This window comes from Lonchura striata, chromosome 21, assembly GCF_046129695.1.
Source record: "Lonchura striata isolate bLonStr1 chromosome 21, bLonStr1.mat, whole genome shotgun sequence".
Taxonomy (NCBI): Eukaryota; Metazoa; Chordata; class Aves; order Passeriformes; family Estrildidae; genus Lonchura; species Lonchura striata.
Genome location: NC_134623.1, coordinates 6,204,634 through 6,276,722, shown reverse-complemented (window position 1 = coordinate 6,276,722; position 72,089 = coordinate 6,204,634). Strand labels below are relative to the sequence as shown.

The following is a 72,089-nucleotide window of genomic DNA, read 5'->3' as shown; positions in this document are numbered from 1 at the left end:
CAGGGGCCCCAGGCCCTGAGCGGGGCCCTGATTGCAAATAATCCTTATATCGAAGGATGGATTGCAGGCCAATGTTGTCCCATCCTCAAATTTCTGCTGCCCAGATAGACCCAAGGGAGCCCTACAAACTGATATCAGGAACCTGGACTGGAGAGTTTTCTTTCCCAGGGAAAATGGCCAAAGGATATGCCATGGGCCCCTGGCACAGGGCTGGGACCTGACAGCAAAGAATCCCTATATCGAAGGATGGATCGCAGACCAAAGTTGTCCCCTCCTCAAATTTGTGCTACCCGGATAGACCCAAGGGAGCCCTAGAAACTGACATCAGGAACCTGGACTGGTGAGTTTTCTTTCCAAGGGAAAATTGCCAAAGGATCTGCCCAGGGGCCCCTGGCACACGGCTGGCACCTGACTGCAAAGAATCCTTATAGCGAAGTTTGGACTCCAAACCGAAGTTGTCCCCACCTCAAATTTGTGCTGCCCAGATAGACCCAAGGGAGCCCTACAAACTGACATCAGGAACCTGGACTGGTGAGTTTTCTTTCCCAGGGAAAATGGCCAAAGGATGTGCCCAGAAGCCCCTGGCACTGGGCTGAGACCTGAGTGCAGAAAATCCTTATATCGAAGTATGGATAGCAGACTGAAGTTGTCCCCTCCTCAAGGTTTTTCTGCCCAGATAGACCCAAGGGAGCCCTACAAAGTGACATCAGGTACCTGGACGGGTGAGTTTTCTTTCCCAGGGAAAATGGCCAAAGGATGTGCACAGGGGCTCCTGGACCTGGGCTAGAACCTGACTTCAAAACATCCATATATCGAAGGATGTACCCCAGACGGAAATTGTCCCCGACTGAAAATTCTGCTGCCCTGATAGACCCAAGGGAGCCCTACAAACTGACATCAGCGACCTGGACTGGTGAGTTTTCTTTCCCAGGGAAAATGGCCAAAGGATGTGCCCAGGGGCCCCTGGCCCTGGGCTGGAACCTGAATGCAAAAAATCCCTATATCGAAGGATGGACCCCAGACCAAAGTTGTCCCCTTTTCAAATTTCTGCTGCCCAGATAGACCCAAGGGAGCCCTACAAACTGACATCAGCAACCTGGACTGGTGAGTTTTCTTTCCCAGGGAAAATGGCGAAAGGATGTGCCCAGGGGCCCCAAGCACAGGGCTGGGACCTGACTGCAAAAAATCCTTGTATCGAAGGATGGACCCCAGACTGAAGTTGTCCCCAGCCAAAACTTGTGCTGCCCTGATAGACCCAAGGGAGCCCTAGAAACTGACATCAGAAACCTGGACTGGTGAGTTTTCTTTCCCAGGGAAAAAGGCCAAAGGATGTGCCCAGGGGCCCCTGGCCCTGAGCGGGGCCCTGATTGCAAATAATCCTTATATCGAAGGATGGATTGCAGGCCAATATTGTCCCATCCTCAAATTTCTGCTGCCCAGATAGACCCCAGGGAGCCCTACAAACTGATATCAGGAACCTGGACTGGAGAGTTTTCTTTCCCAGGGAAAATGGCCAAAGGATATGCCTTGGTCCCCTGGCACAGGGCTGGGACCTGACAGCAAAGAATCCCTATATCGAAGGATAGATCGCAGACCAAAGTTGTCCCCTCCTCAAATTTGTGCTACCCTGATAGACCCAAGGGAGCCCTAGAAACTGACATCAGGAACCTGGACTGGTGAGTTTTCTTTCCAAGGGAAAATTGCCAAAGGATCTGCCCAGGGGCCCCCGGCACACGGCTGGGACCTGACTGCAAAGAATCCTTATAGCGAAGTTTGGACTCCAAACCGAAGTTGTCCCCACCTCAAATTTGTGCTGCCCTGATAGACCCAAGGGAGCCCTACAAACTGACATCAGGAACCTGGAATGGTGAGTTTTCTTTCCCAGGGAAAATGGCCAAAGGATGTGCCCAGGAGCCCCTGGCACTGGGCTGAGACCTGAGTGCAGAAAATCCTTATATCGAAGTATGGATAGCAGACTGAAGTTGTCCCCTCCTCAAGGTTTTTCTGCCCAGATAGACCCAAGGGAGCCCTACAAAGTGACATCAGGTACCTGGACGGGTGAGTTTTCTTTCCCAGGGAAAATGGCCAAAGGATGTGCCCAGGGGCTCCTGGACCTGGGCTAGAACCTGACTTCAAAAAATCCATATATCGAAGGATGTATCCCAGACGGAAATTGTCCCCTCCTCAAAGTTGTGCTGCCCTGATAGACCCAAGGGAGCCCTACAAACTGACATCAGGAACCTGGAATGGTGAGTTTTCTTTCCCAGGGAAAATGGCCAAAGGATGTGCCCAGGGGCCCCTGGCCCTGGGCTGGAACCTGAATGCAAAAAATCCCTATATCGAAGGATGGACCCCAGACCAAAGTTGTCCCCTTTTCAAATTTCTGCTGCCCAGATAGACCCAAGGGAGCCCTACAAACTGACATCAGGAACCTGGACTGGTGAGTTTTCTTTCCCAGGGAAAATGGCCAAAGGATGTGCACAGGGGCCCCAAGCACAGGGCTGGGACCTGACTGCAAAGAATCCTTATATCGAAGGATGGAACCCAGACCGAAGTTGTCCCCTCCTCAAAGTTGTGCTGCCCTGATAGACCCAAGGGAGCCCTACAAACTGACATCAGGAACTTGGACGGGTAAGTTTTCTTTCCCAGGGAAAATGGCCAAAGGATCTGCCCAGGGGCCCCTGGCACACGGCTGGGACCTGACTGCAAAAAATCCTTATATCGAAGGATGGACCCCAGACTGAAGTTGTCCCCTCCTCAAAGTTGTGCTGCCCTGATAGACCCAAGGGAGCTCTGCCAACTGACATCAGCAACCTGGACTGGTGAGTTTTCTTTCCCAGGGAAAATGGCCAAAGAATGTGCCCAGGAGCCCCTGGCACTGGGCTGTGACCTGAGTGTAGAAAATCCTTATATCGAAGTATGGATAGCAGACTGAAGTTGTCCCCTCCTCAAGGTTTTTCTGCCCAGATAGACCCAAGGGAGCCCTACAAAGTGACATCAGGTACCTGGACGGGTGAGTTTTCTTTCCCAGGGAAAATGGCCAAAGGATGTGCCCAGGGGCTCCTGGACCTGGGCTAGAACCTGACTTCAAAAAATCCATATATCGAAGGATGTACGCCAGATGGAAATTGTCCCCGACTGAAAATTCTGCTGCCCTGATAGACCCAAGGGAGCCCTAGAAACTGACATCAGGAACCTGGACTGGTGAGTTTTCTTTCCCAGGGAAAATGGCCAAAGGATGTGCTCAGGGGCCCCTGGCACAGGTCTGAGACCTGAGTGCAGAAAATCCTTATATCGAAGGATGGATCCCAGACCGATGTTGTACCCAGCCAAAACTTGTGCTGCCCTCATAGACCCAAGGGAGCCCTAGAAACTGACATCAGGAACCTGGACTGGTGAGTTTTCTTTCCCAGGGAAAATGGCCAAAGGATGTGCTCAGGGGCCCCTGGCCCTGGGCTGGGACCTGAGTGCAGAAAATCCTTATATCGAAGAATGGATCGCAGACCAAAATTCTCCCCACCTAGAACTTGTGCTGCCCTGGTAGACCCAAGGGAGCCCTAGAAACTGACATCAGGAACCTGGACTGGTGAGTTTTCTTTCCCAGGGAAAATGGCCAAAGGATGTGCCCAGGGGACCGTGCCTCTGGGCTGCGACATGACTGCAAAAATTCCTTATATCGAAGGATGGATCGAAGACCGATGTTGTCCTCAGCCAAAACTTGTGCTGCCCTGATAGACCCAAGGGAGCCCTACAAACTGACATCAGCAACCTGGACTGGTGAGTTTTCTTTCCCAGGGAAAATGGCCAAAGGATGTGCCCAGGTGCCCCTGGCCTTTGGGCTGGGTCCTGACTCCAAAAAATCCTTGTATCTAAGGATGGATCGCAGACCGAAGTTGTCCCTACCTCAAACTTGTCCTGCCCTGATAGACCCAAGGGAGCTCTACAAACTGACATCAGGAACCTGGACTGGTGAGTTTTCTTTTCCAGGGAAAATGGCCAAAGGATGTGCCCAGGGGCCCCTGGCCCTGGGCTGGGACCTCACTGCAAAAAATTCCTTATATCAAAGAATGGATCGCAGACCGAAGTTGTCCCTACCTCAAATTTGTGCTGCCCCGATAGACCCAAGGGAGCCCTACAAACTGACATCAGCAACCTGGACTGGTGAGTTTATTTTCCCAGGGAAGGTGGCGAAAGGATGTGCTCAGGGGCCCCTGGCCCTGGGCTGGGGCCTGAGTGCAGAAAATCCTTATATCGAAGAATGGATCGCAGACCAAAATTCTCCCCACCTAGAACTTGTGCTGCCCTGGTAGACCCAAGGGAGCCCTAGAAACTGACATCAGGAACCTGGACTGGTGAGTTTTCTTTTCCAGGGAAAATGGCCAAAGGATGTGCCCAGGGGACCGTGCCTCTGGGCTGCGACGTGACTGCAAAAATTCCTTATATCGAAGGATGGATCGAAGACCGATGTTGTCCTCAGCCAAAACTTGTGCTGCCCTGATAGACCCAAGGGAGCCCTACAAACTGACATCAGCAACCTGGACTGGTGAGTTTTCTTTCCCAGGGAAAATGGCCAAAGGATGTGCCCAGGTGCCCCTGGCCTTAGGGCTAGGTCCTGACTCCAAAAAATCCTTGTATCTAAGGATGGATCGCAGACCGATGTTGTCCCTACCTCAAACTTGTCCTGCCCTGATAGACCCAAGGGAGCTCTACAAACTGACATCAGGAACCTGGACTGGTGAGTTTTCTTTTCCAGGGAAAATGGCCAAAGGATGTGCCCAGGGGCCCCTGGCCCTGGGCTGGAACATGACTTCAAATATCCTTATATCAATGGATGGACCCCAGACCAATATTGTCTGCACCTCAAATTTGTGCTACCCTGATAGGCCCAATGGAGCCCTACAAACTGACATCAAGAACCTGGACTGGTGAGTTTTCTTTCCCAGGGAAAATGGCCAAAGGATGTGCCCAGGGGCCGCTGGCCCTAGGATGGGGCCTGAGTGCAGAAAATCCTTATATCGAAAGATGGATAGCAGACTGAAGTTGTCCCCTCCTAAAGGTTCTTCTGCCCTGATAGACCCAAGGGAGCCCTACAAACTGACATCAGGAAGCAGGACTGCTGAGTTTTCTCTCCCAGGGAAAATGGCCAAAGGATGTGCCCAGGGGCTCCTGGCCCTGAGCTGGGACCTGACTGCAAAGAATCCTTATATCGAAGGATGTACGCCAGATGGAAATTGTCCCCGACTGAAAATTCTGCTGCCCTGATAGACCCAAGGGAGCCCTAGAAACTGACATCAGGAACCTGGACTGGTGAGTTTTCTTTCCCAGGGAAAATGGCCAAAGGATGTGCTCAGGGGCCCCTGGCACAGGTCTGAGACCTGAGTGCAGAAAATCCTTATATCGAAGGATGGATCCCAGACCGATGTTGTACCCAGCCAAAACTTGTGCTGCCCTGATAGACCCAAGGGAGCCCTACAAACTGGCATCAGGAACCTGGACTAGTGAGTTTTCTTTCCCAGGGAAAATGGCCAAAGGGTGTGCCCAGGGGCCCCTGGCCCTCGGCTGGGGCCTGACTCCAAAAAATCCTTATATCGATGTATGGATCGCAGACCGAAGTTGTCCGTATCTCAGACTTGGCCTGCCCTTATAGACCCAAGGGAGCCCTACAAACTGACATCAGCAACCCGGACTGGTGAGTTTTCTTTCCCAGGAAAATGGTCAAAGGATGTGCCCAGGGGCCTCTGGCACTGGGCTTAGGCCTGAGTGCAGTAAATCCTTATATCGAAGGACGGATAGCATACTGAAATTCTCCCCTCCTCAAGGTTTTTCTGCCCTGATAGAGCCAAGGGAGCCCTACAAACTGACATCAGGAACCTGGACTGGTGAGCTTTCTTTCCCAGGGAAAATGGCCAAAGGATGTGAACAGGGGCCCCTTGCTCTGGGCTGGGAGTGGAGTTCAAAAAGTCGGAACATCGAAAGATGGACCCCAGACCGATATTGACCCCATCCCATATTTTTGCTGCCCTGATAGACCCAAGGGAGCCCTACAAACTGACATCAGCAACCTGGACTGGTGTGTTTTCTTTCCCAGGGAAAATGACCAAAGGATGTGCCCACGGGCCCCTGGCACTAGGCAGGGACCTCACTGCAAAAAATCCTCATATCGAGGGATGGACCCCAGACCGAAATTGTCCCTCCCTCAAACTTATGCTGCCCTGATAGAGCCAAGGGAGCCCTAGAAACTGACATCAGGATCCTGGACTGCTGAGTTTTCTTTCCCAGGGAAAATGGCAAAAGGATGTGCCCAGGGGCCCCTGGCCCTGGGTTTCGACTTGAGTGCAGAAAATCCTTATATCGAAGGATGGATAGGAGACTGAAGTTGTCCCCTCCTAAAGGTTCTTCTGCCCTGATAGAGCCAAGGGAGCCCTACAAACTGACATCAGCAACCTGGACTGGTGAGTTTTCTTTCCCAGGGAAAATGGCCAAAGGATGTGCCCAGGGGCCCCTGGCTCTGGACTGAAACTGGATTTCCAAAAGGCAATACATCGAAGGATGCATCCCAGACCGAAGTTGTCCCCTCCTCAAACTTGTGCTGCCCTGATAGGCCCAAGGGAACTCTACAAACTGACATCAGGAGCCTGGACTGGTAAGTTTTCTTTCCCAGGGAAAATGGCCAAAGGATGTGCCCAGGGGCCCCTGGCCCTGGGCTGGGACCTCACTGCAAAAAATTCCTTATATCAAAGAATGGATCGCAGACCGAAGTTGTCCCTACCTCAAATTTGTGCTGCCCCGATAGACCCAAGGGAGCCCTACAAACTGACATCAGCAACCTGGACTGGTGAGTTTATTTTCCCAGGGAAGGTGGCGAAAGGATGTGCTCAGGGGCCCCTGGCCCTGGGCTGGGACCTGAGTGCAGAAAATCCTTATATCGAAGAATGGATCGCAGACCAAAATTCTCCCCACCTAGAACTTGTGCTGCCCTGGTAGACCCAAGGGAGCCCTAGAAACTGACATCAGGAACCTGGACTGGTGAGTTTTCTTTCCCAGGGAAAATGGCCAAAGGATGTGCCCAGGGGACCGTGCCTCTGGGCTGCGACATGACTGCAAAAATTCCTTATATCGAAGGATGGATCGAAGACCGATGTTGTCCTCAGCCAAAACTTGTGCTGCCCTGATAGACCCAAGGGAGCCCTACAAACTGACATCAGCAACCTGGACTGGTGAGTTTTCTTTCCCAGGGAAAATGGCCAAAGGATGTGCCCAGGTGCCCCTGGCCTTTGGGCTGGGTCCTGACTCCAAAAAATCCTTGTATCTAAGGATGGATCGCAGACCGAAGTTGTCCCTACCTCAAACTTGTCCTGCCCTGATAGACCCAAGGGAGCTCTACAAACTGACATCAGGAACCTGGACTGGTGAGTTTTCTTTTCCAGGGAAAATGGCCAAAGGATGTGCCCAGGGGCCCCTGGCCCTGGGCTGGGACCTCACTGCAAAAAATTCCTTATATCAAAGAATGGATCGCAGACCGAAGTTGTCCCTACCTCAAATTTGTGCTGCCCCGATAGACCCAAGGGAGCCCTACAAACTGACATCAGCAACCTGGACTGGTGAGTTTATTTTCCCAGGGAAGGTGGCGAAAGGATGTGCTCAGGGGCCCCTGGCCCTGGGCTGGGGCCTGAGTGCAGAAAATCCTTATATCGAAGAATGGATCGCAGACCAAAATTCTCCCCACCTAGAACTTGTGCTGCCCTGGTAGACCCAAGGGAGCCCTAGAAACTGACATCAGGAACCTGGACTGGTGAGTTTTCTTTTCCAGGGAAAATGGCCAAAGGATGTGCCCAGGGGACCGTGCCTCTGGGCTGCGACGTGACTGCAAAAATTCCTTATATCGAAGGATGGATCGAAGACCGATGTTGTCCTCAGCCAAAACTTGTGCTGCCCTGATAGACCCAAGGGAGCCCTACAAACTGACATCAGCAACCTGGACTGGTGAGTTTTCTTTCCCAGGGAAAATGGCCAAAGGATGTGCCCAGGTGCCCCTGGCCTTAGGGCTAGGTCCTGACTCCAAAAAATCCTTGTATCTAAGGATGGATCGCAGACCGATGTTGTCCCTACCTCAAACTTGTCCTGCCCTGATAGACCCAAGGGAGCTCTACAAACTGACATCAGGAACCTGGACTGGTGAGTTTTCTTTTCCAGGGAAAATGGCCAAAGGATGTGCCCAGGGGCCCCTGGCCCTGGGCTGGAACATGACTTCAAATATCCTTATATCAATGGATGGACCCCAGACCAATATTGTCTGCACCTCAAATTTGTGCTACCCTGATAGGCCCAATGGAGCCCTACAAACTGACATCAAGAACCTGGACTGGTGAGTTTTCTTTCCCAGGGAAAATGGCCAAAGGATGTGCCCAGGGGCCGCTGGCCCTAGGATGGGGCCTGAGTGCAGAAAATCCTTATATCGAAAGATGGATAGCAGACTGAAGTTGTCCCCTCCTAAAGGTTCTTCTGCCCTGATAGACCCAAGGGAGCCCTACAAACTGACATCAGGAACCTGGACTGGTGAGTTTTCTTTCCCAGGGAAAATGGTCAAAGGATGTGCCCAGGGGCCCCTGGCTCTGGACTCTGACTGGATTTCAAAAAGTCAATAAATCGAAGGATGCATCCCAGACCGAAGTTTTCGCCTCCTCAAACTTGTGCTGCCCTGATAGGCCCAAGGGAACTCTATAAACTGACATCAGAAACCTGGACTGGTGAGTTTTCTTTCCCAGGGAAAATGGCCAAAGGATGTGCCCAGGGGCCCCAAGCACAGGGCTGGGGCCTGACTTTGAATATCCTTATATCAATGGATGGACCCCAGACCGATATTGTCTGCACCTCAAATTTGTGCTACCCTGATAGACCCAATGGAGCCCTACAAACTGACATCAGGAACCTGGACTGGTGAGTTTTCTTTCCCAGGGAAAATGGCCAAAGGATGTGCCCAGGGGCCCCTGGCCCTGGGCTGGAACCTGACTTCAAATATCCTTATATCAATGGATGGACCCCAGACCGATATTGTCTGCACCTCAAATTTGTGCTACCCTGATAGGCCCAATGGAACCCTACAAACTGACATCAAGAACCTGGAATGGTGAGTTTTCTTTCCCAGGGAAAATGGCCAAAGGATGTGCCCAGGGGCCGCTGGCCCTAGGATGGGGCCTGAGTGCAGAAAATCCTTATATCGAAAGATGGATAGCAGACTGAAGTTGTCCCCTCCTAAAGGTTCTTCTGCCCTGATAGACCCAAGGGAGCCCTACAAACTGACATCAGGAAGCAGGACTGCTGAGTTTTCTCTCCCAGGGAAAATGGCCAAAGGATGTGCCCAGGGGCTCCTGGCCCTGAGCTGGGTCCTGACTGCAAAGAATCCTTATATCGAAGGATGGACCCCAGACGGAAATTATCCCCGACTGAAAATTGTGCTGCCCTGATAGACCCAAGGGAGCCCTACAAACTGACATCAGGAACCTGGACTGGTGAGTTTTCTTTCCCAGGGAAAATGGCCAAAGGATGTGAACAGGGGCCCCTTGCTCTGGGCTGGGACTGGAGTTCAAAAAGTCAGAACATCGAAAGATGGACCCCAGACCGATATTGACCCCATCCCATATTTTTGCTGCCCTGATAGACCCAAGGGAGCCCTACAAACTGACATCAGCAACCTGGACTGGTGTGTTTTCTTTCCCAGGGAAAATGACCAAAGGATGTGCCCAGGGGCCCCTGGCACTAGGCTGGGACCTCACTGCAAAAAATCCTTATATCGAGGGATGGACCCCAGACCGAAATTGTCCCTCCCTCAAACTTATGCTGCCCTGATAGAGCCAAGGGAGCCCTAGAAACTGACATCAGGATCCTGGACTGCTGAGTTTTCTTTCCCAGGGAAAATGGCAAAAGGATGTGCCCAGGGGCCCCTGGCCCTGGGTTTCGACTTGAGTGCCGAAAATCCTTATATCGAAGGATGGATAGCAGACTGAAGTTGTCCCCTCCTAAAGGTTCTTCTGCCCTGATAGAGCCAAGGGAGCCCTACAAACTGACATCAGCAACCTGGACTGGTGAGTTTTCTTTCCCAGGGAAAATGGCCAAAGGATGTGCCCAGGGGCCCCTGGCTCTGGACTGAAACTGGATTTCCAAAAGTCAATACATCGAAGGATGCATCCCAGACCGAAGTTGTCCCCTCCTCAAACTTGTGCTGCCCTGATAGGCCCAAGGGAACTCTACAAACTGACATCAGGAGCCTGGACTGGTAAGTTTTCTTTCCCAGGGAAAATGGCCAAAGGATGTGCCCAGGGGCCCCTGGCCCTGGGCTGGGACCTCACTGCAAAAAATTCCTTATATCAAAGAATGGATCGCAGACCGAAGTTGTCCCTACCTCAAATTTGTGCTGCCCCGATAGACCCAAGGGAGCCCTACAAACTGACATCAGCAACCTGGACTGGTGAGTTTATTTTCCCAGGGAAGGTGGCGAAAGGATGTGCTCAGGGGCCCCTGGCCCTGGGCGGGGACCTGAGTGCAGAAAATCCTTATATCGAAGAATGGATCGCAGACCAAAATTCTCCCCACCTAGAACTTGTGCTGCCCTGGTAGACCCAAGGGAGCCCTAGAAACTGACATCAGGAACCTGGACTGGTGAGTTTTCTTTCCCAGGGAAAATGGCCAAAGGATGTGCCCAGGGGACTGTGCCTCTGGGCTGCGACGTGACTGCAAAAATTCCTTATATCGAAGGATGGATCGAAGACCGATGTTGTCCTCAGCCAAAACTTGTGCTGCCCTGATAGACCCAAGGGAGCCCTACAAACTGACATCAGGTACCTGGACGGGTGAGTTTTCTTTCCCAGGGAAAATGGCCAAAGGATGTGCCCAGGTGCCCCTGGCCTTTGGGCTGGGTCCTGACTCCAAAAAATCCTTGTATCTAAGGATGGATCGCAGACCGAAGTTGTCCCTACCTCAAACTTCTCCTGCCCTGATAGACCCAAGGGAGCTCTACAAACTGACATCAGGAACCTGGACTGGTGAGTTTTCTTTTCCAGGGAAAATGGCCAAAGGATGTGCCCAGGGGCCCCTGGCCCTGGGCTGGAACCTGACTTCAAATATCCTTATATCAATGGATGGACCCCAGACCGATATTGTCTGCACCTCAAATTTGTGCTACCCTGATAGGCCCAATGGAGCCCTACAAACTGACATCAAGAACCTGGACTGGTGAGTTTTCTTTCCCAGGGAAAATGGCCAAAGGATGTGCCCAGGGGCCGCTGGCCCTAGGATGGGGCCTGAGTGCAGAAAATCCTTATATCGAAAGATGGATAGCAGACTGAAGTTGTCCCCTCCTAAAGGTTCTTCTGCCCTGATAGACCCAAGGGAGCCCTACAAACTGACATCAGCAACCTGGACTGGTGAGTTTTCTCTCCCAGGGAAAATGGCCAAAGGATGTGCCCTGGGGCCCCTGGCCCTGAGCTGAGACCTGATTGCAGAAAATCCGTATATAGAAGGATGGATAGCAGACTGAAATTGTCCCCTCCTAAATGTTCTTCTGCCCTGATAGAGCCAAGGGAGCCCTACAAACTGACATCAGGAACCAGGACTGCTGAGTTTTCTCTCCCAGGGAAAATGGCCAAAGGATGTGCCCAGGGGCTCCTGGCCCTGAGCTGGGACCTGACTGCAAAGAATCCTTATATCGAAGGATGGACCCCAGACGGAAATTATCCCCGACTGAAAATTGTGCTGCCCTGATAGACCCAAGGGAGCCCTACAAACTGACATCAGGAACCTGGACTGCTGAGTTTTCTTTTCCAGGGAAAATGGCAGAAGGATGTGACCAGGGGCGCCTGGCCCTGGTTTTCGACTTGAGTGCAGAAAATCCTTATATCGAAGGATGGATAGCAGACTGAAGTTGTCCCCTCCTAAAGGTTCTTCTGCCCTGATAGACCCAAGGGAGCCCTACAAACTGACATCACCAACCTGGAATGGTGAGTTTTCTTTCCCAGGGAAAATGACCAAAGGATGTGCTCAGGGGCCCCTGGCCCTGGGCGGGGACCTGAGTGCAGAAAATCCTTATATCGAAGAATGGATCGCAGACCAAAATTCTCCCCACCTAGAACTTGTGCTGCCCTGGTAGACCCAAGGGAGCCCTAGAAACTGACATCAGGAACCTGGACTGGTGAGTTTTCTTTCCCAGGGAAAATGGCCAAAGGATGTGCCCAGGGGACTGTGCCTCTGGGCTGCGACGTGACTGCAAAAATTCCTTATATCGAAGGATGGATCGAAGACCGATGTTGTCCTCAGCCAAAACTTGTGCTGCCCTGATAGACCCAAGGGAGCCCTACAAACTGACATCAGGTACCTGGACGGGTGAGTTTTCTTTCCCAGGGAAAATGGCCAAAGGATGTGCCCAGGTGCCCCTGGCCTTTGGGCTGGGTCCTGACTCCAAAAAATCCTTGTATCTAAGGATGGATCGCAGACCGAAGTTGTCCCTACCTCAAACTTCTCCTGCCCTGATAGACCCAAGGGAGCTCTACAAACTGACATCAGGAACCTGGACTGGTGAGTTTTCTTTTCCAGGGAAAATGGCCAAAGGATGTGCCCAGGGGCCCCTGGCCCTGGGCTGGAACCTGACTTCAAATATCCTTATATCAATGGATGGACCCCAGACCGATATTGTCTGCACCTCAAATTTGTGCTACCCTGATAGGCCCAATGGAGCCCTACAAACTGACATCAAGAACCTGGACTGGTGAGTTTTCTTTCCCAGGGAAAATGGCCAAAGGATGTGCCCAGGGGCCGCTGGCCCTAGGATGGGGCCTGAGTGCAGAAAATCCTTATATCGAAAGATGGATAGCAGACTGAAGTTGTCCCCTCCTAAAGGTTCTTCTGCCCTGATAGACCCAAGGGAGCCCTACAAACTGACATCAGCAACCTGGACTGGTGAGTTTTCTCTCCCAGGGAAAATGGCCAAAGGATGTGCCCTGGGGCCCCTGGCCCTGAGCTGAGACCTGATTGCAGAAAATCCGTATATAGAAGGATGGATAGCAGACTGAAATTGTCCCCTCCTAAATGTTCTTCTGCCCTGATAGAGCCAAGGGAGCCCTACAAACTGACATCAGGAACCAGGACTGCTGAGTTTTCTCTCCCAGGGAAAATGGCCAAAGGATGTGCCCAGGGGCTCCTGGCCCTGAGCTGGGACCTGACTGCAAAGAATCCTTATATCGAAGGATGGACCCCAGACGGAAATTATCCCCGACTGAAAATTGTGCTGCCCTGATAGACCCAAGGGAGCCCTACAAACTGACATCAGGAACCTGGACTGCTGAGTTTTCTTTTCCAGGGAAAATGGCAGAAGGATGTGACCAGGGGCGCCTGGCCCTGGTTTTCGACTTGAGTGCAGAAAATCCTTATATCGAAGGATGGATAGCAGACTGAAGTTGTCCCCTCCTAAAGGTTCTTCTGCCCTGATAGACCCAAGGGAGCCCTACAAACTGACATCACCAACCTGGAATGGTGAGTTTTCTTTCCCAGGGAAAATGACCAAAGGATGTGCTCAGGGGCCCGTGGCCCTGAGCTGAGACCTGATTGCAGAAAACGCTTATATCGAAGGATGGATAGCAGACTGAAGTTGTCCCCTCCTAAAGGTTCTTCGGCCCTGATTGACCCACGGGAGCCCTACAAACTGACATCAGGAGCCTGGACTGGTGAGTTTTCTTTCCCAGGGAAAATGGCCAAAGGATGTTCCCAGGGGCCGCTGGCCCTAGACTTTGGCCTGAGTGCCGAAAATCCTTATATCGAAAGATGGATAGCAGACTGAAGTTGTCCCCTCCTAAAGGTTCTTCTGCCCTGATAGACCCAAGGGAGCCCTACAAACTGACATCAGCAACCTGGACTGGTGAGTTTTCTTTCCCAGGGAAAATGGCCAAAGGATGTGCCCTGGGGCCCCTGGCCCTGAATTGAGACCTGATTGCAGAAAATCCGTATATAGAAGGATGGATAGCAGACTGAAATTGTCCCCTCCTAAAGGTTCTTCTGCCCTGATAGAGCCAAGGGAGCCCTACAAACTGACATCAGGAACCAGGACTGCTGAGTTTTCTCTCCCAGGGAAAATGGCCAAAGGATGTGCCCAGGGTCTCCTGGCCCTGAGCTGGGACCTGACTGCAAAGAATCCTTATATCGAAGGATGTACCCCAGACGGAAATTATCCCCGACTGAAAATTGTGCTGCCCTGATAGAGCCAAGGGAGCCCTACAAACTGACATCAGGAACCTGGACTGGTGAGTTTTCTTTTCCAGGGAAAATGGCCAAAGGATGTGCACAGGGGCCCCTGGCCCTGGGCTGGAACCTGACTTCAAATGTCCTTATATCAATGGATGGACCCCAGACCGATATTGTCTGCACCTCAGATTTGTGCTACCCTGATAGACCCAATGGAGCACTACAAACTGACATCAGGAACCTGGACTGGTGAGTTTTCTTTCCCAGGGAAAATGGCCAAAGGATGTGCCCAGGGGCCGCTGGCCCTAGACTGGGGCCTGAGTGCAGAAAATCCTTATATCGAAAGATGGATAGCAGACTGAAGTTGTCCCCTCCTAAAGGTTCTTCTGCCCTGATAGAGCCAAGGGAGCCCTACAAACTGACATCAGGAACCTGGACTGCTGAGTTTTCTTTCCCAGGGAAAATGGCCAAAGGATGTGCCCAGGGGCCCCTGGCCCTGAGCTGAGACCTGATTGCAGAAAATCCTTATATCGAAGGATGGATAGCAGACTGAAGTTGTCCCCTCCTAAAGGTTCTTCTGCCCTGATAGAGCCAAGGGAGCCCTACAAACTGACATCAGGAACCAGGACTGGTGAGTTTTCTCTCCCAGGGAAAATGGCCAAAGGATGTGCCCAGGGGCTCCTGGCCCTGAGCTGGGACCTGACTGCAAAGAATCCTTATATCGAAGGATGGACCCCAGACGGAAATTATCCCCGACTGAAAATTGTGCTGCCCTGATAGACCCAAGGGAGCCCTACAAACTGACATCAGGAGCCTGGACTGGTGAGTTTTCTTTCCCAGGGGAAATGGTCAAAGGATGTGCCCAGGGGCCCCTGGCTCTGGACTCTGACTGGATTTCAAAAAGTCAATACATCGAAGGATGCATCCCAGACCGAAGTTGTCCCCTCCTCAAACTTGTGCTGCCCTGATAGGCCCAAGGGAACTCTACAAACTGACATCAGCAACCTGGACTGGTGAGTTTTCTTTTCCAGGGAAAATGGCCAAAGGATGTGCCCAGGGGCCCCTGGCCCTGGGCTGGGACCTGACTTCGAATATCCTTATATCAATGGATGGACCCCATACCGATATTGTCTGCACCTCAAATTTGTGCTACCCTGATAGACCCAATGGAGCCCTACAAACTTACATCAGGAACCTGGACTGGTGAGTTTTCTTTCCCAGGGAAAATGGCCAAAGGATGTTCCCAGGGGCCGCTGGCCCTAGGCTGGGGCCTGAGTGCCGAAAATCCTTATATCGAAAGATGGATAGCAGACTGAAGTTGTCCCCTCCTAAAGGTTCTTCTGCCCTGATAGACCCAAGGGAGCCCTACAAACTGACATCAGCAACCTGGACTGGTGAGTTTTCTTTCCCAGGGAAAATGGCCAAAGGATGTGCCCTGGGGCCCCTGGCCCTGAGCTGAGACCTGATTGCAGAAAATCCGTATATAGAAGGATGGATAGCAGACTGAAATTGTCCCCTCCTAAAGGTTCTTCTGCCCTGATAGAGCCAAGGGAGCCCTACAAACTGACATCAGGAACCAGGACTGCTGAGTTTTCTCTCCCAGGGAAAATGGCCAAAGGATGTGCCCAGGGGCGCCTGGCCCTGGGTTTCGACCTGAGTGCAGAAAATCCTTATATCGAAGGATGGATAGCAGACTGAAGTTGTCCCCTCCTAAAGGTTCTTCTGCCCTGATAGACCCAAGGGAGCCCTACAAACTGACATCAGCAACCTGGACTGGTGTGTTTTCTTTCCCAGGGAAAATGACCAAAGGATGTGCCCAGGGGCCCCTGGCACTAGGCTGGGACCTCACTGCAAAAAATCCTTATATCGAGGGATGGACCCCAGACCGAAATTGTCCCTCCCTCAAACTTATGCTGCCCTGATAGAGCCAAGGGAGCCCTAGAAACTGACATCAGGATCCTGGACTGCTGAGTTTTCTTTCCCAGGGAAAATGGCAAAAGGATGTGCCCAGGGGCCCCTGGCCCTGGGTTTCGACTTGAGTGCCGAAAATCCTTATATCGAAGGATGGATAGCAGACTGAAGTTGTCCCCTCCTAAAGGTTCTTCTGCCCTGATAGAGCCAAGGGAGCCCTACAAACTGACATCAGCAACCTGGACTGGTGAGTTTTCTTTCCCAGGGAAAATGGCCAAAGGATGTGCCCAGGGGCCCCTGGCTCTGGACTGAAACTGGATTTCCAAAAGTCAATACATCGAAGGATGCATCCCAGACCGAAGTTGTCCCCTCCTCAAACTTGTGCTGCCCTGATAGGCCCAAGGGAACTCTACAAACTGACATCAGGAGCCTGGACTGGTAAGTTTTCTTTCCCAGGGAAAATGGCCAAAGGATGTGCCCAGGGGCCCCTGGCCCTGGGCTGGGACCTCACTGCAAAAAATTCCTTATATCAAAGAATGGATCGCAGACCGAAGTTGTCCCTACCTCAAATTTGTGCTGCCCCGATAGACCCAAGGGAGCCCTACAAACTGACATCAGCAACCTGGACTGGTGAGTTTATTTTCCCAGGGAAGGTGGCGAAAGGATGTGCTCAGGGGCCCCTGGCCCTGGGCGGGGACCTGAGTGCAGAAAATCCTTATATCGAAGAATGGATCGCAGACCAAAATTCTCCCCACCTAGAACTTGTGCTGCCCTGGTAGACCCAAGGGAGCCCTAGAAACTGACATCAGGAACCTGGACTGGTGAGTTTTCTTTCCCAGGGTAAATGGCCAAAGGATGTGCCCAGGGGACTGTGCCTCTGGGCTGCGACGTGACTGCAAAAATTCCTTATATCGAAGGATGGATCGAAGACCGATGTTGTCCTCAGCCAAAACTTGTGCTGCCCTGATAGACCCAAGGGAGCCCTACAAACTGACATCAGCAACCTGGACTGGTGAGTTTTCTTTCCCAGGGAAAATGGCCAAAGGATGTTCCCAGGGGCCGCTGGCCCTAGACTTTGGCCTGAGTGCCGAAAATCCTTATATCGAAAGATGGATAGCAGACTGAAGTTGTCCCCTCCTAAAGGTTCTTCTGCCCTGATAGACCCAAGGGAGCCCTACAAACTGACATCAGCAACCTGGACTGGTGAGTTTTCTTTCCCAGGGAAAATGGCCAAAGGATGTGCCCTGGGGCCCCTGGCCCTGAGCTGAGACCTGATTGCAGAAAATCCGTATATAGAAGGATGGATAGCAGACTGAAATTGTCCCCTCCTAAAGGTTCTTCTGCCCTGATAGAGCCAAGGGAGCCCTACAAACTGACATCAGGAACCAGGACTGCTGAGTTTTCTCTCCCAGGGAAAATGGCCAAAGGATGTGCCCAGGGTCTCCTGGCCCTGAGCTGGGACCTGACTGCAAAGAATCCTTATATCGAAGGATGTACCCCAGACGGAAATTATCCCCGACTGAAAATTGTGCTGCCCTGATAGAGCCAAGGGAGCCCTACAAACTGACATCAGGAACCTGGACTGGTGAGTTTTCTTTTCCAGGGAAAATGGCCAAAGGATGTGCACAGGGGCCCCTGGCCCTGGGCTGGAACCTGACTTCAAATGTCCTTATATCAATGGATGGACCCCAGACCGATATTGTCTGCACCTCAGATTTGTGCTACCCTGATAGACCCAATGGAGCACTACAAACTGACATCAGGAACCTGGACTGGTGAGTTTTCTTTCCCAGGGAAAATGGCCAAAGGATGTGCCCAGGGGCCGCTGGCCCTAGACTGGGGCCTGAGTGCAGAAAATCCTTATATCGAAAGATGGATAGCAGACTGAAGTTGTCCCCTCCTAAAGGTTCTTCTGCCCTGATAGAGCCAAGGGAGCCCTACAAACTGACATCAGGAACCTGGACTGCTGAGTTTTCTTTCCCAGGGAAAATGGCCAAAGGATGTGCCCAGGGGCCCCTGGCCCAGGGCTGAGACCTGATTGCAGAAAATCCTTATATCGAAGGATGGATAGCAGACTGAAGTTGTCCCCTCCTAAAGGTTCTTCTGCCCTGATAGAGCCAAGGGAGCCCTACAAACTGACATCAGGAACCAGGACTGGTGAGTTTTCTCTCCCAGGGAAAATGGCCAAAGGATGTGCCCAGGGGCTCCTGGCCCTGAGCTGGGACCTGACTGCAAAGAATCCTTATATCGAAGGATGGACCCCAGACGGAAATTTTCCCCGACTGAAAATTGTGCTGCCCTGATAGACCCAAGGGAGCCCTACAAACTGACATCAGGAGCCTGGACTGGTGAGTTTTCTTTCCCAGGGGAAATGGTCAAAGGATGTGCCCAGGGGCCCCTGGCTCTGGACTCTGACTGGATTTCAAAAAGTCAATACATCGAAGGATGCATCCCAGACCGAAGTTGTCCCCTCCTCAAACTTGTGCTGCCCTGATAGGCCCAAGGGAACTCTACAAACTGACATCAGCAACCTGGACTGGTGAGTTTTCTTTTCCAGGGAAAATGGCCAAAGGATGTGCCCAGGGGCCCCTGGCCCTGGGCTGGGACCTGACTTCGAATATCCTTATATCAATGGATGGACCCCATACCGATATTGTCTGCACCTCAAATTTGTGCTACCCTGATAGACCCAATGGAGCCCTACAAACTTACATCAGGAACCTGGACTGGTGAGTTTTCTTTCCCAGGGAAAATGGCCAAAGGATGTTCCCAGGGGCCGCTGGCCCTAGACTTTGGCCTGAGTGCCGAAAATCCTTATATCGAAAGATGGATAGCAGACTGAAGTTGTCCCCTCCTAAAGGTTCTTCTGCCCTGATAGACCCAAGGGAGCCCTACAAACTGACATCAGGTACCTGGACGGGTGAGTTTTCTTTCCCAGGGAAAATGGCCAAAGGATGTGCCCTGGGGCCCCTGGCCCTGAGCTGAGACCTGATTGCAGAAAATCCGTATATAGAAGGATGGATAGCAGACTGAAATTGTCCCCTCCTAAAGGTTCTTCTGCCCTGATAGAGCCAAGGGAGCCCTACAAACTGACATCAGGAACCAGGACTGCTGAGTTTTCTCTCCCAGGGAAAATGGCCAAAGTATGTGACCAGGGGCGCCTGGCCCTGGGTTTCGACCTGAGTGCAGAAAATCCTTATATCGAAGGATGGATAGCAGACTGAAGTTGTCCCCTCCTAAAGGTTCTTCTGCCCTGATAGACCCAAGGGAGCCCTACAAACTGACATCAGCAACCTGGACTGGTGTGTTTTCTTTCCCAGGGAAAATGACCAAAGGATGTGCCCAGGGGCCCCTGGCACTAGGCTGGGACCTCACTGCAAAAAATCCTTATATCGAGGGATGGACCCCAGACCGAAATTGTCCCTCCCTCAAACTTATGCTGCCCTGATAGAGCCAAGGGAGCCCTAGAAACTGACATCAGGATCCTGGACTGCTGAGTTTTCTTTCCCAGGGAAAATGGCAAAAGGATGTGCCCAGGGGCCCCTGGCCCTGGGTTTCGACTTGAGTGCCGAAAATCCTTATATCGAAGGATGGATAGCAGACTGAAGTTGTCCCCTCCTAAAGGTTCTTCTGCCCTGATAGAGCCAAGGGAGCCCTACAAACTGACATCAGCAACCTGGACTGGTGAGTTTTCTTTCCCAGGGAAAATGGCCAAAGGATGTGCCCAGGGGCCCCTGGCTCTGGACTGAAACTGGATTTCCAAAAGTCAATACATCGAAGGATGCATCCCAGACCGAAGTTGTCCCCTCCTCAAACTTGTGCTGCCCTGATAGGCCCAAGGGAACTCTACAAACTGACATCAGGAGCCTGGACTGGTAAGTTTTCTTTCCCAGGGAAAATGGCCAAAGGATGTGCCCAGGGGCCCCTGGCCCTGGGCTGGGACCTCACTGCAAAAAATTCCTTATATCAAAGAATGGATCGCAGACCGAAGTTGTCCCTACCTCAAATTTGTGCTGCCCCGATAGACCCAAGGGAGCCCTACAAACTGACATCAGCAACCTGGACTGGTGAGTTTATTTTCCCAGGGAAGGTGGCGAAAGGATGTGCTCAGGGGCCCCTGGCCCTGGGCGGGGACCTGAGTGCAGAAAATCCTTATATCGAAGAATGGATCGCAGACCAAAATTCTCCCCACCTAGAACTTGTGCTGCCCTGGTAGACCCAAGGGAGCCCTAGAAACTGACATCAGGAACCTGGACTGGTGAGTTTTCTTTCCCAGGGTAAATGGCCAAAGGATGTGCCCAGGGGACTGTGCCTCTGGGCTGCGACGTGACTGCAAAAATTCCTTATATCGAAGGATGGATCGAAGACCGATGTTGTCCTCAGCCAAAACTTGTGCTGCCCTGATAGACCCAAGGGAGCCCTACAAACTGACATCAGGTACCTGGACGGGTGAGTTTTCTTTCCCAGGGAAAATGGCCAAAGGATGTGCCCAGGTGCCCCTGGCCTTTGGGCTGGGTCCTGACTCCAAAAAATCCTTGTATCTAAGGATGGATCGCAGACCGAAGTTGTCCCTACCTCAAACTTGTCCTGCCCTGATAGACCCAAGGGAGCTCTACAAACTGACATCAGGAACCTGGACTGGTGAGTTTTCTTTTCCAGGGAAAATGGCCAAAGGATGTGCCCAGGGGCCCCTGGCCCTGGGCTGGAACCTGACTTCAAATATCCTTATATCAATGGATGGACCCCAGACCGATATTGTCTGCACCTCAAATTTGTGCTACCCTGATAGGCCCAATGGAGCCCTACAAACTGACATCAAGAACCTGGACTGGTGAGTTTTCTTTCCCAGGGAAAATGGCCAAAGGATGTGCCCAGGGGCCGCTGGCCCTAGGATGGGGCCTGAGTGCAGAAAATCCTTATATCGAAAGATGGATAGCAGACTGAAGTTGTCCCCTCCTAAAGGTTCTTCTGCCCTGATAGACCCAAGGGAGCCCTACAAACTGACATCAGGAACCTGGACTGCTGAGTTTTCTCTCCCAGGGAAAATGGCCAAAGGATGTGCCCTGGGGCCCCTGGCCCTGAGCTGAGACCTGATTGCAGAAAATCCGTATATAGAAGGATGGATAGCAGACTGAAATTGTCCCCTCCTAAATGTTCTTCTGCCCTGATAGAGCCAAGGGAGCCCTACAAACTGACATCAGGAACCAGGACTGCTGAGTTTTCTCTCCCAGGGAAAATGGCCAAAGGATGTGCCCAGGGGCTCCTGGCCCTGAGCTGGGACCTGACTGCAAAGAATCCTTATATCGAAGGATGGACCCCAGACGGAAATTATCCCCGACTGAAAATTGTGCTGCCCTGATAGACCCAAGGGAGCCCTACAAACTGACATCAGGAACCTGGACTGCTGAGTTTTCTTTTCCAGGGAAAATGGCAGAAGGATGTGACCAGGGGCGCCTGGCCCTGGTTTTCGACTTGAGTGCAGAAAATCCTTATATCGAAGGATGGATAGCAGACTGAAGTTGTCCCCTCCTAAAGGTTCTTCTGCCCTGATAGACCCAAGGGAGCCCTACAAACTGACATCACCAACCTGGAATGGTGAGTTTTCTTTCCCAGGGAAAATGACCAAAGGATGTGCTCAGGGGCCCGTGGCCCTGAGCTGAGACCTGATTGCAGAAAACGCTTATATCGAAGGATGGATAGCAGACTGAAGTTGTCCCCTCCTAAAGGTTCTTCGGCCCTGATTGACCCACGGGAGCCCTACAAACTGACATCAGGAGCCTGGACTGGTGAGTTTTCTTTCCCAGGGAAAATGGCCAAAGGATGTTCCCAGGGGCCGCTGGCCCTAGACTTTGGCCTGAGTGCCGAAAATCCTTATATCGAAAGATGGATAGCAGACTGAAGTTGTCCCCTCCTAAAGGTTCTTCTGCCCTGATAGACCCAAGGGAGCCCTACAAACTGACATCAGCAACCTGGACTGGTGAGTTTTCTTTCCCAGGGAAAATGGCCAAAGGATGTGCCCTGGGGCCCCTGGCCCTGAATTGAGACCTGATTGCAGAAAATCCGTATATAGAAGGATGGATAGCAGACTGAAATTGTCCCCTCCTAAAGGTTCTTCTGCCCTGATAGAGCCAAGGGAGCCCTACAAACTGACATCAGGAACCAGGACTGCTGAGTTTTCTCTCCCAGGGAAAATGGCCAAAGGATGTGCCCAGGGTCTCCTGGCCCTGAGCTGGGACCTGACTGCAAAGAATCCTTATATCGAAGGATGTACCCCAGACGGAAATTATCCCCGACTGAAAATTGTGCTGCCCTGATAGAGCCAAGGGAGCCCTACAAACTGACATCAGGAACCTGGACTGGTGAGTTTTCTTTTCCAGGGAAAATGGCCAAAGGATGTGCACAGGGGCCCCTGGCCCTGGGCTGGAACCTGACTTCAAATGTCCTTATATCAATGGATGGACCCCAGACCGATATTGTCTGCACCTCAGATTTGTGCTACCCTGATAGACCCAATGGAGCACTACAAACTGACATCAGGAACCTGGACTGGTGAGTTTTCTTTCCCAGGGAAAATGGCCAAAGGATGTGCCCAGGGGCCGCTGGCCCTAGACTGGGGCCTGAGTGCAGAAAATCCTTATATCGAAAGATGGATAGCAGACTGAAGTTGTCCCCTCCTAAAGGTTCTTCTGCCCTGATAGAGCCAAGGGAGCCCTACAAACTGACATCAGGAACCTGGACTGCTGAGTTTTCTTTCCCAGGGAAAATGGCCAAAGGATGTGCCCAGGGGCCCCTGGCCCTGAGCTGAGACCTGATTGCAGAAAATCCTTATATCGAAGGATGGATAGCAGACTGAAGTTGTCCCCTCCTAAAGGTTCTTCTGCCCTGATAGAGCCAAGGGAGCCCTACAAACTGACATCAGGAACCAGGACTGGTGAGTTTTCTCTCCCAGGGAAAATGGCCAAAGGATGTGCCCAGGGGCTCCTGGCCCTGAGCTGGGACCTGACTGCAAAGAATCCTTATATCGAAGGATGGACCCCAGACGGAAATTATCCCCGACTGAAAATTGTGCTGCCCTGATAGACCCAAGGGAGCCCTACAAACTGACATCAGGAGCCTGGACTGGTGAGTTTTCTTTCCCAGGGGAAATGGTCAAAGGATGTGCCCAGGGGCCCCTGGCTCTGGACTCTGACTGGATTTCAAAAAGTCAATACATCGAAGGATGCATCCCAGACCGAAGTTGTCCCCTCCTCAAACTTGTGCTGCCCTGATAGGCCCAAGGGAACTCTACAAACTGACATCAGCAACCTGGACTGGTGAGTTTTCTTTTCCAGGGAAAATGGCCAAAGGATGTGCCCAGGGGCCCCTGGCCCTGGGCTGGGACCTGACTTCGAATATCCTTATATCAATGGATGGACCCCATACCGATATTGTCTGCACCTCAAATTTGTGCTACCCTGATAGACCCAATGGAGCCCTACAAACTTACATCAGGAACCTGGACTGGTGAGTTTTCTTTCCCAGGGAAAATGGCCAAAGGATGTTCCCAGGGGCCGCTGGCCCTAGACTTTGGCCTGAGTGCCGAAAATCCTTATATCGAAAGATGGATAGCAGACTGAAGTTGTCCCCTCCTAAAGGTTCTTCTGCCCTGATAGACCCAAGGGAGCCCTACAAACTGACATCAGGTACCTGGACGGGTGAGTTTTCTTTCCCAGGGAAAATGGCCAAAGGATGTGCCCTGGGGCCCCTGGCCCTGAGCTGAGACCTGATTGCAGAAAATCCGTATATAGAAGGATGGATAGCAGACTGAAATTGTCCCCTCCTAAAGGTTCTTCTGCCCTGATAGAGCCAAGGGAGCCCTACAAACTGACATCAGGAACCAGGACTGCTGAGTTTTCTCTCCCAGGGAAAATGGCCAAAGTATGTGACCAGGGGCGCCTGGCCCTGGGTTTCGACCTGAGTGCAGAAAATCCTTATATCGAAGGATGGATAGCAGACTGAAGTTGTCCCCTCCTAAAGGTTCTTCTGCCCTGATAGACCCAAGGGAGCCCTACAAACTGACATCAGCAACCTGGAATGGTGAGTTTTCTTTCCCAGGGAAAATGGCGAAAGGATGTGCCCAGGGGCCCCTGGCTCTGGACTCTGACTGGATTTGAAAAAGTCAATACATCGAAGGATGCATCCCAGACCGAAGTTGTCCCCTCCTCAAACTTGTGCTGCCCTGATAGGCCCAAGGGAACTCTACAAACTGACATCAGAAACCTGGACTGGTAAGTTTTCTTTCCCAGGGAAAATGGCCAAAGGATGTGCCCAGGGGCCCCTGGCCCTGGGTTGAGACCTCACTCCAAAAAATCCTTATATCAAAGGAAGGACCCTAAACTGATGTTGTCCCCACCTCAAAGTTGTGCTGCCCTGATAGACCCAAGGGAGCCCTACGAACTGACATCAGGAACCTGGACTGGTGAGTTTTCTTTCCAAGGGAAAATTGCCAAAGGATCTGCCCAGCGGCCTTTCGCCATGGGCTGGGACCTCACTGCAAAAAATCCATGCATCCAGGGATGGACCCCAGACTGAAATTGTCCCTACCTCAAACTTGTGCTGCCCTGATAGGCCCAAGGGAGCCCTACAAACTGACATCAGGAACCTGGACTGCTGAGTTTTCTTACCCAGGGAAAATGGCCAAAGGATGTGCCCAGGGGCCCCTGGCCCTGGGTTTCGACCTGAGTGCAGAAAATCATTATATCGAAGGATGTACCCCAGACAGAAGTTGTCCCCTCCTAAAGGTTCTTCTGCCCTGATAGACCCAATGGAGCCCTACAAACTGACATCAGGAACCTGGACTGGTGAGTTTTCTTTCCCAGGGAAAATGGCCAAAGGATGTGCCCAGGGGCCCGTGGCTCTGGGCTGCGATATGACTGCAAAAACTCCTTATATCGAAGGATGTATCGAAGACCGATATTGTCCCCAGCCAAAATTTGTGCTGCCCTGATAGACCCAAGGGAGCCCTACAAACTGACATCAGCAACCTGGACTGGTGAGTTTTCTTTCCCAGGGAAAATGGCCAAAGGGTGTGCCCAGGTGCCCCTGGCCCAGGGCTGGGACCTCACTGCAAAAAAATCGTTATATCGAATGATGGAACCCAGACCGATATTGTCCGCACCTCAAATTTGTGCTGCCCTGATAGACCCAATGGAGCCCTACAAACTGACATCAGGAACCTGGACTGGTGAGTTTTCTTTCCCAGGGAAAATGGCCAAAGGATGTGCACAGGGGCCCCTGGCCCTGGGCTGGGACCTCACTGCAAAAAAATCCGTTTATCAAGGAATGGATTGCAGACTGAAGTTGTCCCTACCTCAAATTTGTGCTGCCCCAATAGACCCAAGGGAGCCCTACAAACTGACATCAGCAACCTGGACTGGTGAATTTTCTTTTCCAGGGAAAATGGCCAAAGGATGTGCCCAGGGGCGCCTGGCCCCTGGCTGGGACCTGACTGCAAAAAATCCTTATATCGAACGATGGACCCTAGACTGATGTTGTCCCCTCCTCAAACTTGTGCTGCCCTGATAGACCCAAGGGAGCCCTACGAACTGACATCAGGAACCTGGACTGGTGTGTTTTCTTTCCCAGGGAAAATGGCCAAAGGATGTGCCCAGGGGCCTTTGGCCCTGGGCTGGGACCTCACTGCAAAAAATCCATGCATCGAGGGATGGACCCCAGACCGAAATTGTCCCTACCTCAAACTTGTGCTGCCCTGATAGGCCCAAGGGAGCCCTACAAACTGACCTCAGCAACCTGGAATGGCGAGTTTTCTTTCCCAGGGAAAATGGCAGAAGGATGTGACCAGGGGCGCCTGGCCCTGGGTTTCGACCTGAGTGCAGAAAATCCTTATATCGAAGGATGGATAGCAGACTGAAATTGTCCCCTCCTAAAGGTTCTTCTGCCCTGATAGACCCAAGGGAGCCCTACAAACTGACATCAGCAACCTGGACTGGTGAGTTTTCTTTCCCAGGGAAAATGGCCAAAGGATGTGCCCAGGGGCCCGTGGCTCTGGGCTGCGATATGACTGCAAGAACTCCTTATATCGAAGGATGGATCGAAGACCGATATTGTCCCCAGCCAAAAATTGTGCTGCCCTGATAGACCCAAGGGAGCCCTACAAACTGACATCAGCAACCTGGACTGGTGAGTTTTCTTTCCCAGGGAAAATGACCAAAGGATGTGCCCAGGGGCCCGTGGCCCTGAGCTGAGACCTGATTGCAGAAAATCCTTATATCGAAGGATGGATAGCAGACTGAAGTTGTCCCCTCCTAAAGGTTCTTCTGCCCTGATAGACCCAAGGGAGCCCTACAAACTGACATCAGCAACCTGGACTGGTGAGTTTTCTTTCCCAGGGAAAATGGCCAAAGGATGTGCACAGGGGCCCCTGGCCCTGGGCTGGGGCCTGATGGCAAAGAATCCTTATATCAAAGAATGGATCGCAGACCGAATTTGTCCCTACCTCAAATTTGTGCTGCCCCGATAGACCCAAGGGAGCCCTACAAACTGACATCAGAAACCTGGACTGGTGAGTTTTCTTTACCAGGGAAAGTGGCCAAAGGATGTGCTCAGGGGCCCCTGGCCCTGGGATGGGGCCTGAGTGCAGAAAATCCTTATATCGAAGAATGGATCGCAGACCGAAGTTGTCCCTACCTCAATCTTTTGCTACCCTGATAGACCCAATGGAGCCCTACAAACTGACATCAGCAACCTGGAATGGTGAGTTTTCTTTCCCAGGGAAAATGGCCAAAGGATGTGCCCAGGGGTTCCTGGCCCTGGGATGGCGCCTGACTGCAAAAAATCCTTATATCGAAGGATGTACCCCAGAGCGAAATGGTCCCCTGCTGAAACTTCTGCTGCCCTGATAGACCCAAGGAAGCCCTACAAACTGACATCAGCAGCCTGGACTGGTGAGTTTTCTTTCCCAGGGAAAATGGCCAAAGGATGTGCCCAGGGGCCCCTGGCCCTGCGCTGGGACCTCACTGCAAAAAAATCCTTATATGAAAGAATGAATCGCAGGCCAATGTTGTCCCATCCTCAAATTTGTGCTGCCCCGATAGACCCAAGGGAGCCCTACAAACTGACATCAGGAACCTGGACTGGTGAGTTTACTTTCCCAGGGAAGGTGGCGAAAGGATGTGCTCAGGGGCCCCTGGCCCTGGGCTGGGACCTCACTGCAAAAAAATCCTTATATCGAAGAATGGATCGCAGACCAAAATTCTCCCCACCTAAAACTTGTGCTGCCCTGGTAGACCCAATGGAGCTCTACAAACTGACATCAGGAACCCGGACTGCTGAGTTTCCTTTCCCAGGGAAAATGGCCAAAGGGTGTGCCCAGGGGCCCGTGGCTCTGGGCTGCGATGTGACTGCAAAAACTCCTTATATCGAAGGATGGATCGAAGACCGATATTGTCCCCAGCCAAAACTTGTGCTGCCCTGATAGACCCAAGGGAGCCCTACAAACTGACATCAGCAACCTAGAATGGTGAGTTTTCTTTCCCAGGGAAAATGGCCAAAGGATGTGCACAGGGGCCCCTGGCCCTGGGCTGGGACCTCACTGCAAAAAAATCCGTTTATCAAAGAATGGATTGCAGACTGAAGTTGTCCCTACCTCAAATTTGTGCTGCCCCGATAGACCCAAGGGAGCCCTACAAACTGACATCAGGAACCTGGACTGGTGAATTTTCTTTTCCAGGGAAAATGGCCAAAGGATGTGCCCAGGGGCGCCTGGCCCCTGGCTGGGACCTGACTGCAAAAAATCCTTATATCGAACGATGGACCCTAGACTGATGTTGTCCCCTCCGCAAAGTTGTGCTGCCCTGAGAGACCCAAGGGAGCCCTATGAACTGACATCAGGAACCTGGACTGGTGTGTTTTCTTTCCCAGGGAAAATGACCAAAGGATGTGCCCAGGGGCCTTTGGCCCTGGGCTGGGACCTCACTGCAAAAAATCCATGCATCGAGGGATGGACCCCAGACCGAAATTGTCCCTACCTCAAACTTGTGCTGCCCTGATAGGCCCAAGGGAGCCCTACAAACTGACATCAGGAACCTGGACTGCTGAGTTTTCTTTCCCAGGGAAAATGGCCAAAGGATGTGACCAGGGGCGCCTGGCCCTGGGTTTCGACCTGAGTGCAGAAAATCCTTATATCGAAGGATGGATAGCAGACTGAAGTTGTCCCCTCCTAAAGGTTCTTCTGCCCTGATAGACCCAAGGGAGCCCTACAAACTGACATCAGCAACCTGGAATGGTGAGTTTTCTTTCCCAGGGAAAATGACCAAAGGATGTGCCCAGGGGCCCGTGGCCCTGAGCTGAGACCTGATTACAGAAAATCCTTATATCGAAGGATGGATAGCAGACTGAAGTTGTCCCCTCCTAAAGGTTCTTCTGCCCTGATAGAGCCAAGGGAGCCCTACAAACTGACATCAGGAACCTGGACTGGTGAGTTTTCTTTCCCAGGGAAAATGGCCAAAGGATGTGCACAGGGGCCCCTGGCCCTGGGCTGGGGCCTGATGGCAAAGAATCCTTATATCAAACAATGGATCGCAGACCGAAGTTGTCCCTACCTGAAATTTGTGCTGCCCCGATAGACCCAAGGGAGCCCTACAAACTGACATCAGCAACCTGGACTGGTGAGTTTTCTTTCCCAGGGAAAGTGGCCAAAGGATGTGCTCAGGGGCCCCTGGCCCTGGGCTGGGGCCTGAGTGCAGAAAATCCTTATATCAAAGAATGGATCGCAGACCGAAGTTGTCCCTACGTCAAACTTGTGCTACCCTGATAGACCCAATGGAGCCCTACAAACTGACATCAGGAACCTGGACTGGTGAGTTTTCTTTCCCAGGGAAAATGGCCAAAGTATGTGCCCAGGGGCTCCTGGCCCTGGGATGGGGCCTGAGTGCAAAAAATCCTTATATCGAAGGATGGACCCCAGACTGAAGTTGTCCCCACCAGAAAGTTGTGCTGCCCTGATAGGCCCAAGGGAACTCTACAAACTGACATCAGGAACCTGGACTGGTGAGTTTTCTTTCCCAGGGAAAATGGCCAAAGGATGTGCACAGGGGCCCCTGGCCCTGGGCTGGGGCCTGATGGCAAAGAATCCTTATATAAAACAATGGATCGCAGACCGAAGTTGTCCCTACCTGAAATTTGTGCTGCCCCGATAGACCCAAGGGAGCCCTACAAACTGACATCAGGAACCTGGACTGGTGAGTTTTCTTTCCCAGGGAAAGTGGCCAAAGGGTGTGCCCAGGGGCCCCTGGCCCTGGGCTGGGACCTGACTTCAAATATCCTTATATCAATGGATGGAACCCAGACCAATATTGTCCGCACCTCAAACTTGTGCTGCCCTGATAGACCCAATGGAGCCCTACAAACTGACATCAGGAACCTGGACTGGTGAGTTTTCTTTCCCAGGGAAAATGGCCAAAGGATGTGCACAGGGGCCCCTGGCCCTGGGCTGGGACCTCACTGCAAAAAAATCCGTTTATCAAAGAATGGATTGCAGACTGAAGTTGTCCCTACCTCAAATTTGTGCTGCCCCGATAGACCCAAGGGAGCCCTACAAACTGACATCAGGAACCTGGACTGGTGAATTTTCTTTTCCAGGGAAAATGGCCAAAGGATGTGCCCAGGGGCGCCTGGCCCCTGGCTGGGACCTGACTGGAAAAAATCCTTATATCGAACGATGGACCCTAGACTGATGTTGTCCCCTCCGCAAAGTTGTGCTGCCCTGAGAGACCCAAGGGAGCCCTATGAACTGACATCAGGAACCTGGACTGGTGTGTTTTCTTTCCCAGGGAAAATGGCCAAAGGATGTGCCCAGGGGCCTTTGGCCCTGGGCTGGGACCTCACTGCAAAAAATCCATGCATCGAGGGATGGACCCCAGACCGAAATTGTCCCTACCTCAAACTTGTGCTGCCCTGATAGGCCCAAGGGAGCCCTACAAACTGACATCAGGAACCTGGACTGCTGAGTTTTCTTTCCCAGGGAAAATGGCAGAAGGATGTGACCAGGGGCGCCTGGCCCTGGGTTTCGACCTGAGTGCAGAAAATCCTTATATCGAAGGATGGATAGCAGACTGAAGTTGTCCCCTCCTAAAGGTTCTTCTGCCCTGATAGAGCCAAGGGAGCCCTACAAACTGACATCAGGAACCTGGACTGGTGAGTTTTCTTTCCCAGGGAAAATGACCAAAGGGTGTGCCCAGGGGCCCGTGGCCCTGAGCTGAGACCTGATTGCAGAAAATCCTTATATCGAAGGATGGATAGCAGACTGAAGTTGTCCCCTCCTAAAGGTTCTTCTGCCCTGATAGAGCCAAGGGAGCCCTACAAACTGACATCAGGAACCTGGACTGGTGAGTTTTCTTTCCCAGGGAAAGTGGCCAAAGGATGTGCTCAGGGGCCCCTGGCCCTGGGCTGGGGCCTGAGTGCAGAAAATCCTTATATCAAAGAATGGATCGCAGACCGAAGTTGTCCCTACGTCAAACTTGTGCTACCCTGATAGACCCAATGGAGCCCTACAAACTGACATCAGGAACCTGGACTGGTGAGTTTTCTTTCCCAGGGAAAATGGCCAAAGTATGTGCCCAGGGGCTCCTGGCCCTGGGCTGGGGCCTGAGTGCAAAAAATCCTTATATCGAAGGATGGACCCCAGACTGAAGTTGTCCCCACCAGAAAGTTGTGCTGCCCTGATAGGCCCAAGGGAACTCTACAAACTGACATCAGGAACCTGGACTGGTGAGTTTTCTTTCCCAGGGAAAATGGCCAAAGGATGTGACCAGGGGCCCCTGGCCCTGGGCTGGGGCCTGATGGCAAAGAATCATTATATCAAACAATGGATCGCAGACCGAAGTTGTCCCTACCTGAAATTTGTGCTGCCCCGATAGACCCAAGGGAGCCCTACAAACTGACATCAGCAACCTGGACTGGTGAGTTTTCTTTCCCAGGGAAAGTGGCCAAAGGATGTGCTCAGGGGCCCCTGGCCCTGGGCTGGGGCCTGAGTGCAGAAAATCCTTATATCAAAGAATGGATCGCAGACCGAAGTTGTCCCTACCTCAAACTTGTGCCACCCTGATAGACCCAATGGAGCCCTACAAACTGACATCAGGAACCTGGACTGGTGAGTTTTCTTTCCTAGGGAAAATGGCCAAAGGATGTGCCCAGGGGTCCTGGCCCTGGGATGGGGCCTGACTGCAAAATATCCTTATATTGAAGGATGTACCCCAGAGCGAAATGGTCCCCTGCTGAAACTTCTGCTGCCCTGATAGACCCAAGGAAGCCCTACAAACTGACATCAGCAGCCTGGACTGGTGAGTTTTCTTTCCCAGGGAAAATGGTCAAACGATGTGCACAGGGGCCCCTGGCCCTGGGCTGGGCCCTAAGTGCAAAGAAATCCTTATATAGAAGAATGGATCGCAGACCAAAGTTGTCCCCTCCTGAAACTTCTGCTGCCCTGATAGACCCAAGTCTTGCAATACTTAAGACTTCTCTGTAGATAATATACATAAAAGGCTGGACACTGTATGATATGTTGTATATAGTATTTTTCTTTTCAGAAAAAATATATTTAAGAAGTCTTTGCAATGCAATGCGAAATAGTAGAGTTGTTGGGGTTTTTTCCATAGATTTTGCAACACATTATTAGGGATAGGAAGTTGTATAAGCTACAGGCTGACTTCATTATGCTGCATAACAACTGATAATGGGCTATTGAATGTCACTGCATGACTGATAAAAGTTACAGCATCCCATTGTGAGATGCTCCACCCAGAGGGAGGAGCCAAGCATTCCTAACTGGATATAATTTGGGTTTTTGGGACACCAGACGCAGGCTTTTCCACTGGGTTTTCAGAAGGGCTGCAGCCATTCCAATTTGGATGGCTACCGACACCCTGACCATAAAGGGTATCAGGTTATATTCTGACTCTGTCAGTGGTTTTGCTTTTGTATTATTGCAGGTATTTTGTTTCCTTTCCTCACTTTTCCTAATGAATTGTATTTTTGATTTGGAGTCTCTCATTGGTTATGTTATCAAACCAGAACAGTAGTCAATTCTAACCACCACTGCCTGCCTTCTGTCAACTACCAAGACTTTCAGATGCCTGTGTAATTCAGGTATTGAAGGAAACCAGACACCCTCTAATTCATAGCTGTAGCTCTGGTTTTTCACTGATTTAAACTGTAACACTGATGGTGCTGAAATAAGTAGTTGTATGGTCCTCACCATCTTCCATCTGATTCTAATTCTGCACACTATCAGAGTGCCATCCTAGCCTCATGTTTGTCATGTTATTTTGTGTAATTTCCTTTTCAGTGGCAATTGAAATTATTCAGTTTTTCAAATCTTGATTCTTTTTAATTGAGAGTGTATTAATTTGTATAGCTGTACTGAAAAATAATTTAATAAGTAACAGTATAAAAATGTTAATGATGTCTGAAATGTCTTACTCTAGTTCTATGAGAAGTGTCTCTGCATCACATAGAGTCAATGTTCAGTCTTTCAGACATTTTCTGTAGCCATGTTTATTGTGAGTGAAATTGTATACCATATTAAGGAAAAAAATCCAAAAAGTAACTGAATTCTAGCAATTTCTTATATCAGTGATTTTTTTTTTCTCTAGTAAATCAGTAATAATTCCACTTAAATTTTGCAAACTGATAAAATGGAAGGCTTATTTCTGTAGTGAACTCTGTTGCCAGACTAATGGGTCAAACCAATGGTCTGATATGTATGTTGTGACAGTGACTGGTGTTAGCTGTAAGGAATGTGATGCAGTCTAAATTATGGACAGCAATTCACAAGAGACTTTCCCACATCTAAGTAACACAGTTGACTTCCACTTTGAAGGAAGTTTGGTTTTGACTAATGAAACTGTGACTCTGGTGATAAATCTGAAGATAAATGCCTAATCCTGTTTTAAAATGCAACTACTCAGTTCTTTACATGAGTTGGGAACTAAAATTCCAGGCTTTTGACATTTCATCTGGCAGTACAGACTATGCCTACTGCTAATGAACATCACATTAGCTGTATGCTGAGGACTGCAGGCTTGCCTAAGCTCACCACCACATCTATGACATGTTCTGGAAGGACTGTCACTACCCCAGCAGAAAACAAGTTAACCTTATAGGATTTACACTAAACAGCATTTACATTGTGTGGCTATCCATTAAGCTATGCTACAATCAGCAGCATGCAGGAGATCTTGGAAGGTCTGTCAAAAAAAAAATCGCTGGCTGGGATTGAAGTCCAGAAACCTGAGAGCAAGGAATGGTGTTGAGGGAAAATGCACTTGCAGATATTGGGTTGAAATAAAAATGTGGTGCGCTTTATCTGAAAATTGACAATTTTATCCTATTATTTTGCATATACAAAATGTATATTTACCTAATCAGAATTTCAGAGAGAAAAGATAAGTGGCTAGTCCAGAGTCCTTCTCTATGGCTCCCTTTTCAAACAGGGAAAACAATTACTAGGCTGGGGTTTTTTGCAGGTACAACAGCAAAAGAATCCTTATTTCTTTTGGTTGCATAGTAATGTGTTATTAATGACAAGGCTGACAACTGCAGGAATCTGCTTTCCTGAAACGGAAAAGTCTTGCAGAGAATGTATTTCCTTCAAGTGAACAGGCTGGGTTTATACATCTCCTAGGGAAAGAGAGAGAAAATACTTGTCTTTATTTACTGAACATTTAAAAACATCTTCTGATGCTTTTTGTTTTGGGCCACTCACTTAAAAAGCATCTGCTGAACTCCTGTGCTCCATGAATGACAAATACATTATACAGAGCCAGAAGTCCTTCCACTCAGGGTGCAGGCTACTAGTCTGATCCTGACTTCCAACACAAAATGCTCACAAAATCTCCCAAAATGCTTTCCTGCTATGAGTTAGCTATTCTTGTGCATTTTCCTTCTCTATTTCCAGGAAAAGATGTGGAGAAAAAAAATATGGAGTTACCTCCTTGTATAGTAGTAGGTAGTATAATTTCATAAGGTGTCTGCATGCAAGAATGTTTGGGTGTTCTCTAATTTGTCTGTTTATGCCCAATTAGCTTAATGCTGGCATTACAATGTTTAAAACTAGAAAATAATTTTCAAGTTGCACTCAGAAGTCAGAGAAATAAACAAAATTATTAAAAGACATTTGAATATCTTGAATTTTCCAGAAGGATATTATGGCATAATATTAAATATTTTATAGTATGGAAATAATTTTGCTATTGATATTGAATTATTATAAACTTTCATTCACATCAATGAAGCACATTTGGCCATATTTTTTTTTTTCCTCAGGAAAAGCAAATCTGACCCAACCCATATATATTACTTGTAAAATTTCTGTTCTTTCCTCTCTCATGTGAAAAAATGCATTGGAGATTGCATCAGCTTTTTTTTCTTGATCCCCACAGGCACAATAGCTAACAGATCTGGAGCAAAAACTATCAGTTGCAAAAGACAAATTGGAAAAGGCAGCCCTTGACAAAGTATGAAGTGTCATGTAATGTAAGCATGTTTACCTGTATCAGCTGTGGATGTCTTGGTGTAATTTGACGAAAACAAATGAAAGCCTTGCAGTTACTTAGGTGGATACTGGATAAGTTGCATCTGAATTGTACCTGAGAGAGATGCTACTGAAATCAGTGGAACTAATTATGATACATGAAGTTAAGTACATCTGCAAAGTTATTTAAGAAGAGGATGGTCAAATTACTAAAAAAAAAAAAACAGCTCAAAAATTTTTGCACTAATTTTTAGTAGATTTAGGTATTTATTGAACTATAGTTTGTGCTGACAATAGACTTAGTGTCAGTCATAAGTTTATTTACACTAGGGCAGTTTTCTATTTCCCACCATGGACCCTTAGAATGTTTACAAATTTTGAATTACCAGACGCCAGATACTAAGAGTAGTGTGGCCAGTAGGACTAGGAAAGTGACTGTCCCCCTGTACTCAGAACTGGTAAGGCCACACCTCACATACCGTTCAGTTTTGGGCCACTCACTTAAAAAAATGGCATTTTAGTGCTGGAGTGAGTTCAGAGAAGGGCAATGAAGCTGGTGAAGTTCTTCTGAGGGCATCTGGGGGAATTGGCCTTGTTTAGTCTGAAGAAGAGGAGGCTCACGCTCATTTTTCTCTACAGCTGTCTGAAAGGAAACCATCATGAGGCAGGGATTGGTTTTTTCTGCCATGTCTCAAGTGGAAGGATGAGAGGAAATTGAGTTGTACCAGGGGAGATCCAGATTAGAAATAAGAAATTTTATTTTCACTGCAGAAGTGGTTAGGCATTGGAATAAACTGCCAAGGGAGGTAGTGGAGGTACCATCTCTAGAAGTGTTGGAGAGGCATCTGGATGTGGCACTTGGGTTTAGGGGTGATTAAAATGGTGCTATGTTGACAGATGGTCTTAAAGGTCTCTTCCAGTCTTGATGATTCTGTGGCTCTAGCCATGTGATAGGACTGAAATAGATCAGGTACATATGAAGAATGCATCATATGTGGGCAGTATTTTGGCTGGTAAGCAGTCTATTTTGATCACAATCACATCTACGCAAGGTTATAGAGAACTTTGTCAAATTACATCCCTGGTTCCAATAGTGTTTCCTTCACCTGTGCTTTCCTGATGTTCATTTATAGATCTCCTATCAGCAAAGTGAATACTGAATGATGCTATTCACAGGATGGAAACAAATTTATTTGTTCTTCTTTTACCTTTGGAATGGCAAAATTGGAATGGCTGCTGCCAAGGAAGAATAAGCACTGGATAACAGGATTAAGAGATGAGAAATTATCCAGAGAAATTTCTGGATGAGAGGAGAGTAATTTCAGATTGGTGAAATCTGCAGGAAGCACTAGGGTTATATCAGACTAGATTGACTGAGTCCATATCATCATGCAAAATTAGATAGTCTGCTACCTCTGCCCATTTAACCATAACAAATGGTGATTTACGCTGTCTGTGCAGTCACTAACTTGAAAAGTTAGAATTAAAGACATATTACATTGAAAAGAAGTATGCTAGTGTCCTGGTTTGAAAGCAAAACCAGTGAGAGACTCCAAGTCAGAAATACAATTTATTGGGAAAAGGGGAAAAGGACAAAAAATACATGCAATAATACAAAGGGAAAGGCTACTGACAAAGTCAGAATACAACCTGGCCAGCGTGCTGGTAGCAGTCCAAATTGGAGTAGCCGCAGTCCTCTTGGGATGGCAGATGTAGTTGCTGTGTCTTCTCAGAGAACCTGTGGAAAGGCTCCCCTCTGTGTAGAAATCTCCAGTTTTATCCAGGTGGGAATGCCTAGCTCCTCCCCTTGGGCAGAGCATCTCACAATGGGTCATTATGAGTCACAAGGTGTGTCCTTAATCACCTCCTCCTCCTGGACGGTGTTATCTCTCAGGCATTGATGGGGCCATTAACAACAGATAAGGAAAACTGCCCCAAGGCAACTCCTACTCAGATGGGAATTGGAAAACGGTTTTTTTTAAAAAACTTGGACAGCTAGTATCTTCTGCTGCCAATTAGAAATTAAAGGGTCCCTGAGTCAAATGGATAAATGGATGGGCAAGAAGGTTTTGGAGGAACTTAGGACTAAAAAGAGGATGTATCATCTTTGGAAGGAGGATCAGGTCTCTCAGGAAATTTTTAAGGGGGCTGCTAGAGCATGTAGGAAAAAAATTAGGGAGACCAAAGTTCAACTTAAAATGGTGACTTCTGTAAAAGATAATAAAAATTGTTTTTACAAATAGATCAATGGTAAAAGGAAGGGTAAAACCAACCTTTGTGCTTAATTAAACATGGGAGGGAACTTAACTGCAGATGAAGAGAAGGCAGAGGTGCTTAATGCTTTCTTTGCCTCAGTTTTTAGTGGGAAGATGACTTGCTTTCAGAACAACTGACCTCTTGGGTGGGTTGATGGTATCAGGGAGCAGAATGATCCCCCTGTTACCCAAGAGGAGGCAGTCAGAGAACTGCTGAGATGCTTGCATATTCATAAATCCATGGGACCAGGTGGGATTCACCCCAGGGTGATGGGGGAGCTGGCAGATGAGCTTGTCAAGCCTCTCTCCATCCAGCAGTCCTGGCTCACTGGGGAGGTTCCAGATGACTGGAAGCTGGCCATTATGACACCCATTCACAGAAAGGGTGGGAAGGAGGATCCTGGTAATTACAGCCTGACCTCAGTACCCGGTAAGGTCATGGAACAGTTTACACTGAGTGTCATCACACACACTTACAGGATGGCCAGGGTGTCAGACCCAGCCAGCAGGGGTTTAGGACCTACCTGATCCCTTTTTATGACCAGGTGGTTGCAGGACAGGCTGTGGATGTGTCTATTTGGACTTCAGCAAGGCCTTTGGCTCTGTTTCCCACAGCACACTCCTGGAAAAGCTGCAGCACACGGCTGGGACAGGAGCACTCTGTGCTGGGCTCAGAACTGGCTGCATGGCCAGCCCAGAGTGTGCTGGTGAGCAGTGCTGCATCCAGCTGGGGACAGGCACCAGTGGTGTCCCTCAGGGCTCTGTGCTGGGCCAGTTCTGTTCAATATTTTTATTGATGGCATGGATGAGGGCATTCAGAGTTTCATCAGTAAATTTGCAGACACTACTGAGCTGGGAGCATGTGTCCTTATTTTGGAAGGTTGGAGGGCTCTGCAGAGAGACTTGGAACGGTTGAATGGATGGGCAGAGTCCAATAGGATGAAGTTTAATGAGCCCAAGTGCCAAGTCCTGCATTTTGGCCACAATAACCCCTGCAATGTTATAGCCTGGGGACGGTGTGGCTGGACAGTGCCCAGGCAGAAGGGGACCTGGGGGTACTGGTCAGCATGAGTCAGCAGTGTGCCCTGGTGGCCAAGAAGGCCAAGATGATGTATCAGGAACAGGGTGAACAGCAGGAGCAGGGAGGTCATTCTTCCCCTGCCCTTGGCACTGGTGAGGGTACACCCTAAGTGCTGTGTCCAATTCTGGGCCCTCGGTTTGGGAAGGAAGTTGAGACACTTTGAGCGCATCCAGAGGAGGCAACGAGGCTGGAGAGGGGCTTGGAGCACAAGCCCTGTGAGGAACGGTTGAGGGAGCTGGGGGTGTTTAGGCTGGTGAAGAGGAGACTCAGAGGTGACCTTATCACTCTCTACAGCTCCCTGAAAGGTGGTTGTAGTCAGGGGGGTGTCCGTCTCTTTCTCCATGCAGCAACTGACAGAATGAGAGGACACAGTTTTAAGCTGCACCAGGGAAAATACAGGTTGGATATTAGGGAAAAGTTTTTTACAGAAAGGGTGATAAAGTACTGGAATGGCCTCCCTGGGGAGGTGGTGGAGTCACCATCCCTGGATGTTGCACTTGGTGCCATAGTTTAGTTGAGGTGTTGGGGCATGGGTTGGACTCAATGATCTTGAAGGTCTCTTCCAACCTGGTTATTCTGTGAATTCTGTGAATTATTGGCTCAGTTGTAAAAGTCTTCTCCCCAGGGAAGGTATGGGGACACTCACATTCACACAGGACATTCAATAATCTTGAGGGTGTTAATCCCTTCTGACGGGGCATAACTGGCTTAACTATGCTGATGTGAGAGGCAGCTGTCATATCTTAAAAGGTGTAATAAACCATCAAAGATGCCCAGAGTGTCCCCAGACTCTTTCTGGGACCTTGCACCAGAGGACTGTGCATTATCCGCAGTGTTGCACCAGTCACTGTAAACTGCTCCCTCAGGAGAGGTACCATGGGCACTCCCACATAAGCCTAAACGTTGAACTCTGTTTTCTGGGCTTCCTCGCCTCCGAGGAAAAAGACTGTGGATATCACTTTGACCAATGGACATCAAAATTGCAATGATTAAGTCTCATAACTGGATCCAGGGGTGGTGATGTCTTTTTACTTTTATGTTTCCTTCCTTTCCCTTTCCCTTTCCCTTTTCCTTTTCCTTTCCCTTTCCCTTTTCCTTTCCCTTTTCCTTTCCCTTTCTCTTTCCCTTCTTTTTCTCCCTTCCCTTCCCTGAACTTCTTCCTGATTTTCTAAAGTTCTATTTTTATGCTTTTATATTGATATGTTACTGTAGGTAATAACCAAAGCAGTTACATATTTGCTTTCCTCTGCAACCAAATTGCTCTACAATAAAACATATACAAATAATTCTGTGGTTTTCACTTTAATCTGGCCCAAGGGATCGATTAACAAGAACCTAAGTTAATTACTTACCTTAAGGGGCAGGTCATAACATGTTCCATCTCCCATTTCTTTAATTTTCCCTATTGTGCTCTGCATTGATGGTATTTCTATGGTTGTCTTTTGTCCTCCTATTGAAATACACTTCTACTAACTGGCTTTGTTTGTTTTCTTAAGAAACACTCAGTTTTTTCCAGTTAAGAGATAAATTCCCTGTTTTCAGTTCAGGGGAAGTTTATCTGAGTTAAAATATTTGTAATTTTCTCAAAAATATTTGCTAAGAAAATAAACAAAAACATGCTGTATGCCATTGCTTGGGATTAATATGACTATGAAATATTTTTATTTTATATGCAATATTTCACATACATTATATGTAATGTGTAATGTTATATACACATATTCCACCATATATACATATGTTTTCCACCAGCTTTTGCCATGGTATCCCTTGATTTATATAACTTTAAAAAAAAATCTTTGATGATTGAAATGTGAATGTGTTCTGTATTTACTGTTTTTTTAATGTCAAATGCTGCTGACTCCCCCTGAAGTGAGTGTAAGAAGTTTCCTCAATGGCTAACATTTGATACATGTCTTGCTTTGATGAAATAAAGATATAAAATATTATTTCCTCACTGCTGTAGTTATCTCATTGTTCTTGCTCTCTCAGCTTATTTCAATTACAGACTTCTGTTTCCATTAATATACCTGTCTATGTTTCTGGGAGTGAAGCACAAATGTCCTAACAAGAGTCGCAAGCACTTCACCGCTTAGAAGTTTTATTTTAGCTTAATGGACAGTAGTGGGTCTGGACAAATATATTTTTAACTGTTAAAAAGACCTATGCTTTTTCACTATATAGTGCAAAAGTATAATATGCCCATGAGGGAAGCCATCTTAATTGGATTATAATTTGTGTATAATGTAGAAAAATACCAATTATTTGGAATGTTATAGACAAAACTCCATGCAAAGTCTGTGTCTTGCAATACTTAGACTTCTCTGTAGATAACATACATAAAAGGCTGGACACTGTATGATATTTTGTAAATAGTATTTTCCTTTTCAGAAAAAATATATTTAAGTACTATTTGCAATAATCAGTGTGGATAAAACTGCTTGAAGGGATGGGAAGAGAGTGCAGTGACTTCCTAGGCAGTTTGGTGTCTAATGTACTGTAACCTAATCACATAAAAATACTGCTTTAGACAGTCTTAATTCCTTCCATCAATAAGAAAAAGCAGCAGCTACTCATAAGTGTTTGGTTTAATACAGATGGAGAATGTAAGCCATTGTGTTCATCACAGCACATCACAGAGAAGTGATGGTTTCTTATTTCCCCAGGAGTCCCAGCTGAAAGCTCTGAAGGAACCTGTGCAGCTTTGCCTGTCCTCCGTTCTGTGCAGTCAGCCTCCCACAGTGAGTCTGATCTCCTCCAAACCAGCTGAGAAGCTGCCTTCCTCCAATGCAAAGGGCTCCAAAGCCCCGTCTCTAGGGACAAGCACCAAGGTATGATTTCACTCTTGGGTGGGGTCTTTTTTAACATCTTTGAAAGTTTGTCCTGTAAGAGCATCAAACTGAAATTAAGGAGGATTTCAAATTTATTGGAAGATTATGACAAATTTTGAGGATAATTCTAACACTGTTTCTGATGTCAAGTAGTTTTTTTATTTGGGAAGCAGCTACATTTTACTGAATAACAAAATTCTGTCACTTGGTAAATGGATTGATAGCGTCTGCACAACTAATCTACAATGCAGATGGATTTGCATTTAAAATAAATGAGGGTGCTAATTCATAGGATCATTTACCTGTCAGGCACTGAAAGTGAGTTTGTGGTAATACAGCACTAAAACAGTAATATGGGGTTTGCATATCAAGGTTTCTTTCAGTGAAAGAAAAAATATATAAAAACCATAAAATCATCTGGGACACCCAAATCAAAATTTCCAAAATGGATCAATGAACTTGACAGTAGGGAATAGGGAATATTCCAGTTTTGCAAGATAAGAAGGGCAGTTTCAGGGAAAGCATGAGGGAAAAAAAAAAGATAAAAACTGGTTTGAGTTAGGAAATTCAAATATTATAATACAGTCAAGATTCATGTTGATTAACAACTGTCCTAGTAATTTCATCTCCAGTGTTGCATTTTGCTCCTGAATTCAACTGATTGAATAGATAGAACTAGAAGAAATCTATAATTTTAGTGAAAAGGAAGTTATACAGAGGAATGACTGAAGGACACTTCAATGTCCTCTTTCCATTACAAAACTGAAATAAAAATAGGAATTGCTAACTCATAGCCAATTTGCAGTTTGTATATGGCAGTTGTTGGTATTTACTGTTATGGCACAGGCTGAAGCCAAAAATTAGTAATCTTTCTATATGTAATTAAAATACAATTTCAGAAAGCAGGATGTAATTATAAAACTGAATATCACGTCACTACTCTTAAAATTATGATTGTGAGTTTATTAATAACTGTTTTGCAGGAAAGACCATAATTCCCAAAAATTGTTACCTCTGTAAAAAAAAGCACTGTATTTATGATTAGAAGCACATAGGTATGATAGTGTTCATTTAGATTAAGCTCACTGGATCCATGTTCTGCAGGATGGCAGTGCTTTTGTAGGTCATGCAAGATGAGCAGCTCTCTGGGATCTCAGGAGCTTATTGTTCCTAATTAATGTGGCTGTAGAATTGTTTAGCTTGCTCTTATTGTCCTTTTCTTCAGGTTGGAAGTGTTCATGCCTCTGTCATGAAAGGAGTACTGAAGGATAAGGGCCAGCTAGACAGCATGTCTCTGTGTTAAGATTGGTCCAGGGTCAGAGCCTTTGGAGAATTTGGGGTCTCCTTGATGTTACACAGGGATATGAGAATACAGATAGAGATTAGAATTAGATTTTTGATATTTGACTGAAATACAGAGTACTCTTCCTTCTTTTTTTTTTCAGTTATCTGAATACAGTCAAGGGAAATGGAAAAAAGTACCTGGTCTGTAACACCCCCTCCCAGCACACACACACACACACACACACACACACACACACAGGAAATATCCTTTTCCTTCAAGTTTTAATGGCACAATCTTTATCTTCAGTTCATTAACTCTTTGACATCACTCCTCTTTGTTGCAGAGTGTAAGTAGCTGGAATGGCCCATTACCTCAGGGTTCAACTCTGAAATTAGCAATGTGCTAATGGGTTAAAGAGGTTAATTGTTTATTGCTGCACTTTTTGTGGTTGTTAACTGCAGATATGTTTGCCTGTAAATTAAAATTACTCCATAGTCTTACTCCAAATATCCTTTTTTAATTATCTCTTTAGCTCTCAGATGTTTCAATAAAGTCTCCTGTAATCTATTACATATTGTGTCTCAAAATACTGTGGATTACTGCTTGACAGTGGTAGAAAAGGTATACGTATATGCAAAATTTAAATTTCTTAAGAAATATTTTAAATAATACCAAAATCCAGATTGTTAGGTATGGTGATTGGTCTCACATGGACCTGTGGATTAGCATTTACAGCATACATCCAGTTTACCTAATTTTGCTAAACTAAGGCAACCTCAAGTTTGCTGTGATGCTCAGCAGATTTCTGGACAAGCTTTTACTCTATCAGAAACAGAGAAGACCTCTTAATTACTTTTCAGATGTTATTATTTTAGACAGATCTTTTCTCACCTACTCACATAAAGTGATTTTAAAAATATTCCTCTTTTTGGCCTGGTGACAGCAGAGATAACTGGTAAAATGTACACTATTTCTAATTTTAGTTGAAGTTGCCTTTAGCAGAAAAGTAGTAATGTATTTTTTATCTTGACTTTCCTAGGTGATGTGTTTGGTACATGTTCTGTTAAAAAAATATGTGCATGTAAGCAATGACAATAAGACAGAATTTATGTGTCTTTGTAGTTGCACATTAGTAACCCCATTCTCTTTAATATTAGCAATTTTTTCTATGGATGTTCTGTGTAAATGAACACTGAAAATGTGCAGAAGAGCTAATGGATCATTTTAAGTGGTTTACAAAATAGAGTGTAATTTTGAAAGTATGCCCGAGGGAATTTTGCTACCCAAGGATATATTGAAGATTTATTTGAAAATTATTAATGCATTTATACTTTATAAAATGTATTATTAATCTTACATAGTTTGCCTTGATATGTGTATAGGCAGCCAAATGGGAAATATTAGAAAAAGTTAAAATTCTTAAAGAGGAAAGTAGAGGGGTTTTTTAAAAAAGTTTCCTCTTCAATTTCCATCAGTAAATTTTAAATCCATAAAATTTCCATACTTAAATCAATAAAAATGTCCATACTTCAATCAATAAAAAAGCCTCTTTTAAAGAAGAATTGCGGAAGAAAAATCAAAGCCTCAAAAGGAAAAGCACTTCTCCAAGTGACCTCATTTATGGAATTCAGATCATGATTTAGATGGGTTCCAGCTTCACCAAGATGGTCTTCCTGGGGTCTGTACCTCTTCCAGGGTTGAGCATCTTTGACTTTTTCTTCCTGGAAATACAGATGTTCATGTCTCTGTAACTTGAACAGCTGTTTCATTCATTTGGGAAGACTGTAATTGCCTATAAAGTGCTGGTGTGTATTATTGCTGCTCTGAGTGTAAGTAATATTATACAGTGTTCATTGTCCCATGGTTATTTGCTTTTTTTTTCTTTATGATAGCTGTAGAAAATTATGAGTATTGTTGAATGAATGTGTTTATTTGGTGGCTTCAGTTTCTTAAGTATTACAACATCAAACTCCCACACACAACTGAAGATGCCAAGTATCTTAATAGTTATAGAAAAGTAAATTCCTCTCCCTACAATGAAGGATGAAGGGTGCCTCTTTAAGACTTCAGAAGTGGTGGAAAAAATAAGCAGAAGGTGTATTTATACATATCATATATATATATACATATTTGCAAGAGAATATACCCATATTTCTAGCAGCCCTTGAGTTTTGCATCTACAAAATACTAGGTATTTGAACTTGTCCACTCTATAAGAAAAAATGATATAAAAATGTAGCTATTAATAAGGGACTGTGAAATTACAGGATTAGATATAATCTAATATAGGAAATTGACTTTATAAAAACTTAAAAGTTTTTTTATCCAATAATAATATTTATTATATGCATGAGTATTCAACAAAACTGTATGTTTTCAAACCTAATTAATACTATTTCCTTTTCTTTGTGTTTTAGCTACAGATAAGTTTAAAAAAGACATCTAGAGTTACTGCTAAGCAAATGCTTATTAGAAAAAATCTGAAGTGAAATGATCCATATGAAATGAGCTAATTTCATTCTAGCATTAGCCATAAGTGTTCATGAGCAACTAAGCCACTAAAAAAAAAAGGCTTGCTTTCTATCCCCACTCTCTGATGCCATATTTTGGAATCACTGATAGTTGCTTTTTGCTGTGAATTTTTAATTTCATCATACACATTAAGGACAGAAGAAACCCCTGTGGACATCTTGTCTCACCTGGCATAATATTTGCCACAAAGATTATCTATACAATTCTTGATGTATACACCTTGAAAGATTTTTTCTACCATTTTACCACTTGTATAAAAACTCCTATATAATGCTTTCATCCATTACCTCAGTAGAAGAAATTTAGCAAAAAATTAGCTATAAAGATGTAACTCAGACCTTTCCTATTTTGCATGCTGAGATGCAGTGTAACAGAAGTCCAGATTTTGCCTGTTAGTACACAGATATTCATTACAGAAAAAAAAAAAAAAATTAAAAATTACTAGGTAACTCTGAAATCCAGTCAGCAAGTAAATCTAAATCTCTATCAAGAAGACATAACAACCCCAGCCTGTGTCCAGATACATCATCTAGAGATTAAAATGTATATATTATTAATTGGAGAAGTTTTAGTGGTTGGTTTATTTTTTTATCTCAACAGCTTTTTTTTTCTATCAACAGTTTTTTTCAACAGCATTCTTTCCAAAATGCTAGGAAGTCTAGAAAAATGTAAAATACTAATGGGATAGATATCATAGCTTATGATACAAACATAATACATATGAAAGTCCAGGTTCACCCTGCTGCTATACAGCTTGCATTGTACAAATGATGTGCAACCTGTGCTTTGCAGTTGGATATTTTTTCTTTTTTTAAGTGTTATTACAGTGTATTTCTAAAGTTTTTCTGTTCCTATGCAGAATGTAAACCACAGTTTACTTGCTATCTTGATTTTTATTTGTTCCCATTTTTTTTATTTTAGATGTGTGAAGTCTCAGAAAACGAAAAATTTATTAATTCATTTTTCATGTTCAGGGCCTGAAAAAGGACTTGTATGTGTTTGGAGATGGAATTATTTCTGTATTTTGCCATAACATTCTTAATTTTTATGGACTGCTGTTTAATTTACTGCCCCTGAGTAGGGTAAGGGCTGTAAAATGCAGCATGGGCAACTGAATGAAACAAAACTCTATTCCTATTTTTTGCCCTAATCAATTTATCCTGCATTTTGCCACGCAGTACTTCTGTTTTCTCATTTATTAAATCAGGGGCACTGTTCACTGCAAAACATAGTAGGTAAGCGCTTTCAACAATGCTGATTCTTCTCAGACCCACACTTTTTCATGGTTCCAAATAGGTTTTGATTTATGTGACAAGCAACAACTAAAAACCAGGAGACAAGATGAAGACAACATTGCATGAATATTTGCTGTTGTTAGTGACATGCAGACATGTTATCAAAACAGACCATATTTTCTTTTTTGTAGCTTATCATTTGTCTCCAGTGCCTCTTTGTTTTTCTTCCTTTATTTTAATATTGCTGTGGATGCCTTTTTCCTTATACGCTTTCTGCTATCTTGTCCTTCTTATTTGGGGTTTTGGAAGGTTGGTTGGGGGCTGGGGTTTTGCTTCATTTTGTTTATTTTAATGAGTAGCACTATCTGGGTGATGAATTTTCAGCTATCCCAAGGCACTGATTTGCATAGGTCAGTTACACAGTGACCTATATCTATCTTTGTAATTCTTCAGCTATTCTGACTGCTAAATTGCTTATGCATATGGGTTGGTGCTTGCAGGTGGCAGTGTAAGTAGGGAGAAAGTATAATATCAACAGTCGGAGTGTTCTCCAAGTATTGGGAGTATCTGTAGGGGACTCTGCAGTCTTGTTGCATATTCAGGACTATAGTAACCAAGGTATATTGGGGAAAATATTTTCAAATAAATTTTTATACTTAGCAAGATCTCCTGAATAAAAAAATTTGTGTAATATATTACTAGACAGTAACAGAAGACCCTGAAATCTGAAGTTTATATTCAGAAATGAGACTTCAAGGACAGTTTCACTACTGTCAGACAGAAAAACATAGTAGAGCTATCCTGCCTTTAAAGAAATATTACAAAAATATTCGTATCTAAGTGCTTTTTTATCAGATCTGTAGCAAAGATAATATTCCACAGAACTGAACCATTAAATAACTACAGGGCATCAAAAGTAGATGCAGCTTTTGCTACACACAAAGCCAGTTATTTCTCAAGTTGCCCCAATTTTTTATTTGACTGAGGAAAACAACAAATTAAAATTTCATAATTTAAATAGAAAGGATTAATGATATCCATGACAAAAGTTTATTACAAAGTCCTTTGAACAGTAATTATATTTAATTACTAAACAATCATCACATCTAACAATTATATCAATTATCATGTACTAGCTACACAGTGCAGTTCTAGCAAGTACGAGTTCACCATGTGCTTAGGGTGTTTATTTTTCCAGGGCCTACTAAGCTTATTTTTCCTTTTAACCCTTAATCTCCATGACTTTAACACACTTTTACTATCAAAGGTACATCCCAAGAGCTGAGCCGTGGTTCTTCCTGCGCAATTGCGGAGAAAACGTGAGGAAATGGGATGGAAAATCTACTGCTGCTCTGGCACAACGGGTGCACGAATTGAAGGAAGGCAAGACTCAGAGAGGAAGTGCCACCAAAAGGAGAGCAGATTCAGTTGCCCGTAGCCAAACTGCCAGGCATGATGATGATGATGACATGTCCTATCCCCTTGAAGGAACCTCTAAGACATATGCCCAAGGCAAGAAGGATAACCAGGCTTAGAGGGCCCCTGCCTCTAGCCAGGCAGAGGTGAGGGAAAACTGTGTTTTCTGGACTTTGTGGCTTCTCTGGCCTGGCACATTGGAACCACAAAGATATAAGGCTTTGGTCAATACTGGTGCACGATGCAGGTTAATTCCATCGAGACATGTAGGGGCAGAATCTGTCTCTATCGCCAGTGTGACAGGTGGATCACAGGACTTTACCTTGGTGGAAGCTGATGTAAGTCTGACAGGAAATGAGTGGAAGAAACACCCTATTGTGACTGGCCCAGAGGTCATAGATTACCTTCGAAGGGGGTATTTTAAAGACCCAAAGGGACTGAGGTGGGCATTTGGGATAGCACCTGTAGTGACAGAGGGCATCCAGCAATTGAACACCTTGCCTGGACTGTCTGAGAATCCAACTACAGTAGGACTTTTGAAGGGAGAAGAAAAAAAGATACCAATCACCACTTCAACAGTGCATCACCGACAGTATAGAACAACTCAAGATGCTGTGATTCCCATCCATAAGATGATCCGAGAGCTGCAGAGCCAAGGGGTGGTCAGCAAAACCCACTCACCCTTCAATAGCGCCATCTGGCCTGTGCGCAAATCTGAAGGAGAATGGAGATTTACAGTGGACTACCATGCATTGAATGAAATGACTCCACCAGTGAGCGCTGCTGTGTCAGACATGATGGAACTCCAGTACGAGCTGGAGTCCAAGGCAGCAAAGTGGTATGCCACTATTGATATTGCCAATGCATTTTTCTCCATCCCTCTGGCAGCAGAATGCAGGCTTCAGTTTGCCTTTACATGGAGGGGAGTGCAGTACACCTGGAACCGACTGCCCCAGGGGTGGAAACACAGTCCCACCATCTGCCATGGACTGATCCAGACTGCACTAGAAAAGGGTGAGGCTCCAGAACATCTACAATATATTGATGGTATCATTGTGTGGGGGAGCACAGCATCAGAAGTGTTTGAGAAAGGAAAGAAAAATCATCCGAATCCTCCTGGAAGCTGGTTTTGCCATCAAGAAGAGTAAAGTGAAGGGACCTGCTCCAGAGATCCAGCTCCTGGAAGTGAAGCGGCAAGATGGACGGCGTCAGATTCCTACAGATGTCATCAACAAGATCAGAGCTATGTCCCCACCAACTAACAAGAAGGAGACACAAGCTTTCTTAGGTGCCATTGTTTTCTGGAGAATGCATATTCCTGAGTACAGTCAGATTGTGAGCCCTCTTTACCGGGTTACCCGCAAGAAGAATGATTTCCACTGGGGCCCTGAGCAACAGCAGGCTTTCGCCCAGATAAAGCAGGAGATCGCTCATGCAGTAGCCCTTGGCCCAGTCAGGACAGGACCAGCTGTGAAGAACGTGCTCTACTCTGCAGCTGGGAGCCATGGTCTGTCCTGGAGCCTGTGGCAGAAGGTGCCTGATGAGACTCGAGTCTGACCACTGGGATTTTGGAGTCAGAGCTACAGAGGGTCTCAAGCCAACTACACCCTAACAGAGAAGGAAATCTTGGCCGCCTACAAGGGAGTCCAGGCTGCCTCAGAGGTGATTGGCACAGATGCAAACTCCTCCTGGCACCCCGACTACCAGTGCTGCGGTGGATGTTCAGAGGAAAGGTTCCCTCCACCCACCATGCCACCAGAGCTCCACGGAGCAAGTGGATTGCTCTGATCACGCAGCGTGCCCATATTGGTAAACTGAATCACCCTGGGATTTTGGAAATAATTACAAATTGGCCCAAAGCTGAAAGTTTTGGTGTCACAGATGAAGAAGAAGTACCAGTGTCATGTGCTGAAGAAGCTCCACCATACAACCAACTGCCAGCAGAGGAAACACGCTACACTCTCTTCGCTGACGGCTCCTGTCGCATTGTAGGGATGAATCAGAAGTGGAAAGCAGCTGTATGGAGTCCCACACGATGGGTTGCAGAGGCCACTGAAGGAGAAGGTGGATCAAGCCAGCTTGCTGAACTCAAAGCCGTTCAACTGGCCCTGGACATTGCAGAGAGAAGTGGCCAAAGCTCTACCTCTACACTGATTCATGGATGGTAGCCAACGCTCTATGAGGGTGGCTGGAGAGGTGGAAAGAGGCTAACTGGCAGCGTAGAGGAAAACCAATTTGGGCTGCTGAAGAATGGAAAGATATCGCTACCTGGGTAGAGAAGCTACCTGTGAAGGTTCGCCATGTAGATGCCCATGTTCCCAAGAGCAGAGCCAATAAGCAGCACCAAAGCAACCAGCAGGTAGATCAGGCTGCAAAGATAGGGGTATCAAAGATAGACTTGGATTGGCAACACAAGGGGGAATTATTCTTAGCACGATGGGCCCACGATGTCTCAGGCCATCAGGGTAGAGATGCCACCTATAAGTGGGCACAAGACCAAGGGGTGGATCTAAGCATGGACAGTGTTTCTCAGGTTATCCATGACTGTGAGACGTGTGTTACCATAAAACAGGCCAAGAGAGTGAAGCCCCTATTGATACAGGGACCTGACCTGTTCAGAACTACTTAAGGGTTAAATGACTAGAAAAGAATTAAGTGAAGAAAACATTATGTGCTATGTATATGCACCAGTATCCTGTTATTCTAGACATTAGCAAACAGATGTAGAAACTTTGTCCTTGGCTATGTACTTTACTCTGATAAGCTTCCTTTACTCTGATAAGCTTCCTGATTATATGTAAAGAATGCATACTCAGCAGATGGACTGTGGTCAGTTGAATAGGCCATATATCATAAAAGGAGGAAAAGATGGGGCCCAGAGCACAGAAAAACTACCACGCATGCTCGAAATAAAAGTTCAACTAGCGGACAGAGTGATGAAGACTATGGACGACCACCGGAGGACCCCTGACGACCACCGAAGACCACCCAAAGATGCAACTACGCTTGCGCATCCTTATCTCGGAATAATCATGAATATGTAAATGATTTTCAGGAATTGTAATGAATATGCATGTTTTAGTAAGATAAAGCACAGCTTTCTCAGCTGCACGGTGCACATGTTAGGAGGAGAGATCCCCCATGTGCCCAGCGCTGCAATAAAGAATATCTGCTGCCCGGATTGCTTCCGTCTTTGATTCAATTTGGCGAGCCAGCCAGGAGGACTCTCTGCTCGGCCGCGGGACCCGCTGGGAACAGGACTCCCTAGGGTACCCCCGGGATCTTCCCGGAGGGGCTCCTCGCCTCATTCGGATCACCGCGGGAGCAGACAAGAACTCCGTTCGCCCCGGCGGCACAGGTATTCTTTATTATTATTTGTTTGGGACCGGTCATTTGGTTAAGCTCCCCGCAGGGGTAGCGTTTGTTATACGATCGTATTTGGTTTTGGATAAGCTCCCCGCAGGGGTAGCGTTTGTTATACGATCGTATTTGGTTTTGAATAAGCTCCCCGCAGAGTTTGTGTTTGTTATACGATCGTATTTGGTTTTGGTCTACTACTTTGGTATATTAAGATATACACTTCTGAGTTAATGGTTTGGGAACTGTTTAACACGTACTGGGTTTGGTTGCTTATTTTTGGAATTATTCTGATTGTTGTTGGAATTTTGTGTTGCTGTAAAAAGTGTCCTGTTTGGTGTATAGTATAATGGGTGGACGACAGAGCGGGGGAATCGTGAAGAAGAGCCCTTTGGGTTGTATTTTAATGCATTGGAAGGAAATAGGTGGGACTCCTGGAGGGACAGTGAATAAGAAAACATTAATTAACTATTGTAACCAGTGGTGGCCTTTGTATAAGTTGGAAGATGGTGAGAAGTGGCCGTTCAATGGAACTTTGCAGTATAATACTTTGTTGCAGTTAATGTTGTTTTTAAGGCGGGAAGGAAAGTGGGATGAAGTGGGATATGCGGATATGTTTTTCACTTTGCGGAATCACCCTGAATGGCAGAAGGAATGTGGGATAAACGTAGCACCCCAAGATCCTTTGGTGTTAGCTATGGAAAAGGAACAGAGAAAGAATGGGACTAGGTTAAAACGGTGTTGTTCGGCTTGCAGTATAGGGCAAAGGTGTGTAAAACTTAAAGAAACAGAGGAAAGAATGGAAGATTATAGTTCCCCACCCCAACCCCCTTCTCCCCCGGAAACCCCTCCCCCCCCTAGATCCCGACCTTCTACCTCATCAGATGAATCAGATAAAAGTAATCGCATAGAAAAATCTGGTGAGGCTGTCCCTGGAAAAATGAGCTTTTCTCCCATCACAGCTCGAACTCGGAGTAAAATGGGGCCGATAATTCAAGCCCCGTTGAGGCAAGCGATGGGAGCAACAGGACCCACCAGAATTAAGATTCCCTTTTCTATGAATGACTTGGATGTTTGGCGAGAAGTAGTAAAGGGATACCGGGATGATCCGGAAGGGGTGGCAAAACGATTTGAGTTAATAGTTAAAAATCAGGATCCAGATTGGAAAGATATAGATTTGATGTTGGATGCCTTAACTGAAACAGAAAAACAATTAATAATTAAAAGTGCTCGTACACAAGTACAAATTCAAATCACGGCAGGAACCCTTCAGGGTACGGTCGAAACCCACGTCCCTAGAGATGACCCTAATTGGGACCCAAACGATGACCAAGATTACAGGCTACTTAAAAGATACCAAGAATGGATTAAGATTGGTATCGGGACGGCCGTACCGAAGGCAGTAAATTGGTCAAATTTATATGAAATCAAGCAAAACTCGGCAGAAACTCCTACGGAGTTTCTTGACAAATTACGGACTGCTATGAGAAAATATACCACCCTAGATCCCGCTTCTGATACAGGCAGACAACAGCTAGTTTCCTTATTTTTGGGGCAGTCATCAGAAGACATAAGGCGAAAACTCCAAAAGCTGAAAGAACCTGATATTAGGGATTTAGAAAAGCTGCTAGAAAAAGCCTGGAGGATATATAGAAACCGAGAGGAGCAGGGCAAGTATAAGATGGGACAGGTAATTGCGGAAGCCACGGTGGCCGCATTGGAAAAGCAGAAAAGTGGAACTCAAAATAATAAAGAAAGGAGGCAGCGCCCAACCTTACAGTCAAATCAGTGTGCATACTGTAAGGAGATAGGGCACTGGAAGGGGGAATGTCCTAAGTTGGCAAGAAAGCCCCCTTTGTTAGCCCAGATGGGCTCAGACCAGTGAAGGGGACCGGGGGAAACCACCCTAGCGGATCCCCTGGTTAAAATTGAGCTAGGGAAAGAGAAGAAAAAAATAGATTTCCTTGTTGATACCGGGGCTTCGTATTCGGTATTGAACCAACAATTAATGCCGAAAGACAAAGATTTTATCACTGTAATTGGAGCTACAGGACAAAGGGAAAAAGCTTATTTCCTTAAACCACTTAATTATCGGCTTGGAAAACAAATTGGAATTCACAGGTTTCTATATTTACCAAATTCCCCAAAGCCCTTGCTAGGGCGAGATTTGCTAGAACAACTTGAGGCGAAAATTGTTTTTCAGAAAGGGAAAATTGAATTTCAAATTCAAGAAGAACAATTAGTGGAAGTTTTGAGTCTAGCCTTAATACAAACTCAAAGCCATTCTGAAATACCTAGAGAGGTTCTGGACCCGGTATATCCAGGGGTTTGGGCTAGTGAAGTTCCGGGGAAAGCCAAAAATGCAAGCCCTGTCGTAATCAAGTTGAAACCAGGAGTAAAGCCGGTAAGAATTAAACAATATCCCTTAAGGCTAGAAGACAGGGAAGGAATCAAAAATATTATTAATCGATTTCTGCAATACAATTTGCTAACGGAATGCGAATCAGAATACAACACTCCGATTTTACCCGTTAAAAAGGCAGATGGAAAAAGTTATAGATTAGTACAAGACCTAAGGGCAATTAATAAAATAGTTGAAGACATCCACCCGGTTGTAGCCAACCCATATACACTATTAACTAAATTGAGAGATACCTTACATTGGTTTACTGTACTGGATCTCAAAGATGCCTTCTTCTGTTTGCCGCTGGCCTCAGAAAGTCAGAAGCTATTTGCTTTTGAATGGGAAAATCCGGATTCAGGAAGAAAAACACAATTAACTTGGACAGTATTACCACAAGGATTTAAGAACAGCCCCACGATTTTTGGAAACCAGTTAGCTAAAGATTTGGAAAATTGGACTCCCCCAGATGGTAAAGGAGTCCTCGTGCAATATGTTGATGATCTTTTAGTAGCCACTGAGAACAGGGAAGAGTGTCTCTCATGGACTATAGAACTTCTCAATTTCCTAGGAATGAATGGATACAGAGTATCCCAACAAAAGGCTCAAATAGTGCAACAGCGAGTAACTTATTTAGGATTAGAAATTTCCAGAGGACAAAGAGAATTGGGAACTGAGCGAAAAGAGGCAATTTGTCGCACCCCGGAGCCTCAAACGGCCAAGGAATTGCGGACGTTCTTGGGAATGGCAGGTTGGTGCCGCTTATGGATATACAACTATGGTGTAATAGTTAAACCTCTATATGAACTACTAAAGAAAACCCGACTTAAAATAGAATGGACGGCGGAGGCTCGAGCCGCCTTCAAGAAACTTAAAAAGGAACTGATGAAGGCTCCGGCCCTTGGCTTACCAGATGTCTCTAAACCCTTTTTATTATTCTCACATGAAAGACAGGGGATGGCACTTGGAGTATTGGCCCAAGAACTCGGCCCTTACAAGCGGGCAGTGGCGTACTTCTCCAAGCAGCTGGACGAGGTAAGCAAAGGATGGCCAGGATGCCTACGTGCAGTGGCGGCGGTTGTAATAAACATTCAAGAAGCACGCAAATTCACATTAGGGCAGAAGATAACGGTAATGGTTTCCCATACTGTCTCAGCTGTGTTAGAACAAAAAGGGAACCATTGGCTCTCCCCACAGAGATTTCTGAAATACCAAGCCATCATAGTAGAACAAGATGATATAGAAATAATTGTTACTAACATTATAAATCCAGCTTCTTTTCTCAGCGGTGCCCAAAGAGAACCACTGTCCCACGACTGCATAGAGACCATCGAAGCCACCTATTCGAGCCGTCCAGATCTCCAGGACACCCCTCTGGAAGACGCTGAAGACTCCTGGTACACAGATGGAAGCAGCTTTGTGAAACTGGGACAGCGGAGAGCGGGATATGCGATAACCACTACTCAAAAGGTAATCGAAGCCAACCCTCTTCCTGCAGGAACCTCGGCCCAGAAAGCAGAAATAGTGGCCCTTATAAGGGCACTAGAACTTGCAAAAGAAAAGAAGATAAATATTTGGACTGATTCAAAATATGCTTTCGGGGTGGTGCATGCGCATGGAGCAATTTGGAAAGAACGAGGACTGTTGAACACCCAGAAGAAACAGATCAAACATGCAGAAGAAATATTGAAATTATTGGAAGTGATTCAACTACCGGAAAAAGTAGCTATAATGCATTGCCGAGGACACCAAAAAGGTAACTCTGACCAAGAAATAGGAAATCGATTGGCTGATAGTGAGGCCAAGCGAGTGGCAGAGGAAGTTAAGGTATGTGCTTTGATACCAGACGGTAAACCAATTGATCTAGAACAGTCACCTAGATACTCAAAGGAAGATTTGAAATTGGCTAATGATCTAGGAGGTGAGCCCGGAACAAAGGGCTGGATACAGTTGAAAGAAGGTCACATATTAGTTCCTTCTAATATTTTGTGGCCCCTAATACAAGCAGAACATAGAAAAACCCATTGGGGAGCAGATGCATTATACAAAGAAGTGACCAAAAGAATAGTAGGGCGAAATTTGTATACCACAGTAAAACAAGTAACGCAGCAATGTGAAATATGTCAACGAAATAATCCAGACACAACTAGCAAAATAAAATTGGGGATGATAGGTAAAGGAAACTGCCCTGGGCAACAATGGCAAATTGATTTTTCTGAGCTCCCCAGAAAAGGGGGGTATAGATATCTTTTAGTCCTGACAGACACTTTCACAGGATGGCCAGAAGCATATCCCTGCAGGACTAACAAAGCGCGAGAAGTGACTAAAGCGCTATTGAATGAAATAATTCCTCGTTTCGGAGTTCCATCGACAATATCCTCCGATCGAGGACCACATTTTAATGCTAAAATTGTTCAACAAGTAGGAAAAGCATTAGGAATAGACTGGCAGTTACATACCCCGTACAGACCTCAAGCAAGTGGCCAAGTTGAAAAGATGAATCATATGCTTAAACAACAGATAGCAAAGATTAGTCAGGAGGCAAATTTAACTTGGCCCCAAGCTTTACCATTGGCATTATTGAGAATAAGAGTTAAACCTCGGACAAAAGAAAATTTAAGCCCTTTTGAGATATTATATGGGCGACCCTATCAACTTCAATTTAAGGGTGAAGAATTGGCACAAATTGGGGAAGGATATTTATTAGAATACATGAAAGCATTGCAGAGACAATTATCAGAAATACATAAAAATGTTTTGGGTACTAGAGTAAGGGGATTAGATCACCCCCTCCATGCCTTTGAACCTGGTGATTATGTATATGTTAAGAATTTTTCAGGACAACCCTTGGAGGAAAAGTGGAAAGGTCCATATCAAGTGCTGTTGACAACATTCACTGCGGTGAAGATTAAAGAACACCCAGCTTGGATTCACTACTCGAAAATAAAGAAGGCCCCTACGAAACCATGGACTGCTACTCCCGTAGGACCTACCAGATTGCGATTTTCCAGATTATCTTGACCTATGGGGGAGCCTGGGCACGGTGGGATTTGAATCTTCATCTTTCGCTGACGGAAGGTATATCTCGAACTCTGAATAGAACTAATTGTTGGATATGTACACATATGCCTGAATACAGTGGAAAACAGATCTTGTTAATAGGCATCCCCATACCTGGTAATAATCCGTGGACGAGATATTGGGAGAATACCACCTGGGTAAATTATACACATAGAGCTCAGCCATTAAAAATTCATAACCCTCCAATTAAAAAATCTTACTATAAATGTGTGCAGAGGTGTAACCCACCTAAAGGATTAGATAAAGTTGGGAGTTGTAATAACGCCCTATATGTAGGAAATCAAACGGGTTGTAATAAAATAAAATATATCGGGTCCCCCACCTCTATTAATAGTACCCTTTGGCCAGTTCCAGAAGGAAAAGGATGGTATTGGCTGTGCAATGACACTGCATGGAAAGTATTACCTGAAAATTGGGTGGGAACATGCACCCTGGGAGCCGTAGTCCCAAACATAACTATACATAATCGTTTATCCGAAGGTTGGCTTCAAACACATATTCGAAGAATTAGACGGGAAGTAGAAAATCCCCTAATAAAAAGACAGAATGCATTTCATTCCTTTGCTAGATGGTTTCTCCCTTGGCTAGGGGTAAGCGAATTAGAAAAAGCTATAATAAATATTTCAGCAGTAGTAGAAGACATTGAAAATAAAACAATAGATGCAATTCAAGCACAGCAGATTGAGATAAATAGCCTTGCACAAGTAGTACAGCAAAATAGAATGGCTTTAGATTTATTATTGGCTTCACGAGGGGGGGTTTGTACCATTGTAAATACAAGTTGTTGTGTATACGTAGATCAGAATAATCGAATTGCTACAGATTTAAGTGAAATCTGGAAACAGACTAAGATACTCCATGAGGTAACCAAGGATGACACCTCGTGGGGATTTGAAGAATTGTGGAAAGTCTTAACATCCTGGTTACCTAATTTGAATTGGTTAAAACAACTTTTTATTTCCGTAATACTTGTAATATTGTTAATTATCATAGTCTGGGTTTTAATTAAGTGTGTCTTACTTTGTAACAAAGAAGCAACTAATGTTGGAAGATATAGACATGGAGGCGTAATATGATTGCAAAAGAATTTGCAATGGTTATAGAAAAGGGGGGACTTGATACAGGGACCTGACCTGTTCAGAACTACTTAAGGGTTAAATGACTAGAAAAGAATTAAGTGAAGAAAACATTATGTGCTATGTATATGCACCAGTATCCTGTTATTCTAGACATTAGCAAACAGATGTAGAAACTTTGTCCTTGGCTATGTACTTTACTCTGATAAGCTTCCTTTACTCTGATAAGCTTCCTGATTATATGTAAAGAATGCATACTCAGCAGATGGACTGTGGTCAGTTGAATAGGCCATATATCATAAAAGGAGGAAAAGATGGGGCCCAGAGCACAGAAAAACTACCACGCATGCTCGAAATAAAAGTTCAACTAGTGGACAGAGTGATGAAGACTATGGACGACCACCGGAGGACCCCTGACGACCACCGAAGACCACCCAAAGATGCAACTACGCTTGCGCATCCTTATCTCGGAATAATCATGAATATGTAAATGATTTTCAGGAATTGTAATGAATATGCATGTTTTAGTAAGATAAAGCACAGCTTTCTCAGCTGCACGGTGCACATGTTAGGAGGAGAGATCCCCCATGTGCCCAGCGCTGCAATAAAGAATATCTGCTGCCCGGATTGCTTCCGTCTTTGATTCACTATGGTATGGTGGGCGGTGGTCCAAGTACAAGTATGGGGAGTCCTGGCAGATTGACTACATCACACTGCCCCAGACATGCCACGGCAAGCGTTATGTGCTCATCATGGTAGAAGCCACCACAGGATGGTTGGAAACCTACCCTGTGTCTCATGCTATGGCCCGTAACACCATTCTGGGCCTTGAGAAGCAGATCCTTTGGAGGCATGTTTCCCCTGAGAGGACTGAGTCAGACCATGGGACTCATTTCAAGAGTAGTCTTATCAACACCTGGGCTAGGGAACATGGTATTGAGTGGGTGTACCATATTCCCTACCATGCATCAGCTGCAGGCAAAGTGGAGAGGTACAATGGACTGTTAAAAACCACCTTAAAAGCATTGGGTGGGGGATCTTTCAAGAACTGGGAGCAGAATCTGGCAAAAGCCACCTAGTTAGTTAACACCCGAGGCTCTACCAGTCAATTGTGCCCTTCCCAATCTCAGCTTTCGCTCCCGCAGCTGAAAATCCATGCTTTGCACTCCCCACCCCCCTCGTGCAGCCCCCACAAGATGGAGGCAGCCACGCAGTTTTCCCTTCTCTATCCCAGCTTTCCCTGCTCCCTGTACCAGCCCAGAACACACCCCCAGAACTTGCACCCCTCCCTCTGCCCGTCCCCGATCCCAACCCCTCCTTCCTTGCGGCATTCCAGCCCCCGGTCCAGCCCTCAGCTCCTCCTCTCGCAGTTGCATCACCACCCCCTGCTCCTGTCCCCGCCCCGCTCCGCACGGCCCCGCCGGCTGCGGCCACGCCCTCACAAGCCGGCCCTCCTCCCTCTCCCAGTTTCCCAGGCAACGGCGGCGCCAAGACTGTCAGCACAGGGAACCGGAAACTGGTCAGAGACACCGACCCTGCGTTCCTGGCCCCTGTGATCTATAATACCAGGGGACAGAACGCCAAATGGGAGCCCCTTTCGTATGATAGTATTAGGGAACTTTGCAAAACGAAGCGTGAGTTTGGGGAAAGAAGTGAATTTTTTAAGAGCATTTTAAAAGCTACTCTATGCTCCAAGACATTTGTCCCCGCTGATTTGAGGCGTCTTTTCAGTTGCTTGCTCCCTCAGTCTGAGTTTAGATTGTGGGAAAGAACGTGGAAAAGACTTGCAGCAGATCTCCTCCCAGAGATTCTGCAAAGTCCAAGCCATCCCACAGATATAGAGGATGAGGAAATCACTTTAGAACATCTAGTGGGTGAGGGTGATTGGAGTCAAGCTGAAAAGCAAGCAGCAGGCATTCCCAGGGCAGTGTTGGACCTGTCCAGGGATGCAGCAGAACGTGCATTTTTTAACATGCCTTCTAAAGACCCTATTGTCTCATATACCGCTTTAAAGCAGTCTGTTTCAGAGCCATTCATGGATTTTGTGGATCGAGTGCGAGCCTCTGTGGAAAAAAGGGTGCAAAATCCAGAGCTCCAAGACCAACTTACATTAGAACTGGTCACCACAAATGCAAATGAAGTCTGTCAGCGAGTCATCCTAGCCCTTCCATCATCGCCTCCCCCCACACTCGATCAGCTCATCGAGGAGTGCACCAGGAAAGCTGTGCTGGTGACAGAGGACTCAGTGATAAAACCACGGGAAAGGGTGGCTGCTTCAGCAGCAGCAACCCCGAGGACTCCAGGGTTTGCAGGGCCTCCTCCTTAACAAGAGGGGAAAGTGGGAGGGGGGAGAATAATTTTCCTTTATACTGGCAGAGCAAATTGTATCTTTTTCAGAGTTAGTTCACTTTGTTGTATGATTTTATGTTTCTTTCAGACTGGCAGAATGTCAATTTCCACATTCCTGCTCATCGTTTGGTTCCAGGGAATGGCCATCTACCCTTCCACGGTGGATGCATGGTTTGTTCCACAGCCCAAGAAAAATGTGTGGGTCACGCTAGCCCAAGCCTTGCAACAAGATCATATGTGTTTGTCCACTGCCTCAGCAGAAAATCCGATGTCCACATGTTTAATAGGGGTTCCAAGTAGGAGGATGAGTTTCCACTTGATCTGGTCCGTTTGCAAAAGCAGGTGAACGAAAATAAAATACTTAAAGGTGCAGGACAAGTTAAACACCAGTGCGAAACCCCCTCATTTTGTGGCAAGGGTGGGTTTCACATTTGCCCTCTGCTGAGGAGGAGCCCCAGGAATTAGAACTCCTAGGCTCTGCAAAAGCTGAATTTTGCATTCAATTTGATTTTTCCCCAACCAAAGAAGTAAAATTATATGAGCATGTCAAACAGTACAAGGTAGAATTCAGAGCAGGTCAATGGTGCACAGCTGTCTATAAGCTGAAATTTACATCCACCACTGATTTCCGTCCACGCAAGCTGGACAAGGGAATGTTTCTTATCTGTGGGGACAGAGCATACCCAGGAGTCCCCTCTCGTCTTATTGGAGGTCCATGCACTTTTGGGCATCTGATCCTTGCTTCCCCTAACATGACCCAAATTCCAATTGGGCAAGCAAAAGGTGGGAAAAAAATTACTAAGCGGAGTGCAAGTCAATTTGATGAACATTGTGATGCAGAAATTTACCATTGGGCAAAATCCAAAAGAGTTGCCGTCTCGGTGTTTTTACCATGGGTTGCGGCAGCCAAAGCATTGAGTGAATTAGGCAATCTAGAATGCTGGGTGACAAAGCAGGCAAATTTAACATCAGCAGCCCTGAGTGACCTCCTAGAAGACGAGGAAATAACCAGAAAGGCTACCCTCCAAAATAGGGCAGCTATTGATTTCCTGCTGTTGGCACATGGTCATGGATGTAAACAATTTGATGGGTTGTGTTGTTTTGATCTGTCATCTAAAGGTCAGAGTGTCCACTCGTCCATTCAGGAAATGAGAAGCCTCATTGGGAGTGTGAAGCAAGAAAATGAGGATTGGTTTAAAAATCTGTTCAAAGACTGGGATCTTTCTGGGTGGGCAGTGTCTCTTTTAAAAGACATCTTTTACTTTCTAGTTGCATTGTTTTTAATTCTGTTAGCATTTGGGATTCTGAAGCGAATTATCTCCAAGGTCATCACCTCGAAGTCAAAGGCTTCCGCACCGGTTTTCATCGCTGCTGCCGCCACGGAAAGCGACTGGTGGGAAGATGACAAGCAGAAAGACACTGCAGTTTAAGAGCCACAGTTTTACCTTCTCCCAAGGCACTGTTCTTCTTAATAAGTAAAGAAGAGGGAATTGTAGTATCATTGTATCATGCTGGCATGGTAGCGTGGAGGAAGGTTTTAGAAAGGCCTTGGGAATGGTAAACTGAGGTAAAAAATACATTTATGTATGCTCCACTGTTTCGGGAAAGTCCCGCTTCAGCATTCCTCTGTAAACCCTCTTCTCCCCACCCCTGAGCAGTTCCCATTGGACCTGGCCCCTGGGGTGGTTCTGATGTGCCTTAGCTGGACACTGTCTCTATTGTTTAGTCCTTATCTCTTAATTTTGCTGTATAAAACTGTATCTGGGCAATAGCCCGGGGCCTTTGGTCCCTGCAACGCTTCAGGCAATACAATTTTTCTGGACAAGCATACCATTGGTCTCTCTTGGTCTTTTTATTTCGGATCCTAGCGGCGACTGAGGCAGCGCCGCTGCTCGGACCGTGCTAACCCAGACGCTGCCTGGTAAGCCCAGGGCAGCGGGACCGCGGCAAAACCCCGGCCCCCAGAGGGGACAGCTAGCTGGAGGGTCCCAGGGGGCCAGGGAGGGACGGGGGACAGCAGCGAGTAACCCCCGAGAGCAAAGTGGCGGTCCAAAGAGAAGCAACATGAAACTAATGGGCAAATATCACTGTTTCCTGGATGTTACTGCCAGTGTGTGTACGTGAAAACACACAGACATGAGACTGAAGGAAATGTGGAAGTGTCAAAGGTTTGAGCAAGTAAAATAGAAGGAAATGTGAAAGTGTTGAAGGTATGAGTAAGTGAAAGATAGAAGTTTTAACTTGATGGAGTTTTTACATGATATGGAAGATATGGAGATAAGGGGTGGAATGTCCTAGGGTGACGTTATGGTGTTTGTATCTCCAATTGTGTGTTCTGTTTATGTTTGATATTATGTTCTGTGCTTCAGAACTGGACTTCTGAAAGTGAAGGTTTGTTTTTGCCTTGTTATCAGCCAGCTCACCTCCTTGCCATGGTCTGCTGTCTAGAAGAGACTAGTGCTTTGCTTGCTTTGCTTGCTTGCTTCTGCTTGCTTTGCTTGCTTGTTGTGCTTGCTTCTGCTTTTGCATTTGCTTCCTAGTAGTTTAGCTAAGCAGCTCTAATTCTTTCCTGCACTCTCTTCCTTCCTCTCCCTTCCTTTCCTTTCTTTCCTTTCCTTTCCTTTCCTTTCCTTCCTTTCCTTTCCTTTCCTTTCCTTTCCTTTCCTTTCCTTTCCTTCCTTTCCTTTCCTTTCTTCCTTTCCTTTCCTTTCCTTTCCTTTCCTTTCCTTTCCTTTCCTTTCTTTCCTTTCCTTTTCCTTTCCTTTCCTTTCCTTTCCTTTCTTTCCTTTTCCTTTCCTTTCCTTTCCTTTCCTTTCCTTTCCTTTCCCCTTTCCTTTCCTTTCCTTTCCTTTCCTTTCCTTTCCTTTCCTTTCCTTTCCTTCCTTTCCTTTCCTTTCCTTTCCTTTCCTTTCCTTTCCTTCCTTTCCTTTCCTTTCCTTTCCTTTCCTTTCCTTTCCTTTCCTTTCCTTTCCTTTCCTTTCCTTTCCTTTCCTTTCCTTTCCTTTCCTTTCCTTTCCTTTCCTTTCCTTTCCTTTCCTTTCCTTTCCTTTCTTTCCTTTCCTTTCCTTTCCTTTCCTTTCCTTTCCTTTCCTTTCCTTTCCTTTCCTTTCCTTTCCTTTCCTTTCCTTTCCTTTCCTTTCCTTTCCTTTCCTTGCCTTGCCTTGCCTTGCCTTGCTTGCCTTGCCTTGCCTTGCCTTGCCTTGCCTTGCCTTGCCTTGCCTTGCCTTGCCTTGCCTTGCCTTGCCTTGCCTTGCCTTGCCTTGCCTTGCCTTGCCTTGCCTTGCCTTGCCTTGCCTTGCCTTGCCTTGCCTTGCCTTGCCTTGCCTTGCCTTGCCTTGCTTGCCTTGCTTGCCTTGCCTTGCCTTGCCTTGCCTTGCCTTGCCTTGCCTTGCCTTGCCTTGCCTTGCCTTGCCTTCCCTTCCCTTCCCTTCCCTTCCCTTCCCTTCCCTTCCCTTCCCTTCCCTTCCCTTAATACCATCCAACCTGCTCCGGACTGGGACCTGGGAAACACCGAGGAACACCCAGAGCCTGCGCTCTGTGATCTGCAGCAGTCATCCCCAGTGCCCAGAGCAATCCCCAGCGCCCAGACCCGGGCGACCACTCCCAGGAGAGACTTTCTGGATTTGTTCATCTCTTCAGAGTGGTGAAAGAGTTTTGTTGTCATCTGGTGTTGTTTTTTTGTTTTGTTTTGGGTTTTTTTGGGTTTTTTTTTTTTTTTTTTTTTTTTGGTGCTGAGGATTGCTTTGTTTGTTAAATAAACAGGTTCTTTTCCACTTCTCTCAGAGAAAAGTTTTTCCTGAACCAGGTGAGTGGGGAGGGGCTGTGGGGGTTTGTTTTCTGGGGGCTCCTTCCAGAGGGTTTTCCCCAAATTTGCCCTAAACTAGGACACTGGCTAATTCACTCTCTTTGCTTCTAAAAGTTTCCAAGCCTGAACTCACCTCTCTTTCACATGCTAATTCTTCCTGCACTTTCCTAACTCTTCCTCATCTGGCCCGCTCCATGTCTTTGTGCTCACCCTGCTGGTTCCTCATCCCTGTCCGTGTACCCAGCATCTCTCTCAATGCATTCTCCCACTCTTCAGCCTTAAGTAGCCCAAGGTGCATTTGTCTGCTAAGGTTCCTTTTCATGTTCAGCAGAGATTCCAATTTTGCTCTCTGATTTTGCTCTCCATCTGAATGTTTTTGGAAGGACTTAAACAAATTTTGAAGAAATTTGTCTCTTATCTTGCTCTCTATCTAAATGTTTTAGCAAGGAGTCATGAATTTTTTTATGCTTTTGAACTGCCATTGATGCCTTACCATTTTAACTTTTATATTTTTTAATATATTTGTAATCCTGCAATTCTTTAGTGTATAACTCTAAACTCCATATAGAGTGTTCACTGCTGCTTTCCCATTCTGGTCAGACAAAACAAATCCTCTCCAGGCCTGGGAATCAAGGGTGCCTCAGTGTTTCAGGCCCCCACAAATGTAAAAAAAAGCGATTTGGGGGGTAGCAAACTTGGGGTAAATTACTTCCTTACCCTAAGCTGTAATTGGAAGATTAACCCCCACTGTGCACTTCAGACACCTTGAAAACCTGTGACCTGTCATCCATTCTTGGGTGCAGCCCCTGGTGGGGCTTCATCTACCTGAAATGTACCTGAAGGCCCTTCAGTAAATACAACTGCTTTTTATTGCCTTAATTTTGTCTGGCCTCCCATTTTAGGTAGTCCCAAAAAGGCTTCAGTCCAAAGCCTTCTTTTTCCCTCTTCTCCCCCACCTTTCCTATCATGCCCTGAAGCCCCAGCTCCCACCCCTGATCCTGGTTTGGGGGATCCCACTCCCCTCCCACTCCTTTTGGGGCTCCCACCCTGCTTTCCTCCTTCTTACCCACATTTCCGATTGCCTTCCCCTTCTTGTGGTCCTCGCTCACCAAGTTCCCTTGGCTCCCATCTGGGAGTCTCCCAGCACCACCAGTATGCCCCCAGCTGCCCCCACAGGCCCCATCCATAGCTCTGGGCAGGTGCTGACAGCCCAAAAGCAGCCGTGCTGTGCCATGGGAGACTCCAAGATCATCCAATGCTGCTTGATGCTATCAGAAGAAATGACTGGACAGAGCAGGTGAGACTTTGTGGAGTTTAAAGTCAACAAATCTCCTCTTGCCAATGAATTCCTGATGTTAGTCTCTGTCCTGATGGATGTTCCTGTTCCTGCCCCTGCATTCATCCAGGTACCCATGGGGAACCAGGAGGACACAGAGAGCACCAGCCAGCTGTATTCCCAACATGGATCACTGGGAATGTGGGTCACCAGGGCTCTACTGTTTGGGTGTCCTCTGATGGGGGACGGAGTTGGAGCAGCAGACAATGCTCTTCCTGCAGTTGGGGCCCTCACAGGGCTTCCCTTTCTGGTGGCTCTGTTGGTGTTTGGTCAAGTCAGAGCTCTTGGAGAAGCTCTTCCCACACTCGGGACACTCGAAGGGACTCTCCCTGCTGTGGATGTGCCGGTGGGTGAGGAGGCTGAAGTTGCAGGTGAAGCCCTTCCTGCAGTCAGGGCAGTGGAAGGGCCTCTCCCCTGTGTGTGTGCACTGGTGCTTGAGGAGATCCGAACTGCTCCGAGCCTTTTTCCCACACTCAGAACATTCGTAGGGCCGTTCCCCAGTGTGGATCTTCTGGTGGGAGGTCAGATTGGACTGAACGCTGAAGCTCTTCCCACATTCCCCACAGTTGTAGAGGTGTTTGTGTTCCCCTGTGTGGATCTTCTCGTGCAAGAGTGTCGCTATAGGACACGTGAAAGCACAACGAGAGCCACCTGCTATTTGCAAGGCAAAGAAAATGGTTTATTTTCTGACCCCAAATTTTATACTTTTCCAAAGGTGACAGTGGATTGGAGAGTGAATGGGCCACCTCTCCAAAGACATTGGACAAACCACTAGTACATCAAGTTTCTCCACCCCCATGAAGGAATGTAAAACAATATGTTGTTTATAGAAATTGTGTGGGAAAGTTTTCTAACAGAATGTAAACTCAGAAGGCTTTAGAAAATCTTAAGAATCAGGGCGACATCTCAACCTTCTTAGTTTAAAAGAAAAGGAAAAAATGAATAAGGTTCAGTGTCTGTTCATGGAGGAATCATCAGAGTGATCACCCTGATCTGAGTGAGTCATCACTCAATGATCCATCCATTTGATGCCTTTCAGTTTGGTCACTGTTTCTATGTTGCCCATTGGTCAGATTCTGTCTCTGCAGTTGCAGATCAGGACGAACACACTTCGAAGGTACCCAGCATACCCCAGTATCTGTGGACACACAAGCATACCTGTACCCCGAAGCGATAAGGTCATAGGGACCATCCCATTGTTTGGTGACTAAATTCCGCACTCGAACTTTTGCTCGAGGCTGATTGCAGCCTGCAACAAGAGATGATGATTTAAAATGACAGGGTTATTTGAATTCTGCTGCACCGTAAGATGATTGATGGTGTACAATGCTTTCTCCAGCCAACTGTGTGGGGTCTCACCCTGCATTCCCCGTTTTTGCTTTTGAAGAACCTGCTTCAGAGTACCATGAGCGCGTTCTACAATAGCTTGGCCAGTTGGAGAATGGGCGATATGAAACTTGTGTGACACACCCCACAACTGCAGGAACTGCCGCACCTGCTGCAATGCATAAGCAGGACCATTGTCAGTTTTCACAGCAGAAGGTATGCCCAGAACAGCAAAGGCCTGCCTCCAGTGGGCAATGACATCGCGAGCCTTTTCTCCAGTGTGAGCAGAAGCCCACATTGCAGAGGAGAACGTGTCCACCGTGACATGCACATACTTGAGCCAGCCAAACTCGGCAATCTGGGTGACATCGGCCTGCCAAAGCTCCAGGGCCCTAAGGCCTCTAGGGTTTACCCCTGCTGGTAGAGGCAGAGCAAGTGCATGGCAGTCGTCACAGGACTCAACAATGCCACGAGCCTCTGTTGACGTCAGCTGCAACTGCTTCTGCGGAGTATGTGCATTCTGATGGAAAAACCCATGCGATGCCTTGGCCTGCACAAGTGTATCAGGCTGAGGTGCTACCCACGCCGGATTAGCCAACTTGTCAGCCCTCGCGTTACCTCCCGCCACAAACCCTGGTAAATTGGTGTGACTTCTCACATGCAGAACGTAAAACGGATGAACCCAGGCCTGAATAGCACACCACAAGGTCTTCAGTAAATGAAACAAGGCAGGGTTACTGACCTCCTTCAAAACCGAGTGACCCAACCTCTGTGCGATGTCAGCCACATAGGCAGAATCCATGACCAAATTGAAAGGTTCGTTGGAAAAACACTCAAATGCCATAACAGCAGCCCTCAGCTCAACCAATTGGGCCGACCCATCCTGATGACCTTTTAGAACCTGACACTCAGATCTGTCCTTCCAAGTAACAGTGGCCTTTCCTGTCTTCCCCAAACCGTCAGTAAAGACAGTGGGTCCTTGCATGAGTTCCTGACTATTTTTGGGCCGCAAAGAGATCTGCGTAGATTTTGCCACCTGCAGTAGCTTGTGGCTGGGCAAATGATAAGTGATTTGCCCTGAAAAATTTTCCAGAGCACTTTGCAGGGACACACAGTGTGCAAAACTCCAGTCAAAGTCCTCCCAGGATACCGGGAGTATGATTTTTGCAGGATCCGCACCCATCAATTGCAAACACCGTTGCCAGCATTTGATTATCAACCGAGCAATCAACTCAGCCAATGTTGTTGCCATCTTCTGCGGCTGATGGGGCAGGAAAACCCATTCCAAAATGTGCAAGGGATCAGACCATTTGTCACTCCATTGACCAATGATACCTGTGGGATGCGAATCTGGAGTGGTAATGAACACAGTGACATCAACGGAAAGATCAATGTGATAAACTTGACGGGCAGAAACAGCCTGCTGAACCTCCTCCAGTACCTGAGGTGTCTCAGGTGTCAATGTGCGGGGTGATTTTAAATCAGAGTCTCCTTTCAAAAGATCATACACAGGAGACAGTTGTGCATTGGTTAGTCCCAAGTATGGACGTAATCAGGTGATGACACCCACCAGTTTTTGAACATCATTCAGTGTCTTCACTGAGTGTGCAAATTGCACCTCCTGGTGTTGGATTGTCAGTTCCAGAATTTTGACCCCCAAATACTTCCAAGGAGGTTGCTGTTGAACCTTTTCTGGAGCCACCTGCAGCCCATGAGCATGCAAAGCATTGAGCAACCGAGGCTGAATCCTCAGCAGCTCATCCTGAGTGGATGCAGCCATCAAGATGTCATCCATATAATGATACAGACGTGCATCAGAAAACTGCTTGCAAACTCCAGACAAGGCACGAGCCATATACCATTGGCATATGACCGGGGAATTGCGCATCCTCTGTGGTAGAGCTTTCCATTGATATTGCTGTGTGGGCTCATCATTGTCAATTGCTGGCACCATGAAGGCAAATTTCAGTCTGTCATCAGGATGCAAAGGAATTGTAAAGAAACAATCCTTCAAATCCATGATGAAGATTGGCCAGCCTGCAGGAAGCATGGTAGGAGATGGCATGCCCACCTGCAATGTTCCCATGCCTTCCATGACGGCATTGACCTTCTTGAGGTTCTGTAACAACCTCAATTTCCCAGACTTCTTTTTGATGCAGAAAACAGGGGTGTTCCAGGGACTGTTAGAAGGCTCCAGACGACCCTGGTCCAGCTGCTCCTGCACCAATTTCCAAAAGGCGATCAGTTTATCTTGAGGGAGGGGCCACTGGTTTTCCCAAACAGGTGTATCCACCAGCCACTGTATAGGAGGCATAGAACACTCTTCACCCTTTGCTGCAGTGGCCCCCATCAAAAACCCATCCTGATGTGCACCCCCGACGCAGACAAAACATCCCTCGCCCAGAGGTTAGCAAGAGAAGAAGTAACATGAGGCCTAATCCAAGCCGTCTGTCCCTCTGGGTTTGTGACCAGCACGGGCTGCTGGCTCACATAACATCGCACTGTTCCCCCCAGGCCCACGACAGACGTCTCTGCTGGATCCAGGGGCCAGTCTGGAGGCCAGGCGGCAAGGGAGAGAACCGTGACATCAGCGGCGCTGTCAAGGAGCCCGCGCAGGTGGATCTCTGACAGCGTCGCACCAGGGATGGGCAGGGTACACAGCATCTCGGGACAGTCTTTGGTCAGGATAGCAGTCCAGTGAACTTGAGGTGGTCCAGTGGATCCAAAACCACCATCACCTCGCAACCGGTCAGCTGTCCTGCAAACAGAAGACTTAAAAGACTTAAAAGGAAATTAAAAGGCACAAGTTGAGCAAGCCATGTCCCTTTCGGGATCGTAACAGGGGGGGTGGGCGTGGAGACCATTGCACAAATATGCCCTGTGAAGTCTGCATCAATGAGACCCAGGTACACAATGATGCCCTGAAGGGTGGCACTAGACCTCCCCATAAGGAAGGTGCTCATGCCTTCACCCAAGGGACCAAAGGCATCCAGGGGAACCTTGTGCACCTTGCAAGAGTCTAAAACAACTGTTGCTGCTGTGCAGACATCCACATCTGCTGACCCGCAGGTGCTGGCGACAAGCTGGCCGAGCAGACCTCCGTGGGCTCTGAGGTCTGGAGAGGAACTTGTGTCTGAGCGCGCCCCCCCTTCACGCTCTGCTTCCCGTTTCCTGGGCCCAGGAGTGCTTGGCCACTAACATGAACAGTCACCTTGCAAACATCTGCTAGATGGCCTGGCCTTCCGCACTGGCCACACACATACAAGGGAATTTTTCCCTTCTGTGCTTTCTTCCCCTGTTTGGTGCTCGTCTGAGCAGTACCTCGCGACTGCTGCCAGCCCTGCCACGCTGCCCAGACCGGCTGCGCAGCAGTAGCCCAAGCATCTACCTTCCGAACCAAAGGGCCTATGTCTGCACAGGCTGCTGCCATCTGTGAAATTGTAGCCCCTTCAGGAAGAGCCTGTATGACTCTTGCATTCCGCGTTGCAGTGGATCCTAGCAAATCTTGCAAGGACCATTCGCCTTAGCTCAGGTTCTACCACCTGCCGCTCTACAGAGGCCGTCAACCTCGATGCAAAGTCCATGAAAGGCTCATCGACCCTTTGAACAACAGTCAGAAAGGGTTCCATCGGAGCAGCCACTTCTAGGGCCTGGATCACAGCTGCTAAGCCTAACGTCCTGCACTGCTCAAGCACAAGAGGATCATATCCAGCCTGCCCCTGAGGATCAACATAATTGCCTGTGCCCATCAACATGTCAGCGGTAACCACACGCCTGGGATCCTGTTGCCCCTGCGTAGCATTCTTCCGTACTGCGTTGGCCACTAAAACAGCCCACTTGTCCTCAAACACATCAAATTGCACAGGGTTAAAAAGAGCCTGTGCCACAGAACAAATATCAGAAGGCATCAGCAGGTCAATAACAAGTAACCTAATCGTCTGCATAACTTCATCAGACCCAACACCATACGGTGCAACGGTGTCTTGGATTTCCTTCAACACCTGAAATGAAAAAGGCTGATGAGTGTTATGAGTAACAGCCTTAAGCACAGGGAAAGCCTGAGGGCCCCCTGGTAAGACTGCATCATCCACCATGTTGTGTCTCGTGGACTCTGGGACAGCCACAGCCCCTGGGCAGCGAGGCGGTGCAACATCACTGGACACCACACCCCCTGCAGCATCAGCAGAGCCAGAGGAGCCTTCCCTGTGATCCAGCAGGCTCCGTGAGGGGCCAAGGTCACACATCTCCTCAGCCTTATCTAGGACCTCCTGCCAAACCACCCATGGTCCTTTGGACGCATGGTCACCTGTCAGGTGGGGAGGGTCCACAAAGTTGACGGGGAGGATCCGCAGCCACGGGGAGTCACCGGTCTCCCACCAGCTGCGTCAGCAGTTGCGCTAAAGGTGAACACCCCAGCACCCTGCTGCGCTGCAGTCCTGGTCCCTGTGGCCCTGCTGGTACCTCTTCCCACATTTCCCACACTCGTAGGGCCGCTCATCTGTGTGCACCCAAAGGTGGGCAAGGAGGTAGGATTTCCACCTGAAGCTCTTCCCACATTCTGAGCACTTTTGGAGCTTCTCCCCATCCTGAAACTGCTCATGGACCCCCAGCTCTGGGCTCTGTCTGCTTCCCCAGCCAGGGTGGGTCTTTCCTCCTCAGATCCCCATGATCTACGTTTGCAGCCCCTCCTCCTGGGCTTTTCCTCCCCATTGGATTCCTGTGCCATGGAGCTGCTAAAAACGGCCTCTTCCACGAGGTTCTGCTGTGGGGACTGGTCCTCCCTGATCTCCATCCTCAGCTCTTTGTCTGGGGAGGAAGAACAAGGAGAGGATGGGATTTGCCTCTGTGCCACAGCAAAAGGCAAGGAGATTCCCCCAGTGCATCCCCAGGAGGACGGCATTGGCCGCAGCATTATCCCTGTGCTGGGCTGGGAGATGGAGCAGGATAGAGGAGGGGCAGTGACTTCTTCTTCCTCACCTGCATGGGGCTCCCGGGCCATCTTCCTCTTCCTCGTGGCCTCCTCCTCTATCATAGGGCCAGAGCTTGGGAATGAGAAATCCTGGTTTGGGAAAAAACAAATTATGAGGGTGTTTGGTTTCATGGTCCTGCTGCCTGTCTTGATTTGAAAAGACCGGAATCTGCTAAGGAAGGTAGGAGCCTTCCTTGAAATGGAAAATGTAAACTCCCTCCAAATAATTACAATTTTGAAATTAAGGTGCTCTCAAGCAAAGAAATGGGAATAGGAATAACAGTTCTTTACTAGGAAAATTAAAATAAAAGTGCAGTAGGGCAAAAGAATCACAGAGTCAGAATCCAACCTGATAACTGTGAGTCAGGGTGTTAGTAGCAGTCTGATTAAATGGTGGCTGCAGCCCTCGTGGAGTGACACATGTGGTTCTGTTGAAGCAATGATCCTGCAGAAGGGTGTAGTTTACCTCTGAAGGTCTAGTAGTGGTGTAGATGGGCCTGGTCTTCCTCTAGGAATCCAGTGAGAGAAAAGGCTGCTCCTCTGGGAATCCAGTGGGAGAATGTGGAAACTCAAAATGTCTCTCAGACATTTTTAGAGGTTCCAGGCCTTGGTCAGAAGCATTCTAGACCCTGGCAGACAACTGAAAAACAGCTGTGATTTTGAGTTTGAGCCATGGAATGAATTACCAATTTTGGAGGTGGAACAAGCAATCACAAAAGGTTAGATAGTATAGTAAAAGTAGTTACAAAGTAGAGGGGAAATTTTTTTAGTATTGTACAGGGGGGTTTTAACACATGTACAGGGAGGTTTTCACTTTGTACATGGGGGTCAGAAGTTCTAAGATGGAGGAAAGTGGGCTGATCCTGTTCTTCCTCCTTCTTTTTCCTTACCTCCATGTTCTTGGTGATGTTGGCACTCACAGATTGGTTTAGAGTAGAAAAACACTTGGCAACGTAGGTAGTAGGTATTGGGGAATAATTGTAAACATGTTATATGTAATATATCATATAAAAGATAGCAGCAGCCCTGGGCGGGGAGAGAGACGAAGAAGACAGCAGATAGAGAGGATGTCAGGGTGTGTGTGTGCC

The 72,089-nt window shown here is 47.3% G+C and overlaps 1 protein-coding gene across 1 annotated transcript; it reads left to right on the top strand.

The window, feature by feature from the left end:
- The first annotated feature begins 56,025 nt into the window (after positions 1-56,025).
- LOC144247282 (endogenous retrovirus group V member 2 Env polyprotein-like) lies at positions 56,026-57,216 on the top strand. The gene is made up of 2 exons (XM_077787695.1): positions 56,026-56,137; positions 56,489-57,216. The coding sequence occupies exons 1-2, from the start codon at positions 56,026-56,028 to the stop codon at positions 57,214-57,216; spliced, it is 840 nt and encodes a 279-aa protein (XP_077643821.1).
- Positions 57,217-72,089: the final 14,873 nt, after the last annotated feature.

Excerpts from the sequence above, each read along its gene's own strand:
- LOC144247282 (XM_077787695.1), top strand. The coding sequence starts at position 56,026 with ATGGACTGCTACTCCCGTAGGACCTACCAGATTGCGATTTTCCAGATT. Across the intron at positions 56,138-56,488 it reads TCATCTTTCGCTGACGGAAG|TTCCAGAAGGAAAAGGATGG; the intron begins GTATATCTCGAA and ends CCCTTTGGCCAG.